Source organism: Malus domestica, chromosome 09 (genome assembly GCF_042453785.1).
Source record: "Malus domestica chromosome 09, GDT2T_hap1".
Lineage (NCBI taxonomy): Eukaryota > Viridiplantae > Streptophyta > Magnoliopsida > Rosales > Rosaceae > Malus > Malus domestica.
Window position 1 is genome coordinate 24,965,968 of NC_091669.1, and position 72,089 is coordinate 25,038,056.

The window sequence follows — 72,089 nt, forward strand, 5'->3', positions numbered from 1 at the left end:
TTGTAAGTTTTAAAAATATGAAGTGAGATTTTGAGTACGGCGTTGATACTTATGAAGGCAAAGAGTTACAACCTGCCGAGAAGAAATTCCAGCCATATCTTTAGAAGAATTTGTTGAAACTAATGAGCTTAATGGCAAAACCCAATATTTAAGATGGTTCCTTAATTCCATTGGCCAATAGAGGTTGTCTACGTTCGAATGCCATTAAGGTGGCCAGGAAAGGTAAACAACATTGTTTGGCTAATTTGATCGATGACGATCAAGCCACCTTTGCCCCTAGAAGTATTTTAAAGTTTTGGTTTAGGTTGTGGTTCGGTCAAGGAACATGTAAGGTATAGAAAGAGAGAAAGATTGAAACTTAATGGTGTGTTTGTTACATTGGACTATCTCGGACTGGACTAGCTTTAGAAACTAAGCTGGACTAATTTAGTGAAGTGTTTGATACATTTTTGGAATAAGCAGGATAATGACCAAATTCCAGTGTCAAACCCTAATGCCAAAATTTTCTCCAGAATCCAACTACTAGCAAACAAATTCTAGAAAAATGAGAACTAACCGATCAACCACTCCAGAAAAATCAAATTCTTCAAGCCCATTTGCATATGCACGACAAAAAAGTCAGTTTGAAAACCTCAAATTTACATTTTACAACCCAAAAATGAATCTTTACAATGAATCAAGAGAACCCAAATACTCCACAATACAAAAAATTCAACACAGCAAAAATACCCAAATGGAAAACGACTTAAAATTTTAGTTAATTACCAGACGTCGCGGTTCAGTCAGCCCCAAAAGGAAATGGAAATAGAGATCTTCGAGAATTTCCATACTTATTTAGTACTAGTCTAATCGATATCCATAAAGTTGAGCCTAAATGGTCTAATAAACAAGTCAATGCCAATCCCCTGATGAATTGATCGATTGAAAAACAAATTTCTAGGGAAAAAATAGATACCTATCTCAGACCCAGAAATCGATCAAAAACAAAATCTATCTCAAACCTAGAATCTACCTGAAACCTAGAAATCAGTCAAACCCAGATCTATCGAACCTATAAGACAAAATGGAAGAAGAAGCCGTGAGAGATTTACGAGGATGCGGCAGTGGTCGTGGGATGGTCTGGCAAGGTTGTCGAGCAGGACGAGAAGTCGAGCGGGATGACGCAGCAGTCTTAGCAATCCGCTTGTATTCGAGGGGGGGGCTCGCTAAGACCATCTAGCGAGCCCCATAGTCGACACAAGTGAAGTTTAATCTACTAAAGTTAGTCTCTTCCTCTAACAAACATAGGATTACACTAATATCTAGTCCAGCGAAACCTAGTGAAGGCAAACAAACACTCCTCAAGTGTTTTGAAGAAGCCTCATTGTCCATGATGCCCGTGGCAGTTTCCATTAGATAGCGCCTAGTCTTTTCAATTCTTAGACTATAGTCAGGGTGAGCGGCATGTTGATCATTCGTCGAAGGTTGAGCATCATGGGCTTTGCCCTTTCCTTTGTTTTGATGCATAGGGGCATTTTTCTTTTGTTGGAAGCTAACCAGCTCCTGGAGTCGAGGGGTTGAAGGCAGTAAGGAGCTCCTGAACAAAGGGTGTTGTCTGCATCGAAGAAGGAAGAAGAAGAAATGAAGGGTTGGCCTCCAAAGGCTAGTTTTTTGTTTAAATGTGTGAGTGACAAATGTACACTTCAAATTAGATCACTTAAATCCCAATAAAGGGCTAGGATTTAATATGGAGTAGTAAGGTGGATTTAGTGTTTAAATATTGTCTAATCACCAACTCTTTTACACAAGTATGGGTGATGGAAATGTACCATACTCTTACACATTTTTCTCTACTTAATGAAGTATGGTTGCTGCATTTTCTGCACAACCTTGAAGTTGAAAACAACACTCCAATATCCTCTCAATTCTCTGCCATTCTACCCCAAGAAACCGATCCAAAATTATAACAAAAAATCATCCAAACAAATAAACTTTATCATGGCCTCAGAGCTCAGTTTCTGATTTGAAAACTTTCTAGGCGTAATCTGTGAAAGTTAAGACTTTTGGGAGCACCAACGAAGTGTCCTCAACAACAAAAACCAACAAACAATTCTGAAAATGAAGGGATCCAGCAGTAGCAGTGAGGTAAAAGCTCCAGTCTTTGATGGGAAGAATTATGATTTTTGGAGAATAAGAATGACAACCATTTTCAAATCCTATGATCTATGGGATATGGTTCAACACGGGTATGAACTACCTGAGATGGAGATCGATGCTCTAGAGGAGGATCTCACAGAAACACAACTCAAAACACTGAAGCAGAATCAGATGGAGGATGCTAGAGCACTTGGAATCATTCAAGGTGCTGTCTCAGACACCATTTTCCCAAGGATATCAAATGAAGATATTGCATATGGAGCTTGGGAAGTTTTACAGCAAGAGTACATAGGAGACACTAAAGTTAGAAAGGTAAAACTTCAGTCCCTTAGAAGAGATTTCGAGTATACAAGAATGAGGGAAAATGAGATGATAAAAGACTATTTCACTAGGCTGTTTGATGTTGTAAACAAGATGAAAACATATGGTGAGGAACTGCCTAATGAAAGAATTGTCCAAAAATTGTTGATTAGTTTGACTAAACCCTATGACTCAATAGTGAGTGTTATAAAAAAAACCAAAGACACTGAAACTCTCAGTGTGCAAGATGTGATGGCATCCTTAAGAGCTTTTGACCAAAGACTCGAGAGGCATGCTGATTTTGCACTTGAGAAAGCCTTTCAATCACTCAATGTTGGATCTGGTAATCAAGCCAGTGTAAGCAATCAGAAACCACAGTGGAAGGGCAAGAACAAGAAATGGGAAGGGAAAGGGCTTCATAACTCTAGACCTAACTAAGGCAGCAACATTAATGTAGGTCCAAGAACCAAAGAACAATGCAAACATTGTGACAAATTTCATCTTGGAGAGTGTTGGTTCAAAGACAAGCCTAGGTGCCACAAATGCAACAGGTTTGGGCACATTATGAGGACTGTAGATCAAAGAATGTGCAGCAAGTGAACTGTGCAAACCAAGTGGAGGAAGAAGCAAATGTATTATGTGCCTTCAGTGTAAAAGTGGAGAAAAACAATGAAGTGTGGTACATTGATAGTGGCTACAGCAACCACATGACTGCACATGAGTCATTACTCATTGACATTGACACAAACTTAACTAGAAAAGTGAAAATGGGAGGTGGAAACATTGTCAAGGCCATTGGAAGAGGAACTCTGGTTATCAACACCAAGAAAGGAAGAAGATGCATAAGGGAGGTGATGCTAGTGCCAAGACTGGATGAAAACCTACTTAGTGTGGGTCAAATGATGGAGCATGGGTATTTCCTACTCTTTGGGGGAACTGTGGTTGAGATCTATGATGACAGATCCTTATCAAATTTGGTGACCAAAGTAGAAGTGAAAAATAGAAGCTTTCCACTTGTGTTGAGGTACTTAGAAGAAGTGGCAAGGAAAGCAAGTGTGACAGGTTCTATGAAACTATGGCACAAGAGGTTTGGTCACTTAAACATGACAAGCCTAGAAAATCTACAAAAGTATGAAATGGTACAAGGGATACGTAAGATGGATCACTGCAATGAAACCTATGAAGGATATGCTTTTGGGAAGCATCACAAGGATCCATTTGAAGTTGGCAAGGCTTGGAGGGCAACAAAGCCACTCGAATTGATTCACACAGATGTGTATGGACCAATGAAAACAACAACAATCAGTGGAAACAAGTATTTCTTAACCTTCATTGATGACTGCTCACGGATGTGTTGGGTGTATTTCTTGAGGTTCAAGTATGAGGTATTCACAATATTCAAGAAATTCAAGGAAATGGTGGAATTGCAAAGTGGATACCAAATCAAAAGATTGAGAAATGATAGGGGAGGTGAGTGTACCTCACATGAGTTCAATGCATTATGTGAAAATGTGGGGTTGGAGAAGCAACTCACTGTGGCATATTCACCATAACAGAATGGGATTACAGAAATGAAGAATAGGACTATAGTCGAAATGGCTAAGTCTATGATGCATGAGAAGAACATGCCTTATACATTCTGGGGTGAAGCTGTGAACACCTCAGTGTACCTATTGAATAGGTGCCCTACTAAAACACTGGACAAGAAGACACCATTTGAAGTGTTCAGTGGAAGGAAGCCCTCTGTAAAGCATCTGAGAGTGTTTGGCTCAGTGTACTACACTCTCATCCCTCACCAACTAAGGCACAAGTTGGAGAAATCAAGTAACAAAGGTATTTTTATAGGCTATGGTACCAGTGAGAAAGGATACAGAGTTTATAATGTGTTTACTCATAACATAATCCTATCAAGGGATGTTATCTTTGATGAAGACTCAATGTGGAAATGGGAAACAAAGGTAGAGGAAAATGACAGCGTCTCTCTACAACTTGACTTAAACAAAAGGCAAACAAGGGAGCCTATGGAGACCTCAGTTCAAGAAGAAGTCACAGATAATGGTGACATACAAGGTACTTCGTAGCAAGTTATTATGAGTCCACAATCAAGTCAATCACAGATAACAACTCCAAGTTTAACTCCAGTGAGATTGAGAAACCTGGATGAGATTTATGCTACATGTAATTACCGTGTAGTAGAACCAGAAACATATGAAGAAGCTAAGAAAGACAAAGCTTGGAAGAAAGAAATGAAGGAAGAGCTTGAAATGATAGAGAAGAATGACACTTGGGAACTTGTAAATCTACCAAGCGACAAGCCTGTGATTGGAGTGAAATGGGTGTATAAAACGAAGCTCAACTTAGATGGTTCTGTGCAAAAGAACAAGGCCAGGTTAGTGGCCAAAGGTTACTCGCAGAAACCAGGTGTAGACTTCAATGAAACATTTGCTCCAGTAGCAAGGTTAGACACCATAAGGACCTTGATAGCCCTAGCAACCAAGAAAGGTTGGAAGTTACATCAATTGGATGTCAAATTTACATTTCTAAATGGAGTGCTAGAGGAGGAGGTGTTTGTAGAACAACCTCAAGGGTTCACAAATCAAGAGTTTCCAGAGAAGGTGTACAAGCTAAGGAAGACTCTCTATGGCCTAAAGCAAGCTCCAAGAGCTTGGTACAGTAAGATTACCTCCTATTTCACTGAGAAATGATTTCAGAAAAGTCCTAGTGAAGCTACACTCTACACCAAGACAGAAAGCAACAACAAGACACTCATTGTCTCAATCTATGTGGATGATGTTATCTACACTGGAAATGATGCTGCAATGATTGAAGAGTTCAAAGAAGAGATGATGAAGAGGTATGAAATGACTGACCTAGGCCTCTTGCATCATTTTCTTGGCATTGGGGTAATTTAAGAAGCAAGTAGCATCTTTATTCATTAAAAGAAGTATGCTGAAACTTTGCTTGAAAAGTTTGGTTTAAAGGGTTGCAAACTGGTCTCTACACCCCTAATTGCAAATGAGAAGCTTAAGAAGGAGGATGGAAGTGAACTTGCAGATGCTAGTCTCTATAAAAGTATTGTTGGTAGTCTATTGTATCTAACTGCAACAAGGCCGGATCTAATGTTCTCAACAAGCCTACTTTCTAGGTTTATGCAGAATCCTAGCAAGATACATATGGGCACAGCTAAGAGAGTGTAGAGATATGTGCAAGGAACACTAGATTATGGGATCAAGTATGAAATGGGGAAGTCAACTATTCTAATTGGATTTTGTGACAGTGACTGGGGTGGCAGTGAAGATGATAGCAGAAGCACATCGGGCTATGCTTTCACCTTTGGATCAGGGGTATTTTCGTGGGCCTCTGTGAAGCAACAAAGTGTTGCACTGTCCACAGCTGAGGCGGAGTACGTGAGTGCATCAGAAGCAATGGCTCAAGCTATTTGGCTAAGGTTTATACTCAAAGATTTTGGCGAGTTACAGGTTGATGCCACACCACTCTTGTGTGACAACACCTCTGCAATTGCCATGACCAAAAATCCAGTTTTTCATCAAAGAACAAAGCACATCAAAAGAAGATTTCATTTCATCATAGAGGCATTGCAGGACAACACAATCAAGCTAATCTATTGCAGCACAGAGGATCAGATCGCAGACATATTCACAAAAGCACTACCGAATGAGAGATTCAATTACCTAAGGGGTTTGCTCGGAATGACTCCTAGAAGAAGTTTAGAAGGGAGTGTTGGAAGCTAACCAGCTCCTGGAGTCGAGGGGTCAAAGGCAGCAAGGAGCTCCTGAGCAAAGGGTGTTGTCTGCATTGAAGAAAGAAGAATAAGAAATGAAGGGTTGACCTCCAAAGGCTAGTTTTTTGTTTAAATGTGTGAGTGACAAATGTACACTCCAGATTAGATCACTTACATCCCAATGAAGGGCTAGGATTTAATCTAGAGTAGTAAGGTGATTTTAGTGTTTAAATTATACATATACTAAAACCCAAACTCGGGTGCACTGTTTTTCACTGTTCGTGAACAGTGAAATGGTGAAAATGCCATCATATTTTTTGGCTAGCAGCACTTTGTTTCAACTTATCTACAGTGAAAGGATGGTTATGCCCTTCCACTCCACTTGTCGACCATCGTTGCATCTTCTAGCATCTTCCTTTGCTTTTCTCTCTTTTTGCTTTTGTTGCTTTTCATTCTTTCTCCTCCAATTTTCGTTCGATTGTTTGGGTTTTTGTGTTTTTCGTTTCCTTTGCTCTCTCTCCCTGTTACCTCTGTTGGTTTCTGTCGCTGGTGTTCTTTGTTCTCTCATGTTCTATCTTGCTCTTCTATCACCTTAAAGCTTTCCGGTGAGTTATTCAAAACTTGCAAGTGGGAGGGTTTTTTTTTATTTTTTTTTCTTTCCAAATCGATGGGTTTTATTATCTTCAAGTTTAGATGTTGATTGTTTATTTTGGTTTAGATATTTTATTAACCTTTGTTATGTGTTCTGATCAAGGATTGAATTGGGTTTAGGAGTTTTAATTTGATGATTTTTTTTTATTCAAATGTTTAGTTGCAGAAATTTTAAATTAGTTTATATTCTGGGTTTCAGATTTGGCAAAATATTTTATTGGCCTGTGTTATGTGTTTTGATGAAGGTTTGAACACAGAAAACAACCACACAGGCCTTGGCCTTTTGCATTGAGTATTTTGCTTTTTTTATTTTGGTGCTGTGGTTGTTTGTTTTTTATTTCAGGAAACATTGCTGATCGAATTTTAGGGTTTTGTATAGAAGCTTGCAAGCCCTTTCTGATTAAGGTATATAATTTATGTTTTTCCTCTTAAATATTTTCTTGAACAAAAGTTTAAATTTTTTTGGGTCTTATTTCGTTTGCAGATCTATTTTATAATAATAATAATAATAATTAATTTTTGGGGTTTTGTTTCTGTGTTTGGATTTTTAGTGTGGGTATATGATTTGGTTTTTTATTTTATTTTGAGGAAGCAATGGTCATCAATTTTTGCCGCTTTTATGTGTAGAGTTCCAGCTTCCAGGTGCTTGAGGTTTCTCTCTCTCTCTCTCTCTCTCTCTCTCTCTCTCTCTCACTTTTTTTATTCAATTCAGGATCGAATTTCATTTGTATGAATGTTGGATCTATAATCTATTGCTTTCGACAAATTGTGCACTTTGTTTACTTCGATTATTTTTTTGTGGTTTGATTTGGTGAATTTTTGGGAAAATCCAAGTTCAATCCCATTCTGTTTGCAGCATGCCAGTGATGATTTAAAACATGTTACGGTGGACAATCAATTGGAAATAGCTTCAAATGGGAAGTTTTTGCAAGGGACGCATGTAAGTGGGGTTATGCCCGATGCCGATGGAGAATGCTTTTTGAAATTCCATTAAGGGAAATTTTGGGTTTTATTGAACAAATTTTAAACCCAGAAAGCTTGGGTTTCCTGGTGAGTTCTCTGGCATTTTTTGTTAGGGTTTAGTTCTCGGGTTCTCTTTTCGTTGTTCAAATCTTTGTGATTTTAATTTTAAAAATCTGGGTTAAAGAAATTTTTCTGAGTTAATTCATGATATTGTATGAAGTATGGCTTATTCTATTCTCTTTTTATTGAGGTATGAATTTACATGGAAATGTTTATATGCAGGTGGACTATGCCATTTGAGAAACTATGGTATTCATATGTTCTGTAATTATTTTCATTTTATTTTGGATTTGTTCAAGTTCTAGTTTGCACGATTGTAAGATGTATATCTAATTCCAAGTATCTAATTGGTTTTGTACCAATATACAGTACTCAAACGCTCTCAACGAATACCCGCTTTCTCCCTCTCTCTCATGATAATTGATGCAGAGTACCAGACCCAGAGAAGGTGAGAATCTAGACTTCCCAAACTTGGCCTCCCATCTCAGCTGTGGAGTATCAACCGGTACACTTGAGCTTCCCAAACTATGTTGAAATATTTGAGAAATGCTGAGTAAACAAAAGAGAAAGGGAGTTTTAGAGAGAGTGATATAATAGTTGCTCTATAATTGTATGAATGAATTAACTATTCAACAGAGAGAGAGTTAACAATTTATACAACAACTAATCACCTTGCTTAGCTCTCATGGCACATACTTAACAGACTAACAAACACTAACAATCTCTAAACTGATCTGCTGAGCTGGACCATTAACCTCTGTTTATATCTCAGCCACTCATTTTTCGACACTTATCACTATTTGCAAAATCTAGAGTTGCAAAAACCCCATTCTTAATGAATATTATTTTTTGTTGATAATTAATTGATAATTAATCTATTCCATTATTATTATTTTCCCGCCAAATACTTTGAATATTCATTAGCAAAAGATATAGGGTTAACTATTTAATGAATACAATTTTGATGGTTGATTGCATTTCGTTAGTTATAAATATGGTGAATCCATTATTCAATACTAGCTAAATAATCACAATGCTTTGGCCACTTATCTTGAATTCTGTTCAAATTGATGAAGTCGCATGTTTCTTAAATGGAAACCTGTGTTCTTTGAATTTGGCTTTTACAATTGAAGTCAAATTGACTCTGGCTTGAGCGACATTTGTAAATCCCGTGTTTTGAAAATTACTTTACATACCGTGACCTACATTTCTAACTGTTTACTGGTTTATACTTTAGAGATAGTGTACATCATTTTACTTTTTGTTGTGCATGTGACTGATCTTGAATATTTGATATTCTTTGAGATTTTCAGCATTCAGGTTTCGAAAATTCTAAACTTTATTCTTTTGTTTTTCTTCCTGTTTTATCAAGAATTGAGCCATGGTCCTTTAAACAACATTTGGGGCAAGCTGTTTTTATCCTTGTTGGATGCCTTTTTCAAGTCAGGAATCTTCAGGTAGTTTTCTTTGTAGCTAAACTAATATTTTTGAAGTACCAACTCCGGGTCGTTCAAGGACGTCACATAGCAAAAGTTAAGTCATCTAATACTACAATGTACATACAATACAGAAAGAAGCTATCTTAATATTGGATGACTTAACATTCTCTGTTTTTTATTTTTTTAGTTTTCATTAACCCTGTATCTTAAAAAATAGTTATTTTTGAGTTTTGTAGGCTACTTTTATCAATTGTCAAATGTGACTCAAAAACTAATCCAAAAGCTTTAAAAAAAATTTACTGTTTGATAATTTCCTTTCCGAAATTCTAATTATGTTTATACTTTTGTCAGTCATTACATTTTTTGTAAGAACTCCAAATTCACATTGTATTTCAATAAATTTTAAACGCTTTGTCTACGCTCTTAATTTTTTTTCCTACAATGTGTTAAATATTTTTAATTACTAAATCAAATTATCGCTATTCCATTTAGTAGAAAAAAAAAAATTCCAGCATATTCTTATCATTCGCAGATGTGTGCTTCTCAAGGTTTGTTCTATATAAATTTTAAGGTACTTAACACTTCAGGATCATTGGCATTGATCAAATAAGGTGACCAAATTCTTATTATTGATCATTCAATACCTTCTTTCTTTGCTAAGTTTTTTCACCCCTCTTAAAACTTATTAACTTTGATATGCTTCAAGTTATTCCTTGGTATAGAACCTGCCTCAACTGCTTTCGAAATAATCAGATTCTCTTTTACATGATTATGTGAATGATTGAATTTTTGAAAGAAATTGATTTAAATATTTTTTCATATTTAGGCGGGCAAGAGAAAATGAATTGACAAAGCAGAAAGCTTTAGAAAAAGCTAGAAAGCTTAAGGTAAAAATCGTGAATGTATTTTGCGTTATTCTTCTTTTCATAAGTTCGAAATGCAAATGATACTTGAAATGCAATGCTTATTTTATGGTTCACAATTTTCCTAAAAGGTATTAAGAAACTTCTTTTGTCAAATTTTTCTTCCTTTTTGGTTGATGGTGGGAATAATACAGGTAAAAAAATTGCATGTTGCAAAGGAAAAACCACACCAGCGCACACTTGGAAATAGCTAGAGGTATTGGCAAACCTCACTTTGTATATACATGCTTTACAATTTGTGGAAATCCACATGACTCCTGAAAATGATAGTAGCAAATATGAGATAATGGGACTTAATATTTTATTAACATGCTTCTTGCGATTTTGGAGTTATGCCAGGATGGGTAGTTTACCCTTGGGTGTGGGTTGATGATTGTACACACATTACATTTATGTTACGATAATTATAAATAACATCTTATTTCGTGGATGAAATTTATTTCTACTCTTCATTTAGACATTGAAGCTAATGCAACTCTAAAATTAACATCTTGATAGACTGGAAGTAGATATCTGTTTTTTATTCTCCACACTTCTGTCTAACTTCTTCTTGAGTGATAGTTTAGTTAATTTCTTTTTACTTTCTTGCAGGTTTGATGGGAATTTTCAGGTATCTGCAATAATGAGAATGCAAAGTAATAGGTTTGTCATCTTTTGATTTATATTAATTTTTTATTGTTTTGTAGATTAATAATTATGCAACTGGTTATATTTTATTGTGTTAATGTGTAGTGTAGAAAATTTTAGCCAACCTTACAGAATCCATTTTCCGTTGAAAAGTTTGAATGTTCTGTGATGGAAAAGGTTATGTTTAATTGCAAGGTAGAAATTCTATTATGAGTTTTTTAGCTGATTTGGGGCATGTTTCTTTACGATGTTTAATTTCATCTGGAAACAAATAGTGTTTAGAATCAAAAAAGTATTTTGAATTGTTTTTTAACCATCTATTGCCAACTTTTCCAACGGGTTTCTTATTATTTTATTTTCCATTATTTTGCAAGAAACCAAAGCCTTTCCATGCTCGAGAGTTATTGTGTGCGTAAGAATTAATCTGTTTTGTTTGATCATTATGTTACAATACTATATGTGGTAATGTATGGAGACATATCAGTTATGAACAAATTAGCATGGTTCATCCTAATGCTATATAAGTTAGGTGGCTGATTTGTTTCCTCTTTTATTCATTGGTGATATGTGTTTTCAGTGACTTTCCATTCATGGGTAATAAGTTTTTGTCAAGAGTTAATGTGTTCAGTTCTTTTTCTTTTTTAATTTTTGTTATGTGGTTCTGTGTCATGTGGTTGGAGTGTCATGTGATTAGAGGTTCCAAAAGAGAAACATTACTTCTTTTATTTGGTCAGAGGAGGGGGGAGGAAGTTCTGTTCAATTTTGATTTTTCTAATCGCTTAGGAAGAAATTATGTCACTATTGATATTGCAGGTGGACAGCTTGCAGAAATTACAAGGTATGCTACAATCTGTACTTCTTTGGTAGATTTGATTCAAATTGATAGATTTTGGTGAGAAAAAAACTTTTATCTTTTCTTTCAGTTAAGGACTCTTAGGACTTCAAATTTGTAAAGATGTGAATATTAGAACAATGGCAATAGAACCGCCAATCTATATGATTGTAAACAGATTTCAACATATATCTAAATACTATTGCATATCGTATGTATTTAGAACTTTTCACATGTTTTATACAGTTTTAAAACCCGCAGCATCGCGCGGGCACTATTGCTAGTATTGTCTAATCACCAACTCTTTTACACAAGTATGGGTGATGGAAATGTACCATACCCTTACACATTTTTCTCTACTTAATGAAGTATCGTTGTTGCATTTTCTGCACAACCTTGAAGTTGAAAACAACACTCCAATATCCTCTCAATTCTCTGCCATTCTACCCCAAGAAACCGATCAAAATTATAACTAAAAATCATCCAAACAAATAAACTTTATCATCGTTTGAACATCTTTTGACATTGAACCCTTCTTTGGCGGTGAGCCCGTGGATTCGGCCTCACTTACCTTAAATTGAAAAATATAAGAATTCGGTTGGTGTTTCAAAGGTACACCGTGTTGTAGCGCGCTCTTTAGTTGCTGGGTCTCTTTGGGCTGCATCATCCATCTCGGCAATATTCCATTTAGGAATGGCTTGCTCGGCAGGGGTTTCTCCAATAACTAGGTTTTAGTAGCAAATTTTTTACCACGCTCTTGGTCTGCAGCCAATACTTTGTGGTATGGTTTGAGGATTCAACACCTTCAGCATAAAGGGGACAGTTTGTCAGAACCTAAATCGGTAGACATGAGATGAGATAGAAAGAAAAGGCCACAAGTACGTATCATTTTCTCGGCCACACAAACGATTTACCTTGGATTTCTTTGGTAGGCGAGGTCGGCCGAGTTTCTTGTGTTGTTGAGGTGTTAGTAACCACGTTTCTACCCTTGTTCCTCACATCTTTAACCTTTTTGGCGTTTGCTTGGTTTGATTTAGTGCCAAGGTCCCTTGTTCCTCACATCTTTAACCTTTTTGGCGTTTGCTTGGTTTGATTTAGTGCCAAGGTTTTTTTGAGCCCCGGCAATTTGTCACGAAGCTTCTTATACTGAAATGCAGGCTAAGAGATTGGTGCTAACGTTCGAGCCTGGGTCATTTTCTCGGTTATTTTTGCAACCGTAGATGGTGAGGCTCCAGGAAAAGGATTACTGGTTGCTGTGAGAGTGTTGGATGATCCAACTTGGATCTCTTACCCTTCGTGGGGGTATTTTTTTATTAGATGCCAAAGTCTTCACCTTGATATTCTTCTTTCGGCGACTACCTGCCATGAGTTGAAGGATTTGATCAATACCAACACCAAATGTTGTATATTTATAATTTGACATACCTCTTTGGTTCGGTGCAAACATGTCTCTGATCAGCCAACCTTTTAGAACTTTGATCGACATTTCTTCAACATCAACGCCAAACAATTCACCGGTATGTTTTCCCATCGTTATGTAAAATTATAGAAGGTGACATTTCTTCAACATCAACGCCAAACAATTCACCGGTATGTTTTCCTGTCGTTATGTAAAATTATAGAAGGTTATCTGCATTGGGAGAACAGGGTCGAAGTTTGAACCCGAAAGCATCTTTTGACGAATTTTTCACTGGCAGCGCCGAATTCGGCAATGCTTTGGGGCTTTATCGCGTTCGGCCAAAACGGTTGTTGGGATGTGATGAATGGAACTAGTAGGCTTGGTGAAATGCAAGTTGGTGTGCAAGGAAATTCAGCATGTTGACCTCATAGCTCAATCGTCTGAGTACACAGCCAAAGAGAATGTCACGTATGAGGACAAATAAGCCCCAAATGGTTCAAAGTTCAACGTCTTCCTTAATATCCCATTACGTGCATGGGAGATCAAGGTAGTTGCAACAAACTGTTATTCCATCATGAGAAAGACTGTCGAGGCCAAAGAAGTGATGAAATATTGCATCCGTTGAATATCCGGAAGGGGAAAGCGCTAACAGTTAAATGTTCATGGCTTCGTCATCTTGAAAAAGAGGACAGCCTGGTAGAAGTGGAGTAGAGTAAGCTTGGAGCCACAATTGGAAAATCCAAAAGAGTCCATGTTGGTATGGATCCATCTCCTCACGATAGAGATGGGCCAGAATTGATGAGCTATGGGTTAGGTTTCGGCTGCTTGGCAGCGCTTCGGCCACATGCATGTTTTCAATAAGGCACTTGTTGGACCTGAGCAAAAAATGAATTTGTTGTACCAGTAGAAGAGAAAGTCTTTGTGTTCATCTTTTTTTTTATGGGCTCGTTGTTTCTAACGGTGAAGTCAGCAATCAAAGTATTGTAGTTAAGGAAATTCTTGGTCTGTTTGGTGATCGCGTCCTTCGATCAATCTTTTCTCTCAATTAAACTATTTAATTGCTTATCCATCTCAGATATTCTTCCCATTCAATTTTACTCGATCTACGATCCATTAGGTTCCAATTAGCAAGGCAGTGAGCGATTGTAACTCTTAGCAATCGATTATGAGTTGAGACTAATCTCCCTTTGTTGAAGATTATTTTTTGCTAATCTTCAGGGCTTCCACAAACCATGAGTGACATCTAGCACTATATCATCATTGCCTAAGTTAAGTAAAAGTAGCTATAAAACCTACTAGTTACAACTACAATGCAATAACGGTCATTCTCTAATTCAATACTCTTGACCACATTGTTTAACTGATAATTGGTCATAAACTTGTTTCATGTTTACTATCCAATATGATACTTCTCTATATGATTCTATTGAATGTGATTTGGAATGTACTTCCCAAATCTCATTCATATGCACTCAATACCCTTTGCAGCACCTATGTGTTTCCCATAATGTCTAACACTTAATGACTTGAGATTGGTCATATTCCCGCTAGAGTTAACATAACACATACTAACCTTAGCGGATCATCAATGTCCAATCGACAATCTTATCGCTAGGAACATTTTGGGAATGAAAATAAAAGAAAGGTCTCATTGATCTAACTTATATAGATCACTTCTTTATTAGGTTGAACACATTCCTTGGATTCTGCTATTGCTTAAATACCTGAGACAATAAATAGTGATTAACAATAAGCTTGCCCTTCCATTAAACAAATAAGAGTTTAACATGATAAGTGTTTCAAAAGTTGTCACATCTAAGTAGTGGCTTTAAGCATTGACAAAGCCAATGAAGGCTCAATGGGGGCGGATGCCCCCACTCAAGTAATTCGTTTATTTAGTTTCAAACTACAGTTATATAATATATAAGGGTTATCTTTGAAGAAAATATATGTATTTAATATTCAACATACATTCATGGGTTATCTTTGAAGAAAATATATGTATTTAATATTTAACGTACATTCATACTACTTATACTACATATCAAATACTATATGAGCAAAAGTGCTCTTATTTTATCATTCAAACCGAAAAAACCCCTCTCCCGCCCAAGGTTCTAAAAAATGCTAGGCGTTAGTTGAGCGGTAGGATAGGGCCTAGCGCCTAGGCAGATTTACATAAATTTACACTATATATTATAAAGTATGAGTATATGTGTATAATTTTAGGACTTTAAAAAAAAAAAAAAAAAATTGTACAAAGAATAATGGGCCTATTTTGCTTTTTCTTTGAACAAAATAATGGGCCACAAAACGGACCGAACTTGAAAGAAAAGCCCTTTTTTCAATTAAACCGACTGACTTTTCCTTTTCCACAGCGATTCTCAGTTTCTCCAATGTTAGTCCCAATCAACCAACACTTGTTTAGTGGCTCTAGGGATTTATGCCTTTCTTTTCCTCCCTTTTTCAGTTTTTCTTTCGACTTTCTCTCTCTTTTTTTTTTCTCTCTCTCTCTCCTTTCTCTCTCTCTCTTCTCTTCAACAGATACCTTTCTCTCTTGTTAGTAAAACCCCACTCTTCAACATATACCCTTCTCTCTCTATAGTAAAACCCAACGGACAGATTATGTGTATTATTCATCCCTGTATATTCTCAATCTACTTGGGTTCATCGATTGATGTTGGGTGCAAGAGTGCAGGTTTGAAGATTTGGGTTGTGGGTGGTGGATCGTGCGGATGCAAAGGGAGATTTGCAACAAGAATCAGTTGCATCAACCGCCACCTTGAGCACCTAGAGACGCTTAGGCAGCCGCCTAAATCCTTCCCGCCTTACCCAAACGATTTAGTCCAAATCGGATCGGGGCTCCACCGCCGAGCACCTAGGCCGATTTTTAGAACACTGCTCCCGCCTATCATGTATTAATATTTTTCTCATCACTTTGCCACTTTCCGCTACTACATGGAAATTTTTGTAACATTGGAACTGTGATACGTCATCATTTAAAATCATCCATATTATCATATTGTGTATGAATCATACTATAATAAGGTTTTCTTAGTTGTTTTCCGGGTTGCCCTCACTAGAAGAAATTTCTAGCGATGTCCCTGGCTTTAAGGGCATGCTTCCAATAATCCCCCACTTTCCCCCAAAACCACATTCCTATGTATCTAATACCCATCTTTTCATATGTTGGTGTTGACCATAAAAACTACCAAACCTACGTGGCGTGCATGCCGAGTAATTAGTAAGCTAACTACGTCATTCGATTGTATGCGAGGCGTGCCAACTCGTCGACCGAGGAGTAAAATTTGTTGATGTTGCGTTGAGTGCACGACTGACTTCTCGATCTTGTGACTGCAACCAAGGAAAGAACACTCTCGGCCTTCGGGTTCTAAAGCCTGAAGGCAAGGCTGCTAGTTCTGCGAAGTTCACAAATCGTTGGCGCCGAATTCAGTCACGATGATTATGTTCGTAAGAGTATAAGCACGCCGAATCGACACCAGAGTATAGGGACACAAATACTAAAAAAAAATGTACGTCTTGATTGTGAAAGTGGTTCGACCATCAGAATGCTGAACTCTAAAACCTACTTACGAATACCAAATCATAAACAACTCGGCGTTCGATGTGTCGAGCCCTAGTAACACCTCACTTTGCCGAGAAAGATGATAAGATGACCTTTACCAATAAGGATCTGAAAATCCTTCTCGACCGAGACTTAGATAAATAACCAGTCGACCCTGTTGCAGTGCTGTTTATCCAAACTGAAGGTGTTTCACGGTCGACTGATTCTACGACAACAGTGCTGTTTATCCAAACTGAAGGTATGTCGGCGGAAAAAGAAAGTAAAAATCTCAAAGTTGTTGAGAGGTTTCGCATAGAGCGAGAGTTTGCATAGGGCAGTTTGTGTGCTGAATTGAAGGGGGTTTTGTTCGATGTCCTCCCTCCCTATTTATAGTAGCCAACCTGCATTGAATCCCAATCATTCTCGGATTAGAACTCTTTTCCCTGATCCAACCTTATCTCGGCCAATCTTACTCCTACTAGGACTTTGAACTTAACTCGTTATCAGGCCGCATTAAATCTCAAACTCCAGCATACTTATGTTGTTGAAACTCCTTCTTGTAATAAGACTCACCCGCATCCCACAGGTTCCCAACGGGACCAGCTTCGACTGCGCGGCCCATGAGCTGGATAACCCCCAATGACACCTAAACACGGCCTCTAGGCCGATAACAATTCTAAACTTGGCCAGACCAATATTGGGCCGAGAACAATTCTAAAACTTGACCTAAACCAATATTTTTGGGCCCAAACAGTTGGTTAACCTGGACTTGAGACATTGGCTTCATCAGTGAATCTGCTATGTTATTTGCTGAGGCAACCTTGAGGATGTTGAGTTTCCTATCGATAAAATGTCTTCTAATGATATTGAAGCTTATGTCGAAATGATGGTTCTTTTGATGAGCCCTGGGTTCCTTAGCTTAGGATATCACCCCACTATTATCACAATACAAAGTTACTGATGATGTAATAGTTGGAACCACTCCAAATTCAGTAATGAACTTCTTCATCCAGAACGCCGCTTTGCCAACTTTAGCTGCAACAACACAGTATGCCTCTGTTGTGGAATCAACAATCACATCTTGCTTCTTGTTCTTCCAGCTAATAGCCCTACCATTCAAAGTGAACACATATCCAGAGGTGGAACTTCTATCACCGATGTTAGATTCAAAATCTGGTGTCATATAGCCTTCCACTCACAACTCTAGCACTTTTCCATACGAAGAACATGCCCTTAGTTCTTCTTAAGCACTTATGGATCGTCTTAACAACTGCCCAGTTTTCTGATTCTATGTAAGATTGACATCGACTAGTAATGCTCACAGTATAAGCAATGTCAGGCTTTATGCATATCATGGCATACATGAAACTTCTTGTTACATAAGCATAAGAAATTCTACTCATCTACCGCATTTCTTCAGGAGTCATAGGTCCCATGGACAAAGGTGAATTTCATGTCTCATAGGAAGAAGGCCTTTCTTAGATTACTCCAGTTGAAACCTACTTAGCACCTTATTTATGTACATAGATTGGGATAATCCAATTAATTTTCTAGATCTATCACGATAAAGTTTTATACCAAGTAAATAAGATGCATCTCCTAAATCTTTCATGTAGAAGGTTTTAGACAACCACAATTTTACAGAAGAAAGCTCTGCAATGTCATTCCCAAATAGTAATATGTGATCTTGAACGTACTTCCTAAATCTCATTCATACGCTTTGGTCAAAAACTCCTGAATCATATCTTAGAGTATTCTCATTATACCATAGAAGGTTAGAGATCTCTTGTTGTACATTCATATGTCTACAAGACTAGGTAGCTTAATCCTAACAATATCGTGAAAATTCTCTATGGATGCCTTTAACATGGTCAAAGATCAATGACCTAACCACTAGACAACTATTATGTCTCAGGTCAAAAGATTACTTTGCATTATTGCAACTTACGAGTACTTACATGACATATATGTTAGAACTGTCTGTTAATCGTTGTAGGCTAGTCATGCTCCCGCTTGAGCTAACATAACATAAACTAACCTTGGCAGATTGTCAATACCCAATTGAATATCCTATGGCTAGGAACGTTTTAGGAATGATTAAGAGAAAGGTCTTGTTGATCCAACTTGATTAGATCACTTCTCTCTTAGGTTAAATATATTCTTCGGATTTTGTTATTACTTAAATACATGATACAATAAATAATTATTAACATTAAATTTTGCCCTTCCATTAAACAAATAAGAACATGATTAGTATTCCAAAAATAACATCAAAAGCCCACTCGTTGAAAACGACTTTTAGGTCTAGATTGTATTGATAGGACGAGAGAGATGCATTGATTCGAAGGCAAGCTAGGGATGTGTTAAGCAATGCAGGGATGTCGAGGACGGTAGGGATCATTGGGCTAGGGCGAGAATCATCATATTGGTTGCTGGGCACCAGAAGTTAGGAACGATACCATGAGTTCTTGCTCTATTGTAATCAAGGTAGATGAGACTTTGGTGGCATCATAGATGCCCAATTTCTTCTAGGAGTCTTCAAATTGGTCGTCCATGCGGTTCACACAAGATGCCCACGCAGTTGGGTCAGAAAGCCACCCAATTTGGGGCTTCACAACATCCCTGTTAGACCAATCACCTTCTTTGAAAAGCTGGTCAAGAAGGTTCATTTCATTAGCGAGGCAACTGAATTAGGGATGGATTCTCTGAACAAAGATCTAAGAACCTGAGATTTGGCCTCCTTCTCGTCGGGATGCCTGAAAAACTTGGTAATAAGACGGTAGATAATGTCCTTAACTTTTTCCAACTCGGAGGAGAGTTCTTCGCAGAAATCATGCTCGGATTGTGTGCATGGCATTGCTAATATGAATAAATTGAAGGTCGAATTTACAGAGGAAGGCTTGACTGCAGAACCTCAGAGAGGCAGAATTTCAAAATTTTGTAAAATGATGAAATGGAGTGGTGGTTTTGTAGGTTAAACTAGAAACTATGCCCGCGTTGCTATGGGACTTGAATGCAACAACCTTAACTGCATAAATAAGACACATTTAACCCGAATAAATTCAACATAATCATGAATGAACCGAGGGATAGGAGTGAAAAGGATCGGTAAGATAAGCAGCTTGGTTTTTATATACATTCAACATAGCTGATATGAAAAGACATTGTACAATTAACAGGAGAAAGTTGAGCGTTCTTGATTACAAAAGATGTGGTTGCAAAAAATCCTCTGTTTCTATATGAAATAGAAGCAACATGCAGTTCACACATATATTGCCTCTGAAGTTAAAATGGCAAAATATATGTCCTGCAGGCAAGCTGCCTGTTTTAGCAGTTAACAAAAAACATTATAAGTGTTCCGTTTTTGTTTCAGCAGCTAAGCTTTCAAGCACTAATGTTCAAAGAAAAAAAATGCAGGACGCCTATTCCGTAAGAAACAGAAGCAAGATGCAGTCCACACATATTTTGCCCTTGTAGTTAAGGTGGCAAAATATATGGCCTGTAGGCCTGGCACCTGTTTCAGCAGTAAACAAAAAACAAAAAAATTGTTCCATTGTTGTTTCAGCAAGTTTTCAAGCACATAGTAACTCCAAGAAAACAGAATGTTGGAAGACCTAAAAACAGGGCTAACTTCAAGCATACACTATCTCTGAAAAATTAATACCTCAAAGTTTGTTTTCCTAATCTACACCATAAATATTACTTAAAATTGAATCAGCCTTGACAACAAACTGAGGAAGCTTCTTGAAAAAAAAATCTACGGTGCTGTAAAACACCCCAATAAAAAGAATAAAATAAGATGCCAAGAATTCATGAGCAGCTAATTATAAGCTAAAGGAAAGACGGTCTAGTGCCTGAGAACCAACAAATTGAAACTTTGCTTGCTATATATGGATATGCATGCTATAAGAAAGATTTATTCCCCCATGTAGTAGGCTGTTCTCTGTAATCTTAAGCTAACCCAAGTGGTCTAATTATAATGATGCAAAATATATATAAATCTAACTCTTTTTTAAACTGGGATTCGAAAGAATCAATACCTTGGCATATAACTGTCTTCAACAATTACTGCAAGATCATCTTTCTAGCTATGCAACAAATCCAAATTGAGCACCATCGCATAATCTTGGGCTTACATTGTGGAAAATAGAAGCACCGCCAGCGTTTAGAATGCTGAACTAAATAAGACAAAATTCAAGCAAAGTAACAAACTTTGAGTACAAATCAATCCAACATGAATTTATACCACACATTCTGGCATAAAAGAAAAGAAAAATGACAACTAATATTTGAAATTCAATTCATCAAAAGCACACAAATTCAGTGAGAAGAGAGAGAGTGAGATAGAGCTTATTCGGATAGTTCTTTGAAGTAAGGGACGCGTGAGCACATAGCACTCTTAATCTGGGACTGGATATCGTGCACCTCCTTCAGAGGGCTCTTGCTATCTTGTGCATCCTCCACCATTACCATGAACTCCCACCCCATGAATCACTTCCACGGAAACATACCGATCATAGTAATTTACTGATCAATTATACCAGTGCATTCATCAAATAAGCATTTCCAAAATACACAATTAACAGATAAACATAACCTAAGGCACAAATTCACACGGATAGAGAAAATCAAGTTCCATAACCTACGAAAACAATGTGGCAACTGAGAGATTGTTTGAGGGATTTGTGACACACCCCGACCCAGAGGATCAAGGCGTGCTGGCCGTCACGTGAGTGTGACGTAACCATAAGCGCGACACGGAAGCAAAACACTAACATACATAAGAAGGAATTCAAACCAAACTCTAGCAGAACAACCTACTAGAATAACAGGACGGGTTATAAAGCAAACAAGTGAATTCAGAGCATAGGTTTAAGTGCAGTCAAGTAGGACTAAAATAAAAATACATCACCCTCAGGTGAGTCCTACATGTCAAGAGTCTGTCAGAATGCCGGAAAAAGACCTCGAGAGCCACCAACTGCTAACTAGAACCTGGAGGGGCGCAAAACAAAATGAGTGGGTCAGTAAAATCAAATAGTTTTCCAAAACAGTTCATTAAAAACAATTCTAACCCCTCACCGTAAAAACCTGTATACTTTCCCAGAAAATAGTATATATACATATATATATACGCAACATCAAACTCAACTCAATTTCATCAACATAATATCTCAATAATGACATGCCATGCCCAAAATATAATCAGAATGCATCAATATCAATCAGGTGAAATAATATATCAACCGGAGACCCTACAATGGTCCTGTACGGCTGGTTCTAAAGCTCAACATCCCACTCAGCCGGAGTCACCACAGTGACCTATAGGGCCCTGCCGGAGTCACCAACTATGACCTGTACGACACTACACTGCACATCACTCGGAACTACGTATAGTAGTCTATACGATGATAGGTGTAATAATACGCTCTAGTGCTTCTCTCATCAATCATCAACGCGCATAACTAAGGTCACCCACTAGTCGGAATCACATCTAGTGATCTGTAAGACTAGCATGTCAGAACCCTCACATGGTCTGTACGACATCCACCTACTTGGATCCAAGGCGAGCGTGCGGTGTGGTGAATAACAATATAAGCACTAACACCTAGGTGCAGGTCATGAGCTTTCAATGCAATCCATGATAAATAACTCGGCTGAAAATAAATAAACTCACCTGAGCGTCCACCGCGTCATTTCACATATATATATGTTAATTATCAAACTAAATATCTCAACAGTTTCATGCATGGCAAATAAATTCATAATTTCCACATAAACGGATTTTCTAGGAAAAACAGTTGTATATAGGTAAATACGAAATCAAAACTGCCCACTCACTGATAAGTCGAGGGGTCGTAACCCCCGTGGCGTCCCTGGATGCGCTCGTCCTCGGGATACGTGTCACCTATATGCGAAACAACTATAAAAACGTTAATTTTAAACACATCACCAATAATTCGAAATAACTTCTCATACGATGCTCAAATTGGGTATATGAATATACCACATCGACCTACTCGACGTCACGGACGTCGCACAATTTTTAGAAATTTTTTTGGAGGTCCCACGGGCCCCCACGCGCCGTGGGTGGCACGGGTCCACGCGCAGGTCACGCGCCGCGCGTGTCGTCTTCCTCCCTGGCTCGCCGGACTGGTTTTTCCGGCGGCCGGTTTCCGGCCAACTTTGAAACTTCTTGTTCTCCTTCGTTTTTCACCCATTTTCTTCGTATTTTACATCAAATTGAAGCCCCAAACATGAAGAATCACGATAGACTAGTTTAAGGCTCTAAAAATCAAGAAATCTCACCGGGAAAATTCTAAGAAATTCGGCCAAACTTGAACCACGTGATCCCGACGTCCAAATCCTTCAAACGAAGTACTCCGAGCCTCCTAGGAACCTCCCTAAGCTCACTACAAGCTTAGAATTCCCTGAAAATCAACATTTTACGTTCGCATGAACAGTGACCAAAAATGGAGGTTCGGGTTTCACGTGATTCCGAGGGTTTCACTTCCTAAAACTGGTACCAATCGACTTAAAATGACTCAAGGATGAAGATGCATACCTTGGTTGCCTCGATCCGTCGAGTTTTGGAGACTTTTGGGTGTGGCCGTACGTTTGGGTGTGTAGAGAGAGAGGAAGTCGGGATGGAGGAGAGAGAGAGTGAGTTTGTGATGTCCAAAACAATCCCCACCATCCGTTTTTTCTAATCCCTAATCAACATAACCAAAATCACATTAAAGTCAACTTACCTTATAATATATTCTTCCAAAATATAACTAAGATTAACCAAATAATATCACACCCCCACGAACCTTAATGCTCGTTAAGGGCCATGTCGTCATTTCACATTCCCGTCAAATGCACCTCCGGGACGGGCTGTGACAATTTGAGACAGAGCTTCTTCCATAAACAACATACCTAGAACTCCCCAAGTTTTCAAATGGAAATTAGACATTTAAATAGCTTATAGTAATTTAACAAATTCTTTATTAGTGGAGTAAATAATTTGTAACCACCTATTTCCTGGTAGGAAAAATTAAAAATTCAATTTTAAAAAAGAAATGTACTTTTTAGTTCAATTTCCACAGCCATAGTAATTTATGCGGACTAAAATTAAGATTAATCAACACATCCAATCAATTGCAACTAAACAACTTACTGTAATTTAATCTGTGTTTGGGGATATGAGAGAGAGAGAGATATAGTTATCTATTATAAAGCCAACCTTCTTTGAATTCACTTCTTGGTCCTCTTGTGGCTTATTACCAAAACTCTCCACTGCATTTGCAGTAATGCCCTCTGATTCTCCTCCTGCGATAATTATCATTCCGTAAGTAAAAGGTACAAAAATATCAATTATTTAATGGTAGATATGTACTTTAGACTTTTGAAGATCCAATTCATCCTGCATCTTCTCACTCATCTTCATGCTGAAGCCGCAAACCTGTCAGCTCAACTTCATGTTTGCTCCTCATTGAAGTTATTTTCTATGAAAATGATAAACTGGTCTGTAACGTAAGCATACTCTTTTTAAATTAGCAGCTCCAACTTAATTCAAAGCCATTTTTTTGAACCTCTCTTAGTTCGTTTTCAGCTTGCAGTTGGATATGCTTTAGCTCTTCACACTGTTCAGATTTTAGACTGAGTATCACGTTCCTAGTGCTCCAACCTATAAAAATACAAAAAATATTTTACGAAATTCCAAAACAACCAATATAATTAAAAGCCTGCATACAGTTTGCTTAATTAACAAATAATGAAGGGCAATTTTCATTTCTAACCAACTGTACAACACAAAGATGTCTGCTTTAACTACCGCTCTATTGAACGGTAAAAAACCCAAAAATTCTGAACTAAATCAAAATCGAAAAATTGGATAAATTTAACATCACGCTATATGAGCTTCACAGATTTGTAAACTCATAGTCATTGGTGAGTCGACTCAGCCTTCGTGCCTGCGTGTAGACTCGTCATCCCTGTGAACTGCAAAGCGAGTCATCGAATCAATAGGAGCAAGTATATATGGGAAGAGGCATAAGTTGAAACATGTGCAACATAAATATATTAAATAAACACGAAGACAACCATTAATAAACCTGCAAGCAAGAAACTACTCACGGTGCCATTGGTGCAGATGGACCAACAACCAAAGCGTTTTGAGCTCCTCCCATCTGCGTTTCCTTATAATCTTCATGACACACATGATATTACAACCAACAAAATATCTTAAGCATGTTACAGTGGCAATATAGAATACCAAGATAGACTTAACTTCCACAAAACAATAAGCTATAACTTCCCTACTTCTAACTGCTTATTAGAAATTTCAATTACAACAAATAATACCTGTGAGGATAAGGGCGGCAAGGGCATCGGAAGGTCATTCAGAACCACTTCCCGGTGCACCAGACTCAGCCTAGGGAGGTGGTTTTTGGTTAGTCGTGGGTTGCATTCCTACATACTCCATGCTTATCTAATAATTCAAATCAAAATTTTCATTCCAACACAACATTCTTCAAATCAATAACTTCACAAAGCTTATAATTCACAAAAAAACATAAGAAAAACACTAACAATTTCAACTCTATAATTTCAGTAACCTTGTGGCTCATGTGAAGTCTTTTACTGCAAAGAAAAAACAAAGAGTGAGCACAATTAACACACAAATTTTCAAACAAAAAAAAAACTACATTCAACTTAATAATTTGAATTTCACAAAGCTTATAATTCACAAAACACAAATGAAAAACACTAACAATTTCAACTCTATAATTTCACTAATGTTGTGGGTCATGCAAAGTCTTTTACTGCAAGGAAAAAAAAAAGAGTGAGCAACAATTAAAACACAAATTTTCAAAAAAAAAAAAAAACTACATTCAACTCAATAATTTCACAAACCCAAAAAATTATAGAAAGTAACGGCAACGGCGGTACCTCTCGGGGTTGGGAGGAGGGAGTTCGCCATGAGTGGGGGAGAAGAGATTGAGAGATCGTTTGAGGGGTTTGAGACTGAGCTTCTTCCATAAACAATATACCTAGAATTCCCCAAGTTTTCAAATGGAAATTAAGCATTTACATAGCTTATATAAAAAGACAAAATATAAAAAATTAATCCAAAGGTTGGGAGAACTCACATCCCAGTAATGCTTATTGCTGATATTAACACCCATTGACAGCAGCCCTTGATTTGTGGAATTCCCACGCCCAACTCCATGACCTCTGTCTCTGCCATCCCTCTCTCCCTCACAACCATACCCACTTTCGATCCACCCTTCAATCCCGACACCAACCCTTGATTTGAGGAGGAAAAATCAATCCAACCCCCCTTTTGCAAGCCTCACTCCTCCGTCTCCTTTCCTCTCCCTGACATTCCACACCCTCCTCCCTTTCTCTGTCTGTAACTAATCAAGCCCCATTCCACAAACCCAGTCCAAGCATTACCCCCACTCCGGCCTGGTCACTTTCTCGAAACCAACTCTCAAACCCTAGAATGCAACACTCTCACTTTGGATACAAAGGAAAATTATATTTATTCAATTTTGATATAAAGAAAATTAACTAATGCAGGAAGAACATTTGTGCTTCAATGGCGTGAGAAGTACTCAAAACAAACATTGTGATATGCAAACAGAAAATGATCATGCTCTCCAACCTATATATGGTGACGGAAAACTGATACAGAAAATGACTGTGCTCTCCAACCAACCCGTTGGCATTCTCCTTTCCTTCTCTATATGTGATGTGTAAACCACATTGGTTGTCCTACTAAGACATAAAGGACAAAAAATTTGGTGCTTAATTAAATAATTTTTGCATGAGTTGTTAATTATAGTAGGTCTAAATCTAATTTTAAACATCTCTACCCCAATTATAAATAACAGCAGTGGAAAATTAGGTACATGGGGAATCATGTAGTTAAACAGATTATTAATGCCTATAAGTTAGAGAACATTTGAAATAATGGTAGAAAAGAATTTGTGCCTCCATATACTAATGCTTCCCCATATATAACCTAGAATTTGCACTCACACTCCTCATTCATCACTCAAATAGAAAATTGGATTAGAGTTTATTAGATTTTCAGACTCTATGTGAGTGACTCCGTGTGAGGTTTGTCATTCGAGCATGCATCGACTCCACTGACATTTTATGTATACTCGAAAATTAGAAGAAAAATAAACATGATCTTATTTGTCAACAAACAGGAAAAAGAATACAAAGAAGCCCCATAAAGCTTCAATGGAAAAAAACAAAGCAAACAGCTTAACTTGTGACCACACTTATGGAGGTAATTAAAGAAAATAAATAAATTATGATTAATTAATTGTCCAGTCCCCAAATTTAGCTATTGTTACATGCATGCAATCGAATTAGACCTGGGAAGTGGGAAACATACATAATCCTTAAACGCTGAGTTGATTGCAGGGCAAGCAAGCATCAAATTAGTATCACTACATAACATCATTAATTTAACCCAATTTTAAATGACTAAAACCTTTCCTCCATACATCTTAATAAATTAAGTTTTTTTTATTTCTGGTGTATTTTGATTTTCCCTCTCTTTGTTTGATTTGAGCTCTAGTAGAACATGCTTTGTTATATATTAGATAAGTCAGCTCAAAAAGAGGAGGCTAGAGCCTAGAAACGCTTATAAAGAAGACATTCCATAACGTTTCCATGTTGAGCTATGACCAAAGCAGAGTTAGACTCATCTACAGGTTCTAGGAAAGGATTGCCAAAAAAATGCATGCACAACTTCTCCTACAATTACCTAAGCATCCTGTTAATATCTGTGACATGGTACAGAGACTTTACAATCAAGAAAACGAAGAATGCAACAATTGTAAGGTCTTATTTCTTAGATCCCTCTTAAGAAAGGGACTTACATGCACTAAATTTGAATACTAATTTAGGAGATAAACACACAAATTGCTAATGAATCAAGCTACGAAGGTCCAAAACCCTAATCTCATGACCCCATTTTCTTTCCCAAATTTTCCAGGCAACCACACAGACCCCAACCTAACCCTAATCTGCAAATTTCTCAATCAAACACCACTCAATCACCCATAAAAAAATCAAAGAAATTCAAGAAAACGAAGAATGCAATAGTTGTAAGGTCTTGTTTCTTATCAAAATATATCCCTCTTAAGAAAGGGACTTATATGCACTAAATTTGAATACTGATCAGGAGGTAAACACACAAATTCCTAACCAATTAAGTTACCGAGTTCCTAAATCCTAATCACAAAAAATCACACTAATGAAATTAAAACCCCAAATTAAAACATACCAAATTATAAAACTGTCATTAAAAATGAATATTTCATTATCTTGGTATAGCAGCATAAAGCCTCATTAAAAAGAGAAAAAGTGAAAATACACAGAGAGAGAGAATACAGTAGCATAATCAATCAAGTTGATGCATATTTCAATCGAGCCTCATTAAAAACAAAAAACACAGCAGCACAAAGCATAACAGAAGCTTGGAAATGAAAAAGGAACCTGCAATTAGGTTTCTTTAGAAGCAAAAATGGCAGAACGGAACCCAGAATCACAGAGACAGAGAGAGAGTGGAGTGAGTCGATCTGATAAATGAGCTTTAGAAAGTAGGAAAGGATGTTGTTTAACAAACTGAACAATCAAGAAACCATTTTTAAATTTGAGTCAGAAGATACACCAAGACTGGACTTTTCTACCAGGCAAAATAATAAACTGTTGATGAACTAAACAATCTAAAAAAATCTATAACAACTTTGATGAAGGAAAAAAATATCTATGACAATTTGAAGAAAACAGATGGCAAATTAAACAGTAAACAATGAACTAAAAACAATAAACTGAAAAATAAAGCTGAATTGGCACTAAACAATGGATTAAAAACAGTACATTACCTTTTGAATCAAGAGAGGAAACCGAAAAATCAAACTCTCTCATACCTCCCTCAGTCACCCCTTCCTGACCGGCTGACCCCACAAACTGCACACAACCATGCCTTCTCCCCCTATCTCCCCTCTATCCTTCTCTCTAAAATCGGAGGAAATCCTATAGGTCCTGGCAGAGGACCTAGCTGAATCTCTCTCTCACTGAGTCGAAACCCCTAGCTCCCATCTCTCTCCAATCTGTCAGTCCCTCTGTCCTCCTCCCCTCAATGACACTCCGACTGAAGCACCTCCATCTCTCCCCAAGTCAAAGTTAGCAGCCCTCATCTCTTTCCAATCTGTCAGCCCCCCCTCTCTCTCTCCAATCTGCAGGTCACCCCTGTTTGTTTTGAAAACAGGACATTTAATACCAAAAGCTCAAACTATAGTAATTGGTGAATCAAATATTTTCAATTGAGATTATCCTTTCAATTGCTTGGTACTTTTGTTTATCCTCGTATCTTTCAATTGCCACCCAAAACTAACATCTGAGAGAGCATTGTACTTCTTATCTTTAAAAGCATGAATGGAGAACTAAATAAAAGAATAAGAATCTGCAATGAACTAAATAAAAACACACTTTTTACAAACATTAGTTGCACAAAAATAAAACTGTATTGAGAAACTCACCATCCCATTTCTCACGAATGATGTATGATGATAAAACCAATTGGTGGGTGCACTAAAATATATTCACAGGCACATTAAAGGCACAAACGTCATACAGTGAATTGCACATAAAGTACAACATTATCAAGTATACCTCAAGGCAGCTTTGGATACGATAGGGTTTAGGGTTTAAATAAAGTTAAAAAAAAACAATAAATCATGAATTAAATTAAACTTCTCACCTCCACCTCCACTCCACCCTCCAGCAGAGCTTTCACATTCTCAACCTTTCACAAAAAAAAAAAAAAAAAAAAAGGTTACTTGAATTTAGCAAATCAGCAACCCTACTCCCCTACTTTCTCCCTCTCTCCCTCTCCCTCTGCAATTCACACATGCACCCCCTCCCTCTGTAACGTCCCCACATGAAACCCCTAAACCCCATGCGTAGCCCTTATATCAGGTGCCTGCAACCTCACGAATCGTCCCCATCCCCTCAATTCCACCAAACCACAAATCAAGTACAATTTATGAGAGTAATTGTAAAAATGGATAAAAACACTTTAAATAACTATAAGTTTTGAATTAAACTGAAGAAAATAGTTCAAATTAAGAAAATCCCAGTTGGTGGAAAATGATACGGTGAGTGATTAGTGCCTCTGAATTGCTCAGAAGCGCATATTTTTCGAATTTCTCACTGCAAAGGCAGCAGCCTATCAGTAAAAAATGAAAAATGGTAAAATTAAAACGAAAACAACCTTTATAGACAGCAAAAAAAATGGGTTATGTTGCAGAAAATTGAGCTATTAGGGCCAAGCTCTAAACTCGAAGACCTGTAAACTCCCAAAATCAAAGTCATCGACACTGAAACATCCAACTACCATCAAATTATGGATAACCAAATAATGATATACCATCAAAATTCCAAAATATAATATGACAATTCAATACAAACTGAAGAACCAGAAGGTGACAAGGGCGATGATGCAGGACCACGCCACGTGTCATCCGTAATCACCGTCGACGCCTCATCAAACGCCGACATATTGCCGCCGTACGAAGTGTCGATTTCGTGGTTTTGCTCCAGCTCCGGATGCCGAAAATGGGTGTGTTGGTAGCACTGATTGCCATCGTCCTCCTCCCGAAGTTGCGAAGCACTTAAACGTCATAGCGGCAGTGGCAGCAGTAGCAGCACCGCCTGAAGTATCCCTACTGGAGCATCACTACTCAATCCCCTCTCTTTCTCTCCCTCGAATCGTACACCCCCTATGACTCTGTCTGCCTGTAAGCCGCATGCCTTCCTCTCACCAAATCCCTATCTCTCTCTCCCTCCCTCTCTCCATCTCTTCTCTCTTTACTTGCTCGCTCTCTCTCTCCGGACAGCATGTGTCACCGAGTCCCACTTTAGGGCAGAAAGAAGGGAAATGAAAGTCTCTAACCCACCCATTTTGTTCGAAACCCTACAGAATAAGATGACCATCGCACCCCTGCCTTTCCACGATTATCAACACGCGGCATGAAAATCAGCGGCAGAGAGAGACAGTGGCAGCTTTGTAAATAAACTGAAATGTGGTCCAAAAAATTATTCACATGAATAGTGCCAATTTCCCTCCTACTTTAGACAAAAGTAATTGGGAAGATAAGAAGGCTTCTAAATTTTAGTCATGAGGAATTTTGAAATCTGAAAAGGAAGGTTGCAGGTTTCATGCTATCCAACGGAAAAAGACGTTTTGGACATAATGGTAGCGTGTGATGTTTGTTTCAAGGACATAGTAGTCAAGGTTGATCAGTGGTCACTCCTTCAGAATACTTCAACGAGCATTCGTGACTGAAGATTTTAGAAACGAGGGGGCAATATTTGGGCCTAAAATCTTGGTTTGGGCCGAGTTGGTAAAAGTCGGCCCAAAAATGGGGTTAAGAGTTTTGGCCTACTAGTGTAGTGATGGTGGCGTGGTCGAGTTCTAGAGGATATATGATTGCTTAAGGATCAGGTTTGGATCTTGAATGAAAGGATTAGGATTGCTTTTGGATGAAGTTTAAACTAATCGCATAACAAGTCTAGGTTTAGAATCCTAGTTCAAGTCAAAGAATGTCAGGTTAGGTGGGGATAGAGTTTTAGTGGGAGAATGATTTGTGAGAAAATTGAAGAGAATTCTAAGTATATCAAGATAATATTCCAAGGAGTTGCAATACTATAAGACTCTACAACTTGAATATCAAATCAGTGCTCTACATAAAATTCTTCCACACACTTTTTGTGAAATAGAATACTAACTGTCAACACAAATTCTGACTAGATTGATAGGTTTGGGTTGGTATCTGAATGATGATGACTAACTCGATAGACGGGGTTTTCAAGAAGCAACTCATAGGTGCATATTTATGCAACTTAGTTAGCTTGTTTCTTGGCATTTACTTAGTTTAATTCTAGTTATTTTAGTACTTTAAGCTATTTTCATGTGTTTGTAGGTTCAAATAACAAAGTTGGCAACAAAGTGCTATTTGGAGCATTTTTGGGCCAAGATTGGATAGTGCAAGCATGGAGACATGAGGATGGACGTTTTTGAAGATTAGAAGGCTAGAAATCAGCATGTGTGTGTGTGTGCAAGTGTGTTGACCTACAACTACAAACATCCATCCACTACACCCATTACATCCACTCATTACCAAACAGTCACCCACTACACCCATTACATCCACTCATTACCAAACATCCATCCACTACACCCATTACATTCACTCATTACCAAACATCCACCCACTACACCCATTACATCCACTCATTACCAAACACTCACCCACTACACCCATTACATCCACTCATTACCAAACATCCATCCACTACACCCATATCCACTCATTACCACAACATACACCACTACCACCTTAATTAGATGGTGGTCCTCTCCTTAGCCTATAAATACATCTACCCTTCACCATAATAAGGAAGAACACAATCCACCCATCCACCCTTCACCATAACTCACCTATATCCATCCACCACCATAATTTACCACTCATCCATCAAACCACACCTTGTGCCACAACAAAGAGAAGAATGAGAATCCTTGGACATGCTTGCCATTCAAGTTGGATTGTTGGAGCTTTTTTAGGTGTTTTCATTCTTTTGTTTTCAATGTCTAAATTTGTTTATCTTTGCTTTGTGAGTATGAGGAACTAAACCCCTCCTTAGCTAGGGGGGAATTCGAAACCATGTTCATGCTTGCAATATGATTTGATTACCTTTAGTTGTGATTTCATAAGTTGTGAATTCAATTTGTTTAACTGCTTGATTGATAACTGCTCAAAATCTGTTTTGATTTGTGTTTTTAGGTGTCCCAAAAGTGTGTTAGAGTCCAAATCTACCCAGTTTGTGTTTTTAGGCAGATTTGAGCGTTTTTAGCTTGTTTTGAGTCATTTGAGTTTGTTTTAAGTTCTTTGAGTCTAGTTTAGTGTTTTTAACTTTGTTTATATGTTTTTAAGTCAGTTTAGAGGTTTTAGCAAGCCGTCCTAATCCCCGGTTTAGAACGATCCCTACTTGCATTTATACTACAATTTGACAACAAGAGGGTTTAATTTGTGTGTTAAGAAAATTTTCGCATCAAATTTTTGGCGCCGTTGTTGCTAATCCCTTGTTATTTCTTTTTGTATATTTTCGTGTCTTTTGTTTTTAATTACTGACTTTGTTTCTGTTTGTGTTTCTTTTTTTTTTTTTTACTTTTGATATTTGATTTAGTTTTGTTTCCTTAATTTCAGGTACTAGAGAAGTAAGACATGGATTTTGCTACCATTCAGGCTCAATTGGCGAAACTTACTTCTCAATTGTCACAATATCTCGAAAGGACCACAATGCAAAGTGTCCCTACATATGGTGTGTCCTATGGGCAAGGATATCCAACTCATCAATGTTCTCAATTCGCTGCGAATGAAGATGCTTGGGATTATCAAGGCCATAGCCAATCATGGGACAACATGTTTTCCAACGCTTACAATTCGGATTGGAGAGATTATTCAGATTACATGTGGGGAGAACCTCAACAATTCCAACAAGATGGATATTGGCAGCAAGAAGAGGAGTTCTATTCAAGACTTATGCAGCCACCACAACCTCCTCCACAACAATTCCAATCAAATTCAAGTATGCCTATGAGTTATGATGAAATTCTTGATGTACTAACCTCGTTGACGCAGGGCTCACAACAACAAGAATATTTGCTGCCATCAGATGAGTTCTATCACTGGCCATATGAACCATCACAGCCACCACAACAATCTGCCCAATTCAATTTAGGTACGTCTTTGGATAATGATATGTTTAATAAGTTACTCACCTCTTTGAACCAGGAAGTAAAAAATCGAAACAAAGAGATGCAAAATCAAGCCAAGAAGACGGGTGAATTAGAGAAGCAAATTGGGCAGATTATGAAGTTCATGGCACAAATTCAAGAGCAAAGTGAACTCTCCAACTCAACTATTGAAAATTTGAAGGAAGATTTTGAAATCCATGATGCTATCACTTTGGGAAGTGCTATAGAGGTTGGAGGTGAACCCAAGACATCCAAACCAAGCCAAAACATGGATGAACAGCTGCTGCTCGAAGAAGAGGAGAATAACAAGGCCACGGCAAGGGAAGAACCACCCTTGCCGCAGCCCCATATGCCCTCTATGCCATCCATTACAACCAAGGTAAACCTAAATTCAATTTGTCCTGACCCCGTTCCACCAAATGTCCTTATTCCTTGCAGGATCATGCAATCCTAGGAAGAAGAGGGTGAGAGAGGCATCTTCGAAACCTTTCCAAAGAATCAAGAGCAAGAAGTGGATCGGGAATGTCTAGAATTCATCAAAGAAGATACACTTGAGACGAAAATTCCCAAAGAAGTTGGATTTTATGACACGAGAAAAGTCATAACTCTCAAAACACAAAATCTGGCCAAGTCTCGTATCCCTGATGTGGTGTTCGTAATTGAGTTTGTGTTAGAGCAAGCAAGTAAGCCAAATTCTCCAACTTCGATTTTATTATATACTAACGTGTTGATTTTGATGATTCAGGCACCAACACTAGAATTTAAACCATTGCCAGATCACGTCAAGTATCACCTTCCATTCAAGAATCAATTCCATGCTATGGGCCCTATCCAAGTTTAGAAGGAAGTTTCGTCCCGCTAGAAGACGTTAAAGCAAGCGCTTCTTGGGAGGCAACCCATGTATCCAAATAAGGAAGATTTTTTAATTGCTCCACGATTGGTTTTGCGTTCCTAAAAACCTTCATTTTTCTGCAGTTTTATTTTGCCATGATTGTCATTTTTATTTGTTGCTTGTTTAATTGTTTTTGGTGTGGGTTTATTTTTAAAACATTGACAAATATGCAAGGTATTTTACATTCATTTTCATAAAAAAAAGGGAACATTAAGCAGAAAAATACAAGAGAGAGCCTTCACAATGGCTGCTTAGGAGAAGTCTCAGCAGTCGGCGGAGCCCCAGAAGGAGGAGGCATCGGAGGTTGATCATTTGGAGCTTCATTACGTGATACAGCCCCAGAAGACGAAGGAAAATGCTGTTGGAACAAACCCACAAACCTCTGATGATCAAGTAAAATCTGACCATCAGATTCCTGCATCTGGTCAATCTTCCTCTTCATGTTTGTAGCATAGTTATGTGCGAGTCTGTGCAACTATTTATTCTCATTCTTAAGCCCTCTTATCTCCTGTTTGAGACTCATCACTTCAGCCGCCAATGATTCAACTTGACGAGTTCGAGCAAATAAGCGTTGGGCCATATTGGACACAGAACCTGCACATTGCACACTGAGAGCCAGAGAATCCTTAAAAGCCAACTCATCAAATCGTTTGGAAAGTAGTCTGTTATCTTTGGGAGTGACAAGGTTCCGAGCCACCACCGCAGCGGTCATATCATTCTTCATTACCAAATCCCCAACGGTAAGAGGACCAGTAGGGGATATGAAGGATGGGCGCCATATGTTGTCTGGAGAAGGCATGGATGCCTCTTCACCAAGGTTCAAGTCAAAACGACGGTCGGAAGGGCCAGACATTTTCAAAGGTGTTGAAGAAAAAAGAGGTCGAACAAGTTAAGATCGTAGAAGTGCAAGAAGGGAGTTTCTACAAGCAGAAATTCAAGTGTGCTTTGAAACGTACTGCATACCTCTATAAAAATCAGCAGTCGACGGGATTCAGAGATAGAAGAGGCGAGCTTAGAAATCGAAGAGGCCAATTCAAAAATCGAAGAGGCGCTAGCTTTCTCAAAAGCTGGGCTTACTCAGAAACCATGGGCCAATCTTCTTTTCCAGATTTGTCCGCACTTGTCACATGCAACCTCTACACTCGACGAAGCTCAGAACTCGAAGAAGCAAGCTCAGAACTCGAAAAGGCGAGCTCAGAACTCGAAGAGGCAAGCTCAGAAATTGAAGAGGCATCTGTTTTTCCAGACATGTCACCGCCTGTCACATACACACTCAGCTTTGCGAAATCACGGGCAGTTTGTCGAAGCGCCGATTCTAGATATCGAAGAGGCATCAGCTTTATCCAGACGTGTCAGCATATGTCACATACACACTCAGCTTTGCGGAAATTACGGGCAATCTATCGAAGATTTCTGGTGAAGTAGAAAGCACGTGAAGTTTACTGTTCAATCATCCAATGGTTGCCGACAAGAGTGAAAGAATAGTACCGGTTTTTATTTCCTATAAATGTCGACCTTCACCCTCCATAGCAAGGCAGACATACAAAACCTTCCTTCATCTCCGAGAATGCCTTCTCAACGAAGCCTCTCGAGTCACTCAGTGTTCCTTATTCCTTGGGGTACCTCTGCAAACAACTCATCCAAAGCAATAGTATTTCATATCATGAAGGTTGAAAGCAAGAGTATCTCATATCATGCTTTCTCCCTGTCCTTCTCCTTGTCGTTGTTTTCATCTGCGGGACAAGAAGAAAGAGAGCAATCAGCCAGCACTTGGTATCAATCTTTCGATCTGGAACCGACTGCCTGGAACCCCTTCCTGATTGCTTACCTAGTCCTGCTTTCGAGTACTCATCTTCAACATCTTATGTTTCCTTTTCATCTACCACATTTGCCTGGGGAACAGATAAGGGAAGTGAGAATGATACCTCAAAGCATGTGGAGACAATGTGTTAATTCATCCTCAGCTAGGGACAAGGAGAAAGAAAGCAAAAGGTGGGCACTTGGAAAGATTGAAGAAAGAAACAGACCATCACCTCTACCTCGTGCCTGCCTGCCGTGAAGAAGAAACAAGCAGAGAAGAATGCAGACTACACAATCAAATCAACCCAACAGAAGGAGTCTGATTTGAAACCAAGGAACTCTCGCTCAGAATTCTGAACCAGTTCGAGATCAAAGCTGTGGAAAGACAACAAGATCATCTATCTCCAAAACCAGATTTGCGTTCTTAAACTCTACTCTGTCTGGTTTTTACTTTGCCATACTTGTCATGTTTATTCGTTGTTTGTTTGATTGTTTGCTTGTGTTTGTGTGAGTTTATGCTTGAAACATTGAGGACAATGTTCGATTTAAGTGTGGGGGGGATAACCAAGTTGTTTTGCATGAAATTCGTTGAAGTTTATCACCCATTACTTCTAGTGTTGTTCCTTGCTGTTTTAAGTGTTTTTATGCTGTTTTGGAGAGTTTTAGTGTGTTTTGACATAAAAATCCGAAAATCTCATAAAAATTTGAAAAATTGTTTTGAAAACCCCAAAAAGAGTTGTTTTTGTGTGTTTGTTTGTGTCTTAGGGTACCTTCCAACACAATGATGAGGATTTGGTTTTTAATTACATGACTGTTAAAGAGAGTTATAAACATGGATGAAAATTTGATTTACTCTTTGGTGTATGCTTGGTTGTGGTTATAATTTATGAATTCACATACAATCATAAAGGAAAAATCATTTTTTGTAACATGCTTGAAAGAAGGAACTCAAATGAACGCTACAACCTTGTGAGACTTGAGCTTAAACGTTTATTTGGAGAGTTAATAATCTCTGAATCGTTGTTTTCTAAAGTCGTTGCATGATCTCATTATTCTTTGCTTGGTTGCTACTTAGAAGGCGTTTCATCATTTAGTTCCAAATGCTAGAACTCATGCCTATTTCATTCAAAGCATGCTATTGATTTGCATAGCACATATTCAAGATGAAGTTGTGTAGTGACCACCAAAGCCAAATTGCCGTGCCCCTATTTCATTATGTGTTTAAGTTTAACCCCGTTGAGCCTTGTTAAGCCTATGTTCTTTGTTAACCCACACTATCCTTACCTAGCCTAGTGTTAGGACCATCCATACCTTTGTTCTTAAAGCATAGTAAAGCATGACTCAAAATGAATTCCTTTTGATCAATGTATTGCAGAAAACAAGTGTGGGGGAAGTGGTTCTTGTGTGTGTGTGTGCCAAAGTCTTTAATAAGGCACGTGTAGAAAAGAAAAAGAAAAAAAAATTCATGAAGAAAAGAAAGAAAAAAAAAAGAAAAGTGTGAAAAGTATGAAAAAAGAGCTCTAAAGTGTTGTTTGTTAAAAAAAGGGTCCAAAACATTGAATTCGGCCCTAAGTGTTGCATGAATCTTCCCTTTGTATGTAAAAGTTGATTCTGCATTTTAAGGTGAATTCCAAGTGTCTATTTCATTGCTTTGCTTGCGATCATTTTAAGAACGTTGTTATTCCTATCCTTTTTTTGTTAGCCATTACCCCCAAGCCCTGTTACAACCATTGACTTCAATCTTGAGTGTTATGTGTTTCAATATGTGGAGTTTGGAATTGGTATGAGCATATGGTGTCATTGATTCTCGCATCTAAGTAGTACCGTTCCATTCATGAGATCATATCTAAACATGCTTAATAACTCCAGAAAATTGCTTCCTTTGTTATAACATATGTGAGTCCCAGTCTCTAGTGTAAGGTGTGTAGTTAGAAAATGTGTGTGAAAATAGAGAGTATCTTGTAAGGAATTGAGCAAATTCTCTAAGGCATGTTACTACATTCAAAACATTGTTTTAATTGGTTAATTGTAAACTAGTAAGTAGTGATTGTGATTAAGTTTGTGCTCAAGTGTGAAGATAACCAAAATCTGTGGGAATGATGATTTTTAACATGTCATGTGCATTGGAAATCTCTGAGGCGAATGTTGGAAGGTTAGGTTGTGTTTTGTTTATTTTGTTTGTTTTGTTTCATTTTGTTTCTTTTGTTGTGCTCGAGGACTAGCAAAAGCTAAGTGTGGGGGAATTTGATAGGTGCATATTTATGCAACTTAGTTAGCTTGTTTCTTGGCATTTACTTAGTTCAATTCTAGTTATTTTAGTACTTTAAGCTATTTTCGTGTGTTTGTAGGTTCAAATAACAAAGTTGGCAACAAAGTGCTATTTGGAGCATTTTTGGGCCAAGATTGGATAGTGCAAGCATGGAGACATGAGGATGGACGTTTTTGAAGATTAGAAGGCTAGAAATCAGCATGTGTGTGCAAGTGTGTTGACCTACAACTACAAACATCCATCCACTACACCCATTACATCCACTCATTACCAAACACTCACCCACTACACCCATTACATCCACTCATTACCAAACATCCATCCACTACACCCACCCATTACATCCACTCATTACCAAACACTCACCCACTACACCCATTATATCCACTCATTACCAAACATCCATCCACTACACCCATTACATCCACTCATTACCAAACACTCACCCACTACACCCATTACATCCACTTATTACCAAACATCCATCCACTACACCCATTACATCCACTCATTACCACAACATACACCACTACCACCTTAATTAGATGGTGGTCCTCTCCCTAGCCTATAAATACATCCACCCTTCACCATAACAAGGGAGAACACAATCCACCCATCCACCCTTCACCATAACTCACCTATATCCATCCACCACCATAATTTAACACTCATCCATCAAACCACACCTTGTGCCGCAACAAAGAGAAGAAGGAGGACCCTTGGACGTGCTTGCTATTCAAGTTGGATTGTTGGAGCATTTTTAGGTGTTTTCATTCTTTTGTTTTCAATGTCTAAATTTGTTTATCTTTGCTTTGTGAGTATGAGGAACTAAACCACCCTTAGCTAAGGGGGGAATTCGAAACCATGTTCATGCTTGCAATATGATTTGATTACCTTCAGTTGTGATTTCATAAGTTGTGAATTCAATTTGTTTAACCGCTTGATTGATAACTTATTTGTGTATGTTTATTAAGAATGCACACTTAGTTTGCATGCTGATAGGAGCATATTTATACGACTTAGTTAGCTTGTTTTCTTGCTTTTAATTAGCTAAACTATGATAATTATAGTGTTTAAAGTTATTTTCGTGCAATTTCAGGTTTTAGTGTCAAAGTATGCAAAAAGAAGCAATTTGGAACATTCTAGAGCATTTTTGGGCCAAGATTGGATTGTGCAAGCATGGAGGCATGAGGATGGACGAATTTGAAGACAAAAGAGGCTATGAACATGCTAAAAATCTGGTGAAACAAATATAAGTTGCAAGAAGGGATAAATTTCTAGAAGGATTGACCAAAACTTCACTCAAAACCAAGAAATTCTTCGATGCCGTGGGCATTGATTCACTTTCACCAGAAATTTGAGTGATGATGCAATACTTAAATCACCATGACATGTGAGTGGATGATGCAATGCTTAACTCACCATGACATGTGAATGGATGACTCAATACCTAACCCACCAACAATTCCCACTCTTTGCCATGCTCACCTACTCAATTCCACCAAAATTTTGTGTTAAACAAGTCCATCATTTTCCTATAAATACCATGGCAGCAACCTCATTCAAATCATCCAGAAATTAACCATTCTCCAAGCCTTCCCTTGCCTCTCCCTACATATCTAAACCTTCCCCATCCATTCCTCCATATAACCAACCATTCAACCACCATAACCACCTTGTGCCGCCACCATTGAAGGAGAGGAGGAGTAGTGCCGTGCTTATGCAATCTGCAACTATTAGAGTGTTTGGAATTCTTTCTTCTTTTAATTCTATGTTCATGTTTAATTTAACTTGCTGTTCAATTATGTTAAACATGTGGAACTAATTTCTTTTTGGCTAGAGGTTAATTCAAAGCCATGAATATATTTGTAATATGAATTGATTACCTTCAGTTGTGATTTTTGAGTTGTGATTTAATTTGCTTAACTGCTTGATTGATAACTTATTTTTGTATGTCGATTAAGAATGCATACTTAATTTACATGCATGAATTTGATGCTAGAATATAAGTGAATTTCACCTAATCGTTATGAACTTATATTCACAAGTAGTGAAGGTTGTTATCCACAATCGTGTTAAGTGAATTCTAGGCTGGATTAACATGCGTATTCCATAGTTATGAATGCATAGTCAATGTTTATGATTTCCGTTGAACTTAATGATCTTTGTTGAATGTCTCTATCATGCGTATTCCATAGTTAGGGACTTTGATGAGGAATAATTTGGTTGTAATGCGTATTCCATTCAATCCAATGAATCTAGGGAAATCTAAGAGTTAATTTAAGCGGACCTAATTAACTTGGAACATTGTCATTCACAATTTATTGAAAGAACAACTGAAAATCAATTTAGGTTGCATATGTGTCATGTGTGGAGAAGAACCCTCTAGCTAGTCCGTCACCTATCCTTTCACCTTAATTCATGCTTTTGTCAATTCTGTAATTTATTTAAGTTTAATTTACTTCTCGTCAAAACCAAACCCCCCCCTCCATTATTAAATTATATTATTTAGTTAGTGTTCATTGTTGTTAGTCTTTTAATTCAATTTCCGTCCATTTTAGTTCCTAGTGTCTAATTTGATTGTTTTCATTATTTTGAGTCATTCTAAGTGTGTTTCGAGTTATTAGAGTTTTTAGCCTAGTTTTGTGTCCTTGAGTCTTGTTTAATATTTTTAAATTAATTTAGAATAGATTAGCAATCCCTCCTAATCCCCGGCCTAGAACGATACCCTACTTACATCTATACTACAATTGTCAAAAAGAGGGTTTAATTTTGTGTGTTAACTTATTTCTCACATCACATGCATGAATATGATGCCAGAGTATAAGGGAGTTTCACCTAATAGTTACAAACTTATATTCACAAGTAGTGGAGGTCGCTTATAAACGATCGTGTTAAATAAATTCTTGGCAAGAGTTTCATGCTCATCATAGTAACGAGTGCCTCGTCAATACTTATAGTTTTCATAATGCTGAATGATCTTTGATTGTATCTTTATTGTGCTGTTCACGTAAAGAACTTTTGAAAAATGCTTGAATTGTTGTATGCGCTTTCCCATCCAATTCAATAACTTAAGGAGAACTTGAAGGTTAATTTAAGCGGACTTAATTAACCTGGGGTGTTGAGTTTCATGATTGATCGAAAGAACAACTGAAAATTGGTTTATGTGCAAGTATGTCATGTGTGGAGAAGAACCTCCTAGCTAACCTTCCATCCATTCAATTTACTCAAATTCGTGCAGATTTCATTAGTTCTTTAATTTACTTGTTTTGTTTTCAAATTCATCAAAACCAAAACCCCCTTTACTTTAAAGTGTTTTATTAGTCAAAATCTGTTTTGATTTGTGTTTTTAGGTGTCCCAAAAGTGTGTTAGAGTCCAAATCTACCCAGTTTGTGTTTTTAGGCAGATTTGAGCGTTTTTAGCTTGTTTTGAGTCATTTGAGTTTGTTTTAAGTTCTTTGAGTCTAGTTTAGTGTTTTTAACTTTGTTTATATGTTTTATGTCAGTTTAGAGGTTATAGCAAGCCCTCCTAATCCCCGGTTTAGAATGATCCCTACTTGCATTATACTACAATTTGACAACAAAAGGGTTTAATTTGTGTGTTAAGAAAATTTTCGTATCAACAACCAGTGAAGGCGACCAACTAAATAGACGAGGTTGGAGTTGTAGAGTTAGTTTTCCTTAGGAATTTCAACCGACTGGATAGATAGGGATTCTCTTTGAGTTTGTGGCTGCCTATTTATCCGAAGTCTCAGTTGACAAAGAGTCTTTGATTCTTTCGTCGAGAGACAACCTTCTAGGTGAAGTAAGGTGTTCCATGATTAGTTACTTTCAGGTGACATTCAAATTTCGGCACATAGGCAACCGGACCACTTTTACAGTTAAGACACTCATCTCTTTTGAGTATCTTTGTAATTACAATTTGATACCGTTTAGGCGGACCTATATTTTCACCAATATAGTTGAGGCTACCGTAGTGATATGCATAACCTCGTCTTCAGGTTCTAAAACTCAAAGTTAAGAGTGATCCTTCCTCTGTCGAAGTCGCTAGACCCAAAAGTTTGCAGCCCATTCAATCACATCACAGCATTCAAATTGTTCGCCTAGCCAAGCTCGACGGTGAATTTGCATACTGGCATCAGCATTTAAGCAACCAAATGACGTAATTAGCTCCTAATTACTTTGCATGTGCACTGCATAGGTATTGTAACTTTTATGATCAACAATTACACATTACCAATCACTAAAATGCACCAAAGCATACTAGAAAATCTCAGACCAAGGTAAATCAATTGCTCTGTCAATCTCCTAATTCAAGCCCTTCAAGATTTGACTTGCCTCTAGGTTCAGCGTGTGTTTAGAAATACCAACGAACAAGCAGATAGCGATGAACTAGCCGTTCAAGGAAAAGTATGAACAAGCAGTACCCATCAATTATTTTGGCAAATGCAGAGAAGGGCGTCCTTACAAGATCCATAGTGTTCCGAAAGGTTGTTCCCTGTGTCTAAATTATCACAGAGGTTCTATCTCAAATGTTGCAAAAGCAACAGCCACAAATTACAAAACTAAACATCAATCAACCAAACAAAAACAAAAGGCTTCCAATTTTGAAAGTTATAGCTGCGGCGTATATTGGATATCATCTCTCCATCTCCCTCCTGAATTTTGGTCGATTCAAATCAGTGATGGTCATCGGAATGGTCTGGAGATCCACCGGGTCCAACCACTTCAAGCTGTGGAAGTATCAAACGAAATAAATGAGAACAGTTCTGCCTAACTGGAAGCAAATAAGCAGCTGCATGTGCAATGCAAAATGATAGAGCATTATGATCCATCATTTATCAAAACCCCTAAAGGATTTGACTGGAAAATCTCACACAACCTGTGTTGCATGAAATTGATTGACACTGCCAATTCTCAATAATGAGTCAATGACAGTCATGGACCAAAACGCTACCAGCTGTTCCAAACACATTCCGTTGGATCACCATCCAAATAATAACATAAAAGTCCATATCTGGATTTGGACTCGTTTCCATCCAGTCCAGATCAGGAGGCCCCAAAAAAAAATTAATCCATCAAGTTTAAGCCTCCACTTACCACAAAGTATTGTGTGCAGACTGGGCATTCATGTGGTTTGCCTTTCTCCAGCCAAAACCACACAACATCATGCTCATCCTCTGCAATTAAAATACAGCAAAAAAACATTAAAATGATACCAATTTAAATTCAGAAGAATCATTTTTTTAAAACGAAGCAGTAGGCAAGCATAGATCTGCACATACAAAGAGAAGAGAAACAATGAACATAGAAGAACCCACCGCCTTCACCACCAGGGCACCCAACTATTCTCTTGTTGTAGTAGGACTTGACAACCGCAGGTTCTTCCTAAAGGCCAAAATTACATAAATTAGAATTTCATCTCTTTTTGTCCCCTTTTATAATAACATAAGGGACAAGCATACACATGAAATCCTCACGGGCTCTGGTAAAAATAAAAAACAAACTAATCCTCCTCCCTCCCTCAAAGGAGGTCCAGAACATATAAATTAAAAATCTAAAGATAGGGATGCGAATTGATTTAAAAATCTAAAGATAGGGATGCGAATTGATTTAGTTCAGTTTTCTCCCACCATAAATCAAATCCAGATTCTTTTCCATTTTTCTTCAGACTCAAGCAATTCTTATTATTCCACTGTAGGACCATAATAGTAACTGCTTTGAAAGTGCTCACTTTATATCACAAATGGCCAAAGCATGTGTCAATAGCAACGCAAAGGTCAAGAAAGAGAACAGAAACACCCATGCGGAAAATAAAAGCTGTGGTTTCCAACCACCAATCCCTGTCCTTTGATGCATAGAAAATGAACATGGAGCCCTCACAAACTTTTTATATATGAAAACAATTAGTATTCTTTTCTCTTCTAGACCATGACAGATTCAAATTGATCATTAAAGAGCCAAACTGAGATGAATTAGGGACATTTACAATGTTTTAAAAGCATGAGGTGTGGGCGAGGCATCTAAGGGATAGCGCAGCCTAGGAGTGAGGCGTGAGGCTAAGCCTCACAGGACCTAAATTTTTTAATATATACACTGAGCGTACACATATTATATTAAAAGAAAGAAGAAGATTATTAATCAATAATATCCCTGAGCACACACATATATTATAAATACATACACACACACATATATACATATATTATATTATATATATATAATAGAGGATGAAAAGCACAATGAGCATACATATAACAATGCACGCAGACTTGCACATCCATTATATAAAAAAATAAAAATCAGAAAAAAAGGCAGAGAGATGATAGTGCAAGGAAGAGGTACGAGGCAGTTAAAACCCGACCCAAAATTTGGGTTTGGGAGTAAAAACAAAAAAAAAAATCCCCTGAGATGCGCCTAGGCGGCTCCGGCTTCCGCCGACTCCCTCAAAACAGAGGTGGCAACCCTCAAGCCTAGCCTCTCAGGGTGCCTAGGCGCACCACCCTGAGGTGAGCCTTTTACAGCATTGGACATTTACAATAATTAAGGGAGAGCGGTGCCAGACAGACAAACTGTGCTTACATCATATAAGGATACAAATATAAGTGTTTTATAAGTGTTCATTTCACCAAAACCAAACAATTTGGTATAACATTGTCAGGATTAGAGCATCTCACACAAATTTGAAACAATCAACAACCCATTGCATAAGAAACCCTAGATTACTTATTTGCATGGTTTCCCAAAACCAGACTCAGTCAGTCCAGTCCAAAGTTCCAAACCCATTACTCAGATACAGCTTGGTCTTTAGCTACAAAACTGGAAATAAAATAAAATGACTTCTATACTTAATACTCAAAAACTATGCTTTTGAAAATATGCCTCAAATTGTAGACAATTTGAACTTTGAATTGAAGACCCTATAGGTCCATTTAAGACACTTCCACATTTGATGCTTTGAGGTTACAGTTTTGAACTTTTATATATTATCTCCATGGTTCAACCCAGAACTATGTACATGAAAATAATTTATTATTTACAAAAGTAAATATCTTAATATGTGGAGACAAGTCCAATTAGGAATTATGAAAATTAACACTAACAGGTATACACATCTCTTATTTAATAAAAGAATATGCTTAAATAGAATAAGAGAAACTATTTTATAAAAGTGAAGTACCTAGCTTTTTTTTTTTTTTTTTTTTTTTTTTTTGCAAGTGGCCCTATACCAGTGGTGGAAAGGAGTTGAGCCCTTACATGACGGTATGGGTTCGAACCCCGTCAGTGGCTAATCTAACATCTAATATAATAAAATCTATCATTTGACGAAAAAAAAGTACCTAGCTTTTCAATTTTCATAAAGTATTACACTCAATTGGGTGCAAATGTGAATGAATATGCTAGATATGCTCAATTGGGTGCAAATGTTGAATTAGATTGTGCTACTTTGAAACCCAATGGTGTTTTTGGGTTCTGGTACAGCATTGTGCATTTCAAGTAAGTGCCAATCACAGAAAATATACAAATAACAATACAATAAACATCACAGAACCCACAAAGAAATTCCTAAAGCAATTTATGAGAACAATCAGCTTCCACATGGCATATCTCGAGCTGAAGGAACCACAAATTAAGTCACAAATAACTTTGGAAACCGCTACGCCAAGATAATAAACTAAGCAATCTAAATTTCACAGGATAGCACTTACCTTTGTGCCAAAAGGACCAATAGGATGGTTGATTTCCAGAACATCCCTTCCCTGCAGACAAAGAACAAGAAAATGCATCGAACTTCTAAAACCCAAAGAAAATAAACGCTTGCATATCGATTAATGAAAATGACACATGAACTAAGTGTGAATCGTCAATCAGAACTCAACTACTTAACGCAATGACATACGAAAATGAGTACACATTGTCAACCAGAATTCAACCGAGCAACAAAAATTAATAACCAAAGAAATAGGTAAAATTTGTCACTTCCTAACCAACTCATTTTCTTTTCACACATTTTCTCATCAGCCAAACAGTTTTCACATTACAAAACTACAATAACTTACAAATAATAATTAAAAAAATTATAAAAAAAAAGAAAATGTTACCTCAAGTTCAGCTTCAAGCTCCTCTCGCTCGTGGCCGGTGGCAATGGGCTGTACCTCCTCAACCTTCTTCACACCAGTCGTCGCTGCGACAAAACAAACAAATCAAAATCCCGCCCATTGGAAAAAGATCTGAGAGGAAGATTAGGGTTTGCGACGAGGAAGTGGAAAAGATTACCAGCTTCGGCGGTGGTGCTGAAGTAGCTAGGGAGGAGAGGGAGGGGCTTGTGGAGGAGAGAGCGGGCGGGTCCAGCAGCCGATCGGCATGGAGCTGCTGCAGTACCAGCGGCGGCTAGGGTTAAGGTTTTGAGCTGAGAGGAAGAGAGCAGTCTCCGCCACATGGTTCTGATTGTTGCGGTGGTGAGTGTGTGTGTGTTTTGATGTCAGGCCACCTCTTTGGTGTTGGAGGCGAAGAGATTGGATCTCTTGATCTCCTTTTGTGATATTTTCTGTTTGTTTCTCGAGAAAATGGGAATTTGATTAGGGATGGGAAAATGGTGGGAGGCTGGGTGGGAGGAGGCCAAAAGGGTCTTCGGGCTTGTCCGGAAGAGAGGATGATGGGGCCAATAGGGGTAGGGATTCCCCTCGCACGTGGGAAAGTTGGTGTGCACGTGCTGGAATTTGCCAATTTAGTGTGGCCACTTTCGGTAAACGGACTAATGGTTTGGTTTCCGATGAAGATTGCTTTTTAGCCATTTCTTTCCCTATATGTAGATATCTTCTGATCTCACGTAGGGTTATGTGCACTTTTCAATATACATGTTTTCACATTATGTGAAAGAAAATTTTCAAATCCCACTAATGGAAAGAAATTTGGGTTGGGCACTTTGACTAGTATCATTTGACTTCACATAGGTACAACTTGCAAATTCACACAGTCTCCCTCTTTATGAAGGTAGCTTGACTAACTCGTTAGACAAGCTACCAAATCATAATTTTCTCCTCTAAATAGGGGGAAGTTCTTGTGTGTAACAAGATTATGTCACTTTGTCTCTCCCTCTTCTTATCTTTGGTAGAATCTTTTCTATGGGTTGATGCCCGTATCATCAAACTCAAAGTGAGTGTGAAAAATGTGGGTTGGGTGAGTTAAATACAAAGATCCATTTTTCTACTAGAAGGGTCGGACAATCGACGTGGCTTGAGCGTCCAAAACCAAAAAAATCTTTTACTAAATATATGTGCGGTTATGCACTATGCTGGTAAAAAAAGATTGGCCAAGGACTGATGGCAGTCGCAAATATGTTGGGCTCCATTGTAAAAGCAACAATTATCAACGATTGACTATCAACTGCCCATCAAAAAATTAAGTCGTTCCAAGGTACCTACAGGATCTTTCAGTCACCAAAGAGTTATTACATATACAGAAGAAAACAGATACTTCAGCTGCATCAGTTTCATAATGATCGAAAATCGTCTTGTTTTGTTAAGATATGTGATTAACTTTACCGAAAAGTGCAGCGCTTTTAATAACTAAACAGAAAATTACAAGGATTTGTCACACACATACACAAAATAAACACTGCTTCTAACAGAAATTCTATCTTTAGATTTCGCATTCTCTTAACATAACAGTGGCCACAAAGCCAGAAATCGCTCTTTGGAGGGGCCATTAATTAAGACATTTAAAAAAAATTACAAATAACAATATGATTAATTTGAGGAAAAACTTAAGGTTTTTTTATTATTGGCATGAAAAATTCATCAAACAAGATTGAGGGGAATTAAAAATAGGGAACTTTAACGAAAAGCTCCCGGTACTGTTCAGTTTAACGAAAAACCACATTTTTACACTAAAAAGTCAATCCTGGTACTATTCACTTTACCCTTTATTTTGTCCTTATCATTAAAACTCAAAGTTTTCAAGCTCTTTTCATTAGTTTTCCTTTAAAAATATCTATGAAAAATTAGTGTTGGGATGATTATATCATAAGAATAGAACTTGTTTACAAGCTTTAATAAAAAGGAAGATTCGAATAAAAATTTAAAGATAAATTACAAAAAACTACCTTAACTATTGGGCCAACCACAATTTCATACCTCTTCTTTAAAACTTTTCAATGTCATACCTTATCTTACGAATTTGTTGCAATGTTATACATTTGTTACGTTGTTTGTCAATTCCTCTGTTATATGCTGATGTGGCTTATGCTGGGTCCTACCCTCTCCACATATGGACTTCCACGTTGGTTTTTGAAACACGTGGATCTTCTGAAAGGATGACTCGTGTATATTACAATAAAAATTTTAAAATTTTAAAAAATAAAATATTTTTTTTTAAAAAAAAAAGGCCAAATTGGATAAATAGTACTCGTGGTCATAAGGTATTCGGATAATAGCCCATGTAGTAAAAAAATTCGGATATATACCCTTGTGGTAAAATCTGTTAGGATTTGTGCCCAAAACTTAACCTTCGTTCTTCCTCCGTTAGTCTGCATGTGAGTTTCTTTGCTTAAACCGCTGCGTTCTCTTGAGATCATTTTCCTCAAAACCTTAAACAATCAGAATGAATCAATAAACACAATAGAAACTCGCTCTCTTCTCTATCTTTCACAGTCTCACCCGGGATCACAACACGAGGGTAAGAAGGAAAGATGGGTTCTTTCCCCAAATCCCTAAATTTTGAAACATGGGTTTTGATCCTCTGCGTCGTGGTCGTGGCACTCCTCCTCCCCCTCCCTACCAGCCGATCTCCATCGTCGAGCATCTACGACCACCTGCGGAAGTAGGGATTGCCGATTGGCCTTCTTCCTAAAGGCATAACCGACTATTCTCTCAACGGCACCACTGGCAAATTCCGAGTGTTGCTAGAGTAGCCCTGCCACGCCAAGTTCAAGAACCAATGCTCTCTTGAGATCGACGGTGATAAGAGCATATTTATGCGACTTAGTTAGCTTATTTTCTTGCATTTTCATAGCTAGTTTCTACTTATTAGAGTGTTTTAAGCTATTTTCGTGTGTTTTCAGGTTCAAATGACAAAGTTGGCAAGAAAGTGCAATTTGGAGCATTTTAGAGTAGTTTTGGACCAATAATGGATAACACATGCATGAAGCAAGGTGAATGGACGTTTTTGAATTTCAAAAGGCTAGGAATATGCTGATGAGATGAAGAAAATAAATTCAAGACAAAGAAGATAAGGAATCAGCTAAAAGGAAGGAACATTATCCAAAACATTATCCAACCTTATCTTATCCAAACTAACCTTATCTTATCTTATCTTATCTTATCCTAATCTTATCCTACCTTAATTCCAGCTGCAAGGGGGAATCAATTTCACATTAAATCACCTAAATATCTGGTTCTAGATGCCCTATCCTCTGTCTAAAGTGGTGCTGCACCCTTTTATTCCTTTTCTTCTAGAAATATGCCAGAACATCCCTTTCTAGAAGCTTTGTGCTGAATTCCCTAGTCCTTTTCCCCTAGGATTGTGTAATCATTCTCCTCCACAACCTTTGTGCCGAAACCCTAGCCTATAAATACATATTGCTGACCATAATTTCGGAACACACACATAAGAGCCTAAAAAAAATAAAAAAATAGAAGAGTGCCGCAGGTTTCTGAGGTTTTTTAGAGACTTGTGACGTGTTTGCAAGGAGAAGAAGGACTTGTATCGTGCCCTGCAGCCAAGGATTGTGCCAAATCTGCCATTGGAGTGCTGGAGCGTTTCTGGGTTCTTTCTATCCTTAGTTTTAGTCCAATGTTTAGTTTAATTTGGTTTTCAATTATGATGAACATGTGGAACTAATTTCATTTTAGTTAGACGAGAATTCAAAGCCATGAACATATATGTGATATGAATTGATTACATCCAATTATGATTTCATGAATCGTGAATGCAATTTACTTATCTGTTTGATTGATAACTTGTTCTTGTGTGTTGATTAAGGAGGCCTACTTAGTTTGCATGCATGAATTTGATGCTAGAATATAAGGGAATTTCACCTAATCATTATGAACTTATATTCACAAGTGGTAAAAGTCACTAGTCATGATTGTGTTAAGTGAATTCTTGGCAGGAGTATAATGCAGTTCATAGTTACGAATGCCTTGTCAATGCTTATGATTTTCATAGAACTTAATGATCTTTGATATGTATCTCTATCATGATGTTCATATAGGGAACTTGATAAGAATAATTTGATTGCGTCACTGAGTCCAATTCAATGAATTTAGGAAAATCTGAAAGTTAATTTGTGCTTCGCACAATTAATTTTGGGCATTATCATTCATGGTTTATAGGAAGAATAACTGGAAATCGATTTGTATGCATGTGTGTCATGTGTAGAGAATGACCCTCTAACTAACCATTCACCCATTAAATCACCAATTTCGTCCAAAGTATTTAGAGTCTTTAAATATGTTTGCTTTTAGTCTTAAATTCGTCAAAAACCAAACCCCCTTTCCATTTTGTGTCCTTAGGTTTGAATATGTCCAGATTGGTTGTTTTTCATTGTTTTGAGTCTTTTTAGTTTAATTTTCGTCCAAATCACCCTCTAGTTCTTGTTTTGAGTCAATTTAACTTAGTTTTGTGTTATTTGAGTCATTTTAGGTTGTTTTGAGTTGTTTGAGTCTAGTTTTCAGCTTTTAAGTTTAATTTGTGTTGATTAGCATCCCTAACTAATCCCCGGTCTAGAACGATCCCTACTTATGCATACTACAACTATCTTAATAGGTTTTAATTTGTGTGTTAATTTATACCACATCAGATGCCAATCACCCAAGATAGAAAGGAACGCTCTCCAAATCGATTCCCACTTTCTCTCAGTTTGGTTCTTCAATTGCCGTCGTTTGTTGTAGTGATTGAATTTCTCTTTTACGAATTCAATCACTACAACAAATGACGACAATTGAAGAACCAAACTTACGAATTCCAATTCTTCTTTTTGTTTCAATTGTCGTGATTGAATTGCTTGGGCATCCTCTAATTTGGGTTTGCAATTGTTTGGTTTGAGAAATCGAAATTTGACAAAGTTGGGTGTTTTGGGTCAGATTTTGTTTACAATTTAAACTGTTTAATTCATGATTTTTTTCTATGCCAATGAATGTTGCGAATGCAAGTTCTGAGATCCCAACTATTGCATACAATCTACTTTTGGGATCCCTCACGTGCAGGCTAATGGAAGGGACGAAAGTTAAGTTTTGGGGCATAAATCCGAATAGACTTTACCATGAGGGTTCAAATCTAAATTTTTTTACCACAGGGTCTATTATCCAAATACCTTAGGACCACAAGGACTATTTATCTAATTTGGGCAAAAAAAAAAATTTCCTCATAAACCATGCAATTTGAATTGAAGCCTAAAGCCCCAACTGTGCAATTCCATTTCAATTTTGCTCCAATTCCCAAATCAAAGAACCCTAACCCTAATTTCATATCACGCGCCCCAAATCACGATCAATAATTCGTTTAGTGAAAACCCTAAGTTCGTCTCGTCGTCACCTACTTTCCTTTCGTTCGTTTTTGTTGAAAACCTTATGTTCCTCTAGTTTTTGAAGGATTTGACAGTATTTTGAAGGATTCAAAATGGGGTGGAAAGTGTGCGATGATCCCGAGGAAATGACGCCTACCTACTGTAAGTACAAATTTCAGTTTGTTTTGTGCTTTGTTGCTTCCCTTTTTTTATTCCCGTTCTTATGGGTTTGTGGATTCCAAAATCTTTGTTGGAGATGGGTGAGTTTTGTTGATTATTTTTTTTCAAAATGTTTACTGATATGTTGTAGAATGGGTCCTTTGGGTGCTTTGTTTATTGTTGTCAAGAAAAGGGTAGTTTGTTTACTGTGCTTTGGATAATTCTTTAACAAAAGTTCTAATTTGGGTGCTTTTGTTTTGTTTATTCTAATGTTGGATAATGGAGAGTCCTTTTGGTGCTTTGTTTGTTGGAGATCGGTGGGTTGCTTTCTTTGTTTATTCAAAATGCTTATTGATTTGTTGGATAATGGGGTCCTAATGGGTCCTCCTGTGCTTTTTTCTGTAATGTGCTTTGTCCTTTCATTGTTGTTGGTTGTTGAATATGTTGAATTGCAATTGTATACATTTAGGGTGAGTGTGGTCCTAAGGTTTGTTGACTATGGTCCTTTTGGTGCTTTGTTTGTTGGTGAAGAAGATGTAGTCTTTCTTTGTTTATTCAAAATGCTTACTGATTTGTTGGATAATGGGGTCCTCTTGTGCCTTTTTTCTATGATGTGCTTTTTCCTTTGCTTTGTTTACATTTGGGGTGTGTTATGGTTCTAGGGTTTGTTGGCTGCATTAACTAGGGTTTAAACTAGTTTTTATTTTATTTTATTTTTAATTGATGTGAATTTCAGGTTATCCAGACCTATTTTCCATTCGTTTACATCATGGTGGGGAGCTTAGTCATGAATACTGCTATGGGGAGAAAGTTACATATATAGATTATTGCGACAAGGACTTAATGTCACTCCCTGTGATAGATGATATGGTGGAAGCTCTAGGATATAGTGAAATGTTTATGAACTACTAGTACAAGATTCCCAACATGGACATTTGTAATGGTTTGAAGCCTATCCAGAGTGATGCCTACATACAGAAGATGTGCAACTTTGTTCCAAAGGCTTGAGTGTTAGACATGTACATTGAAGAATTGCCTGTAGAAGAAGCCCTCACGAAGGAACAATATTTTATGGAGTGCATCGGTCCAAGCACAATGGTTATTGAGAAATTAAGTTGCTCAATAATGAGGTTTAAAAGATGTACAAGTTGCTGAACAATGTGGTCAAGTAGATGTACAAGTTCCTTAAGAAGGTGTACAAGTTGGTGAAGAAGATGTAGGAAATGTACATGTTGAGGATTACAATGAAGAAGGTGATAAGGAAGACAGTGATACATTTTTTGATGTACCTGTCGATTTTGAAGGAAACAATGAAGAAAGTGATAAAGAAGGTGCTGAAGAAGACAGTGACTTTGTAGAAAGTGATTATGGGACTGATGAAGATAACCTAAAATTTGTCAAGTTTGATGGGATTGAGCAAGCAGATGAGGTGCAATATGAGCAAAGAACAGGAAGGCAATCTGAGAAAAGAAAAAAAAAGGCAAACTAAAGAGAGAACTAAAGGAGAAGAATAACAACTAAATGAAGGAAAATGGGAAAGACAAGAAGAGGTTGAAAAAGCTAGAGACCGGAAGGTGAATCTAGTTCATGAACCATATTGTAATTATGATGACTTGGAAAGTGTACACTCTGAAGATGAGGAAGAAGGCAAAAAAAGAAAGTAGTATCCAGAGTTTAATGAGAAAATGAATATGAAGAATTCTCAACTTACTCTTGGGTTTATTTTAAGAGACGGTGTGCAATTCAAGATAGCTGTCATCATGTACTCCTTAGTGAATGGATATGGAGAAATTCATTTTCCTAAGAATGAAAAGTTGAAGATTATTGCAAAGTGTGCAAATGACTGTCCTTGGATGTGTGCTGCTGGCAAGATGCATAGATCAAACAGCATCCAAATCAAGATAATCATTGATCACCACCCTTGTGGGAAAACTTAGGCAAATAAGAACATGACTTCTTTACTCACAGATTTGTACTTGGATCGGATAAAGCGTAATCCCACATGGCTTATGGATTCTTTTTTAGCCACTGTGGAATTTGAGTGATATCATGGGTGTACAATGATGAAGGTTTATAAGGCATTGGATAGGGCTTTGAAGATTATTGAAGCGAAACATGCAGAGCAATATACAAAACTGTGGGATTTTGTTGAGGAAGTAAGGAGGACTAACCCTGGAAGCACTGTGAAGTTGAAGTTGGATGGGCAAATGTTTCAGAGGATATATGTTTGCTTAGAGGCATGCAAAGAAGGCTTTAAGGCAGGATGTAGACATTTGATTGTTTTAGATAGGTGCCACTTAAAGGTTTTACATGGAGGGCAATTGCTATGTGCTATAGGCATTGATCTAAACGATGAGACATGGGTTATTGCTTATGCAGTGGTGGAAATGGAAAATAAGGTAGCTTGTATTTGGTTCTTAAAACTCTTAACTGATGATGTGGGTATTGCAAATCAAAATTAGTGACAAGCAAAAAGGGCTAATTCCAGCATTTCAAAAGGCTCTCTCCAGATGCCACCACAGATTATGTGTAAGGCATTTGTACACAAACTATAGGAATTTGTTCAAGGGGACTTTAAAGGATGCTCTATGGGTAGTTACCAAAACAACAATGGTTCCACACTTTGAAAAGACAATGAAGGATGTGAAGAAGCTAGATGAGAAGGCCTACAAATGGCTAGTGAATAAGCTGACAACTTAATGGAGCAAGTCATATTTTGAAACCTATCCAAAGTGTGACATGTTGCTAAATAATTTGTGTGAATCCTTCAATGCAGTTATACTAGTGCCAAGGCAAAAGCCTATTATAACTATGTTGCAAATGATTCACACTATGTTAATGAAGATAATTCAAATGAGGCGAGGTATAATGATAAAGCAAGTAGGAGATCTTCGCCTTAACATTAAGAAGAAGTTTAAGGAAGCCAAACTCTTAGTGGCAGGTACATTGCATAATGTTTAGGAATGACCAAATTTCCAGTGGATGCTAGAGGTGGGGATCAATATGTGGTGGACTTGGTTGAGAAGACATGCTCTTGTAGGAAGTATGACTTGATGGGAATACCTTGCAACCATGCAATAACTGCCATCTATTTCAAGAGAGAAAAACCTGATGATTATATGATGTTTACTATTCAAAGGCACGGTACTTGGAAGTTTATTCTCACTTAATAATGCCAATGAATGGTATGTCATTATGAGGGAATACTGAAAACCCACCAATCTTGCCTCCATTATATACAAGGCAACTTGGAAGACCAAGGAAGAAGAGAAACAAAGAAGCTGGTGAATTGGAGAAAGATGGTGAACAAACTCCCACAAACCCACCAAATAATCATGAAGGTCCTCCTAAGACGCTTAAGCTAGGAAGGAAAGGGCAAGGTGCTTTGAAGTGTACTATATACAAGCAAGAAGGACATAATTCAAGGACTCATCATCGACATCTTCCTCCAAGGGACAAACATGTAACATTTTGTACTTTCTTTAATCCTTTAATCATTTCATCCTTTAATCCTTCATCCTTTAATCCTTTAATCCTTTAAACCTTGAGATTTTTCTTTTTCTTCTTTGCCGACACATCTTTAGTTTGGATAAACAGCACTGTGAAGGCAACCAGCGAACATCTTCAGTTTGGATAAACAGCACTGTCGCCGTAGAATCAGCTGACTGCGAAGCACTTTCAGTTTTGATAAACAGCACTGCGTCAAGGCCGATTGGTTATCTATCCAAGTTTCGGTCGATAAGGGTTTCGAATCTTTATTGGCAGAGGTCATCTCAAGAACCTTCTCGGAGAAGTGAGGTGTTACGAATCACCAGACTCGGTGCGTTGAACGCCGAGTTATTTTCTGATTGAATACTCATAAGTTGGATTTAGAGTTCGGCATTCTAACGATCAAACCACATTTACGATTAAAATGTACATCTGCTTTGAATACTTGTCTCCATATAGTCTGGTGTCGATTCGGCGTGCTTATACTTTTATGAATATAATCACCGTGGCCGAATTCGACACTGACGATATATGAACTTCGTAGAACTAGCAGCCTTGTCTTCAGGCTCTAGAACCCGAAGGTCGAGAGTGTTCCTTCCTCGGCCGCAATAGCAAGATCGAGAAGTTAGCAACGCACCCAACGTAACATCAACATAATTTACTCCTTGGCCGACGAGTTGGCACCCCCCCCCCCCCGCATCAACCAAAGGACGTAGTTAGCTCACTAGTTACTCGACCTATGCGCCACGTAGGCATGATAGTTTTTAGGGTCAACAGTACCAAATTATAATTTCCAATGCATACCTTAAATTTTACATATAGAGCTCGATAATATCGTTCAATAGCATACTCAAAGCAAAGCCTTATCACATCCCACTGCTCAAAAGCATAACCAAACCAAAAAAGCCCAATAATTAAAAAACTCAACAAAATTAAAAAAATGCAAAGAATGAAGGGGGGAAGTGTGCGTTTAATTTACCCCCTTAAAGCAAAGAATGAGGACGTCGCCCGATTCACCCTTGAGAACAAGCAAAGATCATTGATAGGGATTTTTACCACCTGCAAAAGTAGAGATAAAAACACTTAAAAATACTTGCAAGAGTACAAGGTTATCGTAGTATACCAGCTCAAGCAAGGTCATTTTCTACAGGGATTGAATGAATAATTTATGTTAAAACCAAATCTTAATTAATTATTTGAAAACAAAGTTTGAAAGAGGTTGATTTAATGACCTAAAATAATAAAAACGAATTTAATTAAAATGATTAAAGAAATTAGCAAAGTAAAGAAAACTAAAGAAAATAGTTTTCAAAATAAATTTGAGCGCTAGGGTTCTGCCGTCACTTTAACAATCTTACGTAGTTCTTCCAATTACTTATGAATTACCAATGCATATTTTGAAGGTTAGGTTTTCCTAAAGTATGCCCTACTTGGAACCTCCAACATAGAACGTATATCTAACATGCAACTGGTCTACGACATCCAAATCGAATGTGAACATGTAAGACTCATTAAGTTTTGTGTAAACCTTTTGAAAAACCATATAACCCTTACGACACGTCGTCCACCTAAGAAGTTATACATATTAACAACAAGAAGCCTTAGCTAATTCCAGAGACAGCCTTAGCCAAATAAAAACTAACAAACTTGAAACTTAGAAAAAAATTAACTAGGACAAAATTTTCACCTTCAAGTTGCACACCATAGAAAACGTTAAAAATCAGAACATCTTTTCAAAAGTTCCAACTAATCCCACCACAGAGTCTAAGCCATTCAAAATCAATTAGAAAAGAATTCATGAACTTCCTTTGGGGTAACGTGAACCAACATAGCTAAATAGACTCGACTAAAACTCTTACCCCTTGTCCATTTATTTCACACATACTAAATTCAAATATAACTATTTTTTCCACGAATGTTTTTTTTTTCTTTTCCATTCAATTTTTTTTTCAGTAACAGTAGTGGTCGTGCAATGTTAGTTCTCTTAAGCTTTCGATTCAACCCATGTAGTGTGCTTTAAGTCAATGACTCCCAAACCACAAGGGTTTAGGGCACTATGTGTAGAACACCCCTAAGGACTTACTAACTCAAGCTGGAAAGGTTACGAGACCAACTAACCACCTTGCCCTATGCCAAAACTCTACCGTTTTATGCGAGAGTCGCTACTGATCAGGTAGGATTGGCTCGGTTACTAAGCAAAGCCTCGGGTGGAACAATTATTACTTTATAACACATACTAAACTTTGATTTATTTAGAAGAAAAATAAAAAATTAAATTAGACGAACAGTAAGTGTTTTAATCTACTCCCCACAAACCATGTTGGTGTGAACGTGTAAATTTTCAAAGTATAACTTATAAATTAGTGTCTAAGCAACTATAAATAGAAAAGACTCTATTACGGAATTAATCTTCACCATGTCTATTTGTTCTAACGTTTAAAATAATCTATGGATATTAACTTCAAAAGAAAAAAAAATTTACTGACTCAAAAATTAAAAACCTAAAAATTCTTATTCCCACCCCCCAAACTTAAATCACACATTGTCCTCAAGGTGTGGAAAATAAAAAAAATAAAAAAATATTAAAACCTTAAAAACTTAAAATAGCCAACAAAGATAGAGAAAATAAATTAGGAAAATGTAAATAGAAAATAAATAAAGAAACAATAAAAGAAAGTATAAAAGAAAAAAGAATAAAGAAAATAAAAGATAAAGAAACTGCCACACCTGGGATTCGAAGTTGTGACCTGGGGCAAGAAAAATAGGCTTTGGAAAAATAATGAAAAAGAAAACACAAGCTAGCCGCTTGGGAGAGTCGAACTCGTGACCTAGGGGAAGGGATGGGCGAATACCTATTGGTTATTGGTTATTGGTAACTGCGGTTATCTGCCCATTTAAATTTGACGGTTATGGTTATGGGTAACCGTTTAGATAAATAAACGGTTATGGGTAACCGTTTAGATAAATAAATGGTTATAGGTATTACCTGCGGTAATAAACGGGTACCCATTTAACCGTTTATTTTAATATATGTAAAACTAAAAAAAAATAAAAATTAGTTTCTAGCTAAGTTTAGTATCTCGAGACATATTTGGTTATAAAGGGCCATATAATATATATATATATATATATATATAGAACGGGTCAATGTTTAACATATGTGATTGGATGTGCTAAAGCATTTGAGTGTTCGACAGTTTTGTTTGGAGTCTTTTGAAGCTTTGGCCAATTCAAGATAATGATTACCATGAGATTTTAGAAATATGTTATTGTCGGCTGATGCGTACATATATATTTATTATTGGCCTCGAGTTTTCAATAAATATTTGACCCAAAAATTAGAAATCGATTAAATGGCTTGGATCGATGAACATATGTTTCTAAATAAAAATCCTAACATTTATCAAATAAGCTTATTAACAGACTGATGCGTGCTTACATATACATATACATATATATATATATATATATATGTATATGTATATGTATACAAGAATATTAATTAACCTACAACCATGCATGATTCTTGTAATAGATTGACCGTCAAATAATTGGAAGACATCACTTATATTCATAAATAATATTGCCGTTAATACAAAAATACATGTTAAATGTACTTATAATGGTATTTAATTGTTAGAAAAAGAAAATTATGACAAATTTCTTTTTAATTTTCAAGTTGTTAAAAAAATAGGTAGACGGGTTAAAAAAAAAAGGGGGTTAAAAACGGGTAAACATGTACGTGGTTATGGTTAAATGGGTATGGTTAACCGTTTATAAACGGTTATGGGTATGGGTATACACGTTTATGTAAATACCCAACAGTTAAACGGTTATGCGAGTAAAAGCTTAAACGGTTATGGGTAAATAACTGCGGTTACTCACCCGCCATAACCGTTGCCCATCCCTACCTGGGGGGCATCAACATGTGGGGCTGACCAACACGTGCAAAGCCTTCTGATGTGAACCCTAGCAGATTCATATATAAAAGAGTAATGTTATTCATACCATGTTTGTATACCACATTTCTATATCACCTTAGGTGGCATCTGATGTGGACAGCCACATCATTTGAAAAATTTGCAAAACCCAAGGAAATAAAGAAGAAAGATTCCTCTATACCATAATCATCATTTAATTAACTAATTTTTCTTAATTATTAGTTTATTAAATAATCAACTAAATTTAAAAATCTGATTAATTCAAATGATGTAGTTGTCCACATCAAATGCCACTAAGATGTTATGAAAAATTGATACAAAAACATGATATGAATAACATTACTCTATATAAAAAGTTTGGCTCTCATTTACCATTTCCAACCCTAGCTGCAAACACTTCACCTCGAGCCCAGAGCCGTGTGGGCTCTCAAACCCTAGCCTCCATATTGCTCCAAAGATGAGAGATCTCTTTGTCTCTTACTCATCTACAACACAACAAAGCGGTTCATGGAGTTTTGCAGGCCTCATTTCCGTTTGATCCAAAAGCCGTAAGGTGCAAAGGTAGAATTCTCCCTCAAACTTGTTTGTTCAGTTTCGATTTATGCATTGTAGTAAAATAAACCAAAACTAACACATCCATGTGGTCTTTCTTTGTGCAAGGAACTTCAAGTTGACGTCAGTACCATGGAAGAGACAACGGACTTGCTACAACATCTCACAGATCCGGTGATGTGCTGGTAAACAAAACATGAGATGTTCGGATCCAAAGCCAAAGGTATAATTTCTGAGTCCCACATCTTCAATCTATTCTTTCATGTGTTAGATCAGTGAATTCTATATGCTTATGTAGTGCTTTCCCATGTGCTTCCATGTACCATGTGATGATTTTCTGAGAAATTTATGTGCCTAATACTGAATCTGGTCTCTGCTGGAATACTACGTCCTTCGTGCTACTTGGATCCCACCCCTAAACTTGTATTGTAGTATATATTTTACGAAATGTGAGAGAAAATGAGTGGAGTGGGTCCAAGTAGGTACTGAGTCTTCTTTGCAAACCCACTGTAACGTTTTTGAAACTTAAACTCTAGTTGGATTTCATTTTAAATTTCTGCACTTTAATGCTGATATTGAATGCAAAGTTGTGATGAATGGATGATTGAATGCAAATTTACTGAGATGAATGTATGAATCCACGAGTAGTTGAGACCGAATCAGTTCCGAATGCAGCCTGCAATCACAAATAAAAAACCTAATTAGATAAGTAAAGAAAAATAACAAGAATTAAAAATTGCAATTTTTTTTTCAATTTTCTAATATATATATATATATATTATTATTTTGTTGTAATTAGGAATAAAAGCAAGAAAATAAAATAAACGAAATAAAAAGAAAAGAGTTAGAAAAATTGGGTTGCCTCCCAATAAGCGCTTTAGTTAACGTCTATAGCTAGACAGATGAGAATGAGGCTGATGATCACGTCACTTGTTCTTTTAAAATCAACCACTCTTTTGCGGCATTGTAGGGCAATGGTAGGTAAGAATTGAAAAGTTTATCAATTATGCTTTCAGGTGAGTGGGTGAATCCTTCGTATGAGCCCTTCTATGAGAATGAATCTTTGTAATAAAATAGGATCCCCTTCAACAAGGTTTAAGTCTTCGTCGAATTGACTTAAACCTTGTATTTAACACTCATAAGTTCTGCACTGGCCGGGTTTCTCGACGAAGAATAGGGCTACCATTAAACTTTTTCTTCATTCCCACGTACAATTTAGCCTGCTTGTAAGAGTTTCTGGATTTCCTCAAGTTTGATTGGCTATGCATGTGCATTGTCATGTGATTTTCTAGATCTTGATTTATTGTGCACAATCCTCCCCAACCTATCAGTTACAATGCAATCCTGCAGCTTTTGTAGGAAACGTTCTTGTGGCACAAACGTGGTTAGCACTAGGTTCTGGGAAGATTTCAGGATCATCATGTGATGCTTCCTTCTTTGGGCGTAGGCAAGTGGCAGATTTCTCCTCAGTTCCTGCACCAATCTCCCCTTCATCATCAAAACTTTTTTCATGGTTTAATGCTTGAATTTGAAATCCTTGATTGGTTATTTCAACGTACAACTCAGTCTATTCCAACAATTTAGAGAGTTTGTCCTCCATCGAAAGCTCTTGTGGCATATTAGATTGCTCAAAATAGTGCTCAAGATGTTTTTTTCAAACTTGGAGTGTAGAACTCAGAATAGGGATTGTTCCAACTCCCTTTTGAGTCGTTTCTCATATTGATATGCTTTTGGACAAACCCTAAAAAATATTCCCTTTCGGGAATTGTAAAATATCATGGGTCTTCAAACAGCAAAGTGCACAAATTGTAGGTTTAAATCCATAAAAACCCCATTCTGTAGAGTTGACCCATAAAGGCGGTCTTCCTAGTTGTATATTGAATTTAGGAGGAGGTACGAATTCCATTGTTGCACAAATTGTAACCTGAAAAAAAATCAAGTAAATAAAAAGATATATACACAAATAATTAACTAAGAGTTGATAAACACAAATTATTTAAAACAATTCCTGGCAACGACGCCAATTTCTTGATAGGGATTTTTACCACCTGCAAAAGTAGGGATAAAAACACTTAAAAATACTTGCAAGAGTACAAGGTTATTGTAGTATAGCAGCTCAAGCAAGTTTGTTTTCCACATAAATTGAATGAATAATTTATGTTAAAACCAAATCTTAATTAATTATTTGAAAACAAAGTTTGAAAGAGGTTGATTGAATGACCTAAAATAATAAAAATGAATTTAATTAAAATGATTAAAGAAATTAGCAAAGTAAAGAAAACAAAAGAAAATAGTTTTGAAAATAAATTTGAGCACTTGGGTTCCGCCGTCACCTTAACAAGCTTACGTAGTTCTTCCAATTACTTATAAATTATCCATACATATTTTTAAGGTTAGGTTTTCCTAAAGTATGCCCTACTTGGAACCTCCAACATAGAATGTATATCTAATATGCAACTCGTCCGTGGCGTCGAGATCGAATGTGAACATGCAAGACTCATTAGGTTTTGTGAAAACCTTTTGAAAAACCATATAACCCTTACAACGTGCCGTCCATCCTAAGAAGTTACACATATTAACCACAAGAAGCCTTAGCCAATTCTAGGGATAGTCCTCTATCAAAATTGCATCAAATTACTTTTCTAAATATCCTGATAGTGACCAATCATTAAGACAATTAGATAGTTTCAAACACGGTGATCAATAATTCAAAACCTGCATGTATAATATCATAAGCAAATTGAAAAGAAACCACATATTTTTCTCTGGCCTTGCCCTAGCAAATGAACTAGTTACTAACAATCATAAAAAAAAATATTAATAAGAACATGGATAGAAAACACCTTGAAAATAAACTCGAATCATCCAAAGCTCTCTGAGCCTAGCAACGTATTTATGTGTTCTCCGCCAAAACCGTAATAGCTAAAAAGCCTTATTTATACTACTAGAAAATAAAACCCTACCTAGAAAAGGTCTTAGAATAATACTAGGAAACCAAATAAATTAAAATAAATTAGGAAACATAAACCTAAATTGACTAGTTAAATTCGCCCAAAATCTGCACAGCCTCAAAATAACCAAATTTCTGAATGTTCAGGGCTCCAAAATGGCTAGAATTAAAGCTTGAGATGTCCCAAACATAATTGTAGAAGGCCTCGAATCCAAAAGACACCATCTTGGATGCCAAAAAGCCCAAATAAACCCAAAACATCACTTTGACAGCATTGCGCAACGCTCCTTTATTTCATCGCCATAAATAAACTGCTGGGTAGAAAATTATGAAACTTTGATATGAACAAGTTGAGATGCATATGAACATCCTATTGGAATTACTCCAAAATTCATCCATTTGATCATGTTTTGCTCCAAAGAAAGTCGAATGTCCTACATTAAGAATATAAATCAGAGTATCAAAATTCTCACAAAATAACCACTAAATTATAACTAAGAATAGGGTAAAATATATAGTATAATATTGACTCATCAATCATCATTAATCGACTAAAATCTTTGTTAGATCTTTGCATCTCTCAAAATTAGGGTGTTTTTGCTCGAGGTAGAGCCGTTTAGGATAGTATTCTTATTGTTCACGAAATGTTTGCATGTTTCAATAGGATGAAAGGAAGAATTGGAGCTATGGGTGTCAAGCTGGATCTAGAAAAGGCATATGATTACTGAAATTGGGATTACATTCGGTATGTTCTTAGATTTGGTTTTGATAGTTGTTGGGTTGAGCTGGTTATGGAATGTATTGCTTCTCCTTCCTTTTCTATACTTAGAAGTGGGCGAGCTCATGGTTATTTTTATCCGAAGCAGGGAATTATACAAGGGGATTCCTTGTCCTCTTATATATTTTATCATTTGTATGAAACCTTTAATTAGACACCTCAATACTCTAACAGATAATCCGAAGTCACATATTGGTATCTTGTCCTCACCTAGACAATTTAAAATCTCAAATCTAGTGTTTGCTGAAGACTATCTCCCGTTTTCTAAGACCACGCTGAGGGGTGCGAGGAATATGCTTAAAATCCTTAATATGTTTTCTAAAGCGGTGGGTCAACAAATAAACTTTCATAAGTTGTCCTTGTATTTTTCCAAGAAAACTACTTCTCCAATTAGAATTGATATTGTTAGTAAGTATCTAGGAATCCATAATATTGTTTTCTTGAAAGACCAAGTCAATGGAAATGAGTTACTTAAGAGGGTCAAACAAAATTTAGTTGGTTCGAAAGCAAGCACTCTTTCAAGAATGGGGAGGCTTAACTTAATTAACTATAATCTAATGGGTATGCCCAATCATGTTATGTCTTGCTTTAGTGTCCTGACAAGACTGTCAATAAGCTTAATAAAGAGTGTAGGGATTTTTTTTTTCTCTGGGGTAGGGACAATAAAATCTTTCTAGTGGCTTGAGATTCGGTCTATGCTCCCAAGAAAGTGGGTGGCCAGGGAGTTAGAAGACTGGATCATTTTAATAGCATTTGTCTCACTAAATTGGTGTGGGAACATGATTTTCCAGGGCCAGAGTCAGTATAATCCGAATACAATTACCTCAGAAGTCTGGTCATGGACTCACCAGCTCCGAGCAGAGTTGTATCAGACGGAGTAGCTGTTCGACCGTCATTCTACTCTGGGATACTAGGCAAAGTCGTAACATTGGATGGCCATGCTTGTTCCGTAAGCCACATTTCTTATCTTGATATGGACACAACCTAAGTCTTGGAGTTCTTACAACCTGGGATTGACGTACGTCGTAAGTAATCATAACTCTTAAAATGGTGCAATATCTATTTTAAGATATCCTCTAGAATTCTCCTGGTTTATTATAAGGATTTTATCCTAAAAATGTCTCTTTGCCCACGATATAAATACACCCACCTAGGGTTCATCTATTGTAACGCAATCTAAACACTTGAATTTTCTTGCCCACTGCTTGAGTCTAAAATCATTAACTAACTTGATCGTCGGAGAGCCTCTGGTCATCACACCCCACTCCCTCCCCCCCCCCCGGCGCCCCGGGGTTTTATAGTCTTGCTCACAGTTGTTTACTGTTTTGCAGGTTGCTTAGGTTTAATCAGATTTGCGTTTGACCACCACTCACACAGTTGCAAGAATTTGGTTCCAACAATTGGGTTGGAAGGTAATGACCGATGAGGATAACTAGTGGGTGAAAGTAAAAAGTAAGTATCTTAGAAAGGAAAATCTTCTAGATAGTAAAATTAGACAAAATAATTCTTTTGCTTGGATAGGTGTCTTGAAAAGTAAGGATGTTATACTGAAGGGTATAAGATGGAGTGTGTGTAATGGTAAGGACAATTTGTTCAGTCCCACAATTAGGTTTTTCCTTACCTATTGTTCTATCTCTTACCCAATATTGATAATCAAAACATTAATTGGGATAGGAGAAAGCTTTCGCAAGTGGGTTAGTAATGACAAGAAAATATGTAAATTACAATTCCCTTGCAGGATTCCACAGATGTGCTAGCTTGGGCTCCAAATACAAATGGTCAGTTCCCTGTTAAATCAACTAGTTGGATTTAGAAAGGGATGCTGACTCAATCTTCAAAGCATAAGTTAATTAATAAGATGTGGAAACTTAATATTCCTCCTAAAGTTAAGATGTTTGCGTGGTTGTTCATTTGTGATAGACTTCAGACCAGGAAAAGATTAAGTCATATTGTGATTAATAGTGATAAGATGTGTTATTTTTTCAATTTCGTAAACAAGGACCAAATGCATTTATTCTTTAATTGCAGTGTCACTAATTGATTTGGGACCTTTGATGTGGTAGAAACTAATACACAAATTAAACCCTATATGCTATGCACTCGTAGTACGAGTAAGTATGGATCGTTATATTCCAGGGATTAGAAGGGATGCTAATCAACACAAATTAAACTTATAAAACTAAAAACTAAGTTAAACTTTATAAAACTAAAAACTAAGTTAAACTAACAACAAAATAGTGACTGAGGGATTTTGGACGAATTTAATTAAAATAAAAGTAAATGACAGCAAGTAAATTAAGTTGTGAATGAAATATGGATGAAAGGATTGCAAAAGGATTCTTCTCCACACATGAAACATATGCATACAAATCGATTTCCAGTTATTCTTCCTATAAACCATGAATGACAATGCTCCAAATTAATCACGAACAACACTAATTAACTCTCAGATTTTCTTAAGTTCATTGAATTGGACTCAGTGACGCACCCAAATTATTCTTCTCAAGTTCCCTAACTAGGAAAAGCATGATAGAGATACATCTTGAAGATCATTAAGTTATGTGAAAATCATAAGTATTGACAAAGCATTCGTAACTATGAAAAACAAGATACTCCTACCAAAGAATTTACTTAACTCAATCATGACTAGTGACTTTTACTACTTGCAAATATAAGTTCAAAATGATTAGGTGAAATTCCCTTATATTCTAGCATCAAATCCTTGCATGCAGACTAAGCGGGCCCTTTCAATAGACATACAACAAAAAGTTCTTAATAAACCTAATAAGTAAATTGCATTCACATTTTATGAAACAATAACTAGTTGTAATCAATTTATATAAACATATGATCATGGCTTTGAATTCACCTCTATCTAAAAAGAAACTTAGTTACACATGTTCATCATAACTGAAAAGAAATCTAAAATAAATATTGAAATTTAAAACAAAGATAGAAAAACTCTGAAAATTCCAACAACTTCAATGAATGAATGGTAGGCATGGCACACTCCTAAAACGTTGTAGGACACTTCATATATATATATATATATAGGGCACGACTGAATCATGGGAGGAAAAAGATTAGGCGTTTTGAATTATTTTAGGACTCTAAGAAACAATTGGAGAGTGTTGGAATATGATTAGGATTCTTCCCTTCAGCTGGAGATAAGATAAGATAAGATAAGATAATGTTTCACTCCAACTAGGATTCCTCTTTCTTGTGCGATTCCTTGTCTTCCAAGCCTCAACTTTAAATTCTCCAGAATTTAGCACATGTTTAACACCTTTTAAACACCAAAAATGTCCAGCCCATATGCTATCCACACATGCTATCCAATCCAAGTCCAAAACCGCTCCAAATTGCTCCATTTGATCTCTAATTGTCAACTTTACCAACTAGACCTACAATAATATGAAAATAACTTAAATTACTATAATAAATGGAAATTAACTAAGTAAATGGAAAGAAATAAGATAACAAAGTCGCATAAATATGCTCCTATCAACCCTTGTTCAATTAAGGCGAGTAATTTCACTAAACTAACTTCGACTCGATAGTAGATTGGCTAAATTCTTTAAAGCATGTTGATAAGGAAGTTCCTAGTGATTTAAGCTTGTGTTTGGTCCATTGTTGGCAAATTTGGAATGATTGTAATAATATGGTGTTCAGAAATGTTATGCCCATCCCGGTGTGATCTAAGTTATTCACTATATCTATAGGTGAGCGATATCTTAAAGCCAATTGTAAATGTTTGAGAAGGATGAAAGGAATCATATTAGAGTATTGTAAATGTTATGCCCATCCCGATGTGATCTAAGTTATTGAATGGCATCCTCTATATCAGAGTTTTGTTAGGCTAAATTTTGACTGCTCGGTGGCTGGGACAAGGTGGTGACATGATTTGTCTTAAGGAATCATATTAGGTAGCTTATTGAAGGTGAAGCTTTATATCTTCACAATGCCATTATTTCAGAAGTGGAGCCCTTAATCATGGCAGAAGATGGCTTCAAGATCGGCCCCATCAATGGCAGATTCCTGAAGCATTACTACTCCTAAACTAAACAAGCAATGCTCTTCACATGCATGAGCCTAAATTGCACACGGCAACAATGCTTATTGTTCGCACGAGCTTAAAAGGTGACACCCAATGCTCCTTGTTCGCATGAGCTTAAAAGGCGACACACAAAGCTCATCGCCTGTACAAGCCTAAACTGCACACGGCACAATGTTCCTCGCCTACATGAGCCTAAACTGCACACGGCACATGCGAGCCTAAACTGCACACGGCGCAATGCTCCTCACCTGTATAAGCCTAAACTGCACATAGCACAAAGCTCCTCACCAATGCTTCTCGCCTGCATGAGCCTAAACTGCACACAGCACAAAGCTCATCGTCTGCATAAGCCTAAATTACACACGGCACAAAAGCTCCTCGTCTGCACGAGCCTAAACTGCACACGGCAACAATCCTCCTTGTTCATACGAGCTTAAAAGGCGACACCTAACGCTCTTGGCCCGCAAGAGCATAAACTGTGATATCCCACATCGTTTAGGGGAGTGATCCTTAAATGTATATTCCTATCCCTACCTAGCACGAGGCCTTTTGGGAGCTCATTGGCTTCGGGTTCCGTAGGAACTCCGAAGTTAAGCGAGAAGGAGGCCAGAGCACTCCCATGATGGGTGACCCACTGAGAAGTTACTCGTGAGTTCCCAAAAACAAAACCGTGAGGGAATGGTAAGCCCAAAGCGGACAATATCGTGCTACGGTGGTGGAGCGGGCCTGGGATGTGGTGGACTCGGACTGGGATGTAACAAATGGTATCAGAGCCTAACCCTGGCCGTGGTGTGCCGACGAGGACATCGGGCCCTTAAGGGGGTGGATTGTGACATCCCACATCATTCAAGGGAGTGATCCTTAAATGTATATTCCTATCCCTACCTAACACGAGGCCTTTTAGAAGCTCATTGGCTTCGGGTTTCGTAGGAACTCCAAAGTCAAGCGAGAAGGAGGCCAGAGCACTCCCATGATGGGTGACCCACTGGGAAGTTGCTTGTGAGTTCCCAAAAACAAAACCGTGAGAGAATGGTAAGCCCAAAGTGGACAATATCGTGCTACGGTGGTGGAACGGGCTCGGGATTTGACAAATGGTATCAGACCCAAAGCGGACAATATCGTGCTATGGTGATGGAGCGGGCCCGGGATATGGTGGACCCGGGCCGGGATGTGACATAAACTATGTACCGAAAAATAGAAAGAATAAAAAATCAAAATTGTCATCAAAATCAACATCAAAATCACCATTAAAATCACCATCAAAATCACCATCAAGACCGTCAAAACCATCAAAAAGCAATCCATCATTCTTTTGAACTATGTCATGACCTGATCCCTCCTCAACCGAGGGTACGTAGGCAACTTGAAACTTCAAAACTTCAAGTACAGCCACATCATCAACAAAGACACAAACACTTTGAAGAATAAAGAGCAAATTCAAAATGTGAATACTTTATTTCTTTAAAGGAAGAATTTGGCTATAAAGCCTTATTACAAAAAGAGTAAAAACAAAAAAAAAATTAGAAGAGACTAATTGAAAGCTATGTCCCTAAAACTACGACAACGATCTTCAAACAAGCCTTTCAAAGTCTTCAAAGTCTCTACATCTATAGGAGACAAGGTGGGCACTTCCATGGCCGCACCTTTCTCTTGCTCTAAGCGTGAAATCTCCTCTTGATGCTGAGAAAGTGTAGTTTCCTGCTTCGAGAGAACACCTTGAAGTCATGATGCTTCGACTTCCAATTGCTCTTGTTCTCACGCCAATACTTCTAGACGCACTTAGACGGAAGCTAAAGAAGTCACTGTGGCTTGATAACCTTCCGAAGCACCTTGCTGAGAATACTGAAATTGGGCAATTGATAAGTCTATTGCTGTAAGTTGCTGAGCTCTAACATCTGGAATCAACTTCTTCGAGGAAACAACATGCAAAGAAGAATACTCAGTTGAGGTAGCCGTAAGCTCGACAATCTTGACTCTCAAGAGCGAGGAATCAACGTTAAGGTTATCGATCACAGAAACAAGCTTTGATAAGTCTTCCTTGAGCAATGCAAAGTCCTCCAATGGGCACTTTGAAATCCTTTTCTCAATGTGGCTTTTGATATTTACAGCCCCGCAAAGGCTGATGCGATGGATGAGCTGCTCAGTGCCACTAAGGTTCACCCTTCTGAGAGAAATCTCACAGCTAGCTGGTAAAGGTATTGGACGCATGATAAGCTCTGACATGCCTACATCTACATTTGGCAAACTTAGGTAACTTGGCTGATTTGAAACAAGCTATGCACCTGACAGATCCCTAATCTCCTCGTTTGTAGGTAGATTGCCTCCAAATAGCATCTCCATAAAGGAATGAATGCCCATGTTCGCCAAGTCAAAAGAACAAGAGGGCCCAGCCTAAGGAAGACAAAGAAAGGTGTTAAAAACAAAAGCTAAACTAATGAAAGCAGAAGAAATCACAAGAAAGAAGGAAATACATACATCTTTTTCAAGTGACACACGACCATCAAACTGAAGAGGCCTAAACACTTTTTTCTTCGTATGACAAAAATTAATGTCGCTGACATCCAGAGCACCTTCATGCGGTCACTTGTTCAAAACTTGTTGACGCTGCCACAAAACAAGTTCAAATTCGTGTGAATCAACTTTGTCACCCCCTCTTGAGAATCATCCGAATGTTAAGAAGACAAGCACGACATTGAGGAGCTAAAGCCATAGGTCCATCTTGCAAAGAAGCTGTACTCGCATAATCAAAAGGAGCCAGCTGCGTAAGAGGATTGCGTGAATGAGAAGAATTGGTGCCACTTGCCGCCCTCAAGTCTTCATAGTGTACCTTTGACCACCAACCTATGTAGGCAAGGGTCACTGGATTACTCTTGAACTCATCATTGGCCAGCATGGTGATATAAGCATTTGTGCATGAATAGGTATAAGACTCCCAATGCATATACACGACTTGCAAGGATTTCGACTGTACGTTTTCCTTCAGCTTACCTAGCACATGTTGGACAAAACCAAATTGCATGCTGAAATGGTGATGACTATACGACTGAACAATACATACGTCTCCTTACCCCAACGAAACATACCCCGAGCAAAGACTTGTAAAATAAGACAAGTTTGAGAAACAAAGGTGCGAATCATCTATGAGGCCTCACCACACCAAGCCAACCTTTGCCAGATGATCCATCCTTAAAGCTTCACAGCTTCTAAACAATGTTTGTGTTTGCAAATCATCAAAGTTCTTAGCAGAAAGCATGCCAGAGTACTTTGTCATCAAAGGCCCCAGCTTGGCCGAAGTTGATGAAGAAGGCCTCAACTTTTCTAAAGTCGACGAAGAAAAATGAGTGCCAAAGTACTCACCTAATTAATCATACACATAATGGTAGGGAAGTATTGCTACACGATTTTTGGTGCTCGTCGAGTTCGAAAAAACACTAAAGCCATCATAAATATTGGCTAAGACTGGAATATCAAGGCTAAAAGATTCACCTGCAGCCATTTTGATAGCCACTTTGAAGACTCCGAGGTAGATAAAGTTGACATCGTCTTTGGGGAAAACAAACTTGCAAAGCCAAAAAGGTAATAAAACGGTTAGGTAAGATTCTTCCACATGCTCTGATGCTACGCCAAGATCCTCAAACGCTTTCAACTAGGCAGAGGCAAGGTACCTAGCTGAACCAATGGCACCTGACGAGTCTGAGTCTCCCTTTGGCTTAGTGGTCTTACTGCGGCCACTTTCCTTTGAAGGTTTCTTGTACTTCATGGCATCCCAATACCAAAATCGGATCCATGAAGAAATCTTTATGCCTGACTTACCCTGAGCCTTATGGGAAAACTTGTGATGCGCCCAAAGAAAATAGCGGCAACTCGCAAGCAATCCTTGGCTATTGTGATGAGAAAATTCCTCCACGCTAGGAACAACCTATGTCGTAAAACTTACCCTAGATCGGCAAGCCTTCTATCTTGTAAAGATACCAAAGTGAAATTGATATCTCCCCTTGTGATGTGTGAAGTGTGTTGGTTGTTAAACACCAATGATAAAAAAAATGCATGAAGGACGGAAGAATGGTGATAAAGGCCCACGTTGGTAAGCACATCTTTGGATCGGCTCAAGACATCTTCAAGCCACTCCTAGTAAAACTCAGCAAAGATGGCTTCTCTAGTAGTCGACAAGGTGCTATTCCAAGTTATAGCTCCGCTATAGATGCGATCACCAAGAAGCTCAAA

The 72,089-nt window shown here is 37.5% G+C and overlaps 2 protein-coding genes and 1 long non-coding RNA gene across 4 annotated transcripts; 2 read left to right on the forward strand and 1 right to left on the reverse strand.

Moving 5' to 3' along the window:
• Window positions 1-2,097: 2,097 nt before the first annotated feature.
• On the forward strand, window positions 2,098-2,874 carry LOC103435584 (uncharacterized). Its single transcript, XM_008373972.1, has one exon. The coding sequence runs from the start codon at window positions 2,098-2,100 to the stop codon at window positions 2,872-2,874; it is 777 nt and encodes a 258-aa protein (XP_008372194.1).
• A 4,828-nt stretch (window positions 2,875-7,702) lies between these two features.
• LOC139187962 (uncharacterized) lies at window positions 7,703-8,396 on the forward strand. Its single transcript, XR_011571005.1, has 3 exons — window positions 7,703-7,879; window positions 8,075-8,101; window positions 8,222-8,396. It is a non-coding gene; the product is annotated as an uncharacterized lncRNA (long non-coding RNA).
• A 34,447-nt stretch (window positions 8,397-42,843) lies between these two features.
• Window positions 42,844-47,213, reverse strand: LOC103435459 (cytochrome c oxidase subunit 5b-2, mitochondrial-like). 2 transcript variants are annotated; one of them, XR_003776260.2, is made up of 6 exons: window positions 46,710-47,075; window positions 46,535-46,617; window positions 46,142-46,192; window positions 43,718-43,820; window positions 43,533-43,612; window positions 42,844-43,165 (listed from the first exon to the last, which is right to left on the reverse strand). XR_003776260.2 is itself a non-coding variant. In XM_008373857.4 (6 exons), exons 1-6 carry the CDS (start codon window positions 46,870-46,872, stop codon window positions 43,112-43,114), a joined length of 498 nt encoding a protein of 165 aa, XP_008372079.1. In that variant the 5' UTR covers window positions 46,873-47,213; the 3' UTR covers window positions 42,844-43,111. The 2 variants fall into 2 exon arrangements, 1 of the variants encoding a protein (XP_008372079.1); XM_008373857.4 differs by having other exon boundaries at window positions 43,754-43,820; window positions 46,710-47,213.
• Between the last annotated feature and the right edge of the window lie 24,876 nt (window positions 47,214-72,089).

Coding starts and splice junctions, on each gene's coding strand:
- LOC103435584 (XM_008373972.1), top strand. CDS start 2,098: ATGAAGGGATCCAGCAGTAGCAGTGAGGTAAAAGCTCCAGTCTTTGAT.
- LOC103435459 (XM_008373857.4), bottom strand. CDS start 46,872: ATGTGGCGGAGACTGCTCTCTTCCTCTCAGCTCAAAACCTTAACCCTA. Junction 46,618..46,709: donor CAGCACCACCGCCGAAGCTG/GTAATCTTTTCC, acceptor GTTTTGTCGCAG/CGACGACTGGTGTGAAGAAG. Junction 43,166..43,532: donor TCTGCACACAATACTTTGTG/GTAAGTGGAGGC, acceptor ATACTTCCACAG/CTTGAAGTGGTTGGACCCGG.